This window comes from Halichoeres trimaculatus, unplaced genomic scaffold, assembly GCF_033239565.1.
Source record: "Halichoeres trimaculatus isolate MK-OKI-2021-1 unplaced genomic scaffold, fHalTri1.1 fHalTri1_scaffold_42, whole genome shotgun sequence".
Classification (NCBI taxonomy): domain Eukaryota; kingdom Metazoa; phylum Chordata; class Actinopteri; order Labriformes; family Labridae; genus Halichoeres; species Halichoeres trimaculatus.
Genome location: NW_027437220.1, coordinates 151,251 through 223,339, shown reverse-complemented (window position 1 = coordinate 223,339; position 72,089 = coordinate 151,251). Strand labels below are relative to the sequence as shown.

At 40.7% G+C, this 72,089-nt stretch overlaps 1 long non-coding RNA gene across 2 annotated transcripts; it reads right to left on the bottom strand.

The window, feature by feature from the left end:
• Window positions 1-19,106: 19,106 nt before the first annotated feature.
• Window positions 19,107-50,845, bottom strand: LOC141786552 (uncharacterized). 2 transcript variants are annotated; one of them, XR_012597838.1, is made up of 4 exons: window positions 50,337-50,845; window positions 29,791-29,896; window positions 22,958-23,174; window positions 19,107-22,443 (listed from the first exon to the last, which is right to left on the bottom strand). It is a non-coding gene; the product is annotated as an uncharacterized LOC141786552 (long non-coding RNA). The 2 variants fall into 2 exon arrangements; XR_012597839.1 differs by lacking the exon at window positions 50,337-50,845 and adding an exon at window positions 30,006-31,908.
• Between the last annotated feature and the right edge of the window lie 21,244 nt (window positions 50,846-72,089).

Here is a 72,089-nt window from a genome sequence, read left to right as displayed (position 1 = left end):
CAACACAATGGGCCAAGACCCTTTTAGCAGTCTAGCTCTGCTGGCCATTGAGAGAACACTGGTAAAATCCCTGGAAAAAACACCTGGTTGATACGACAGGGTCACAGATCATTTTCTTGAGAAGAATGGAGGGTAGAATTTACGTTTAAATATATAATCCAATTTATGATGAAGGCTGGAAAAAATGAGCTTCCCCTCCTTGACTTGACCAGCAATCAATTTTACTGTAAAATAACAGATTTTCAAAGTAAAAATTTTAGATCCTAAAATAAAGGAGTAATAGCTGTGATGTTTTGGTGGCTTTAAATTTTTATGTTAGCCATAAGTTCTGACAATTCTTGGTCTGGATGTTTTCACTACTACTCTGACTTCTCACAAACGAGAAACCAAGCGATTAATGTGGAATAACATTAATTTTTTTTGTTATCCATGAGTTCCCACAAATTTTGTTCCGTATGTTTTTGGTACCTGTCTGACTACTTACAAAAAAATTCAAGAAATTTTATTTTAGAAAGAAGAGATTTTCAAAGTTTAAAGTCTTACACTATAGAATTGAAGGAGTAATATCTCTGATGATTTGGTGGCTTTCTTTTTTTTTCTTTTTTTTTTTTTTCTTTTTCCCCCTTGTCCTGTTCATTGTCACAACAACAGAATTATGGTCTGGCTGCCGTATTGTGCAGAACACATTTGCTTTTTCCAAAAGGGAGCCGTTAGTGTATAAGGCTCCCTTTGAGTGTTAAAATTGTACTCTTTATTACTGTTTTTGGATATATATTTTATACATATATATACATACACACACATACGTATATATGCACACACACACACACACACACACACACACATATATATATATATATATATATATATATATATATATATATATATATATACACACATACGCATACATGTATCCATACAGTTTCCCTCCCGTATATTGCCAAGTTTGAAGATTACTGCTTAACCAGAACAAGGTGATATCAGGAAAGAAACAGTGATAAAGGGAAAGAGTGTAGAGAAGAGACTAGACAGAGGGGGAGAGAGAGACAACAAAACAACAGTAGAGAGCAACCACAACAACTGAACAAATGACTACAGACAGGAGAAATAAACAACCAGCTACTGAGCCTGAAAAGAGGCAGTATCCTGAGGTCTTTGACATCATAATCACAAGAAGCACCTGTGGAGAAATGAACTGGAGAAATCATGAGTAGCAGTGAGCACAACAACGACAATTGTAAAAAGGTACATATACGTATATAGAAATATACACAGAAGCATATACTCACCTACACATATAGGGGTACAGGTGGCAGTACAGAATATTGGGTTTGATTTAGGTCAGGTGATCATGCCAAGGTGTGATCATGCAGATGTGGCCCCGCTGTTCCCAGAGGCCAAACACGCACTGAGACAGCCCTCATATCCGGGCATCTAGCAGCCACAACAGAGCACAGGGCCCAGACAGACCACCACGGAGACAGCAGCACGCCAACCCAGGAGGAGGCAAGGAGGGGGCGTCCCCCGACACTGCGGAGGGAGGACCCCAGGGGGCCAGGGACTGAGGCCTACAGGCCCCGCTAGACGCAGGGCCCCCGATCGAGTGCAGGGGGTAGGACCCAGGGTCACCTGTGCCCAAGGGCCACTCACCCCCGAGGAGGGAGGGTTCGGCCAGGTACCCGGGAGGAGGGACCCAGCCCAGGCCACCACCCATCACGAGTCGGTGCCAGCCCCCAGCGCACCCGGCCAGACACCGGAGACCACAGAAGTCCTCTCCCCAAAAACCCAGTGTCCCCCTTACACAACCCCCTGTCCCAACCCACCCCTATCCCCCTCTCATCTGTACCCCAGCTCACCAGCCCTCCACTGGGACCCTGACACCCGCACATAAACATTCTGTCCATCCATACCCATACGTTGACACAACAGCACAACGACACCACAGCACCACAAAACGACCACACAACAACATCACAACACGGCAGCACCATATCACAACACACCTTTGGAGCCTCCAGCCACTCAGGTGGTGAAATACCCCTCCTTTTCCTCCTCACTCACCAAAAAAAAAAAAAAAAAATTAAAATTTTTTTTTAAAAAGGATTAAATAAATAAATAAATAAATGAATAAGTAAATATGTAAATATAAAGCCATGGGCATCCCCCGGGGCGCCGCAGGATCCCCGCTGTGCCACTTGCCCAGAACCCAAGGCAGCAGATCCCTTTTTTACCCCATGCCCCAGGGGGCACTGTAGAAACAGGGGTGTGAGAAGAGCTCCCTACCCCACCTCTGATTTGGTGGCTTTCAATTTTTTTGTTATCCATAGTTCTGACAATTCTTGGTCTGTACGTTTTCAGTACCACTCTGACTTCTCATAGACTCAATCAATTTTACTGAAGAAAGACAGAGATTTTTTAAAGTTTAAAGTCTTACATTTTAAAATGGAGTAATATCTCTGGTGTTTGGGTTGGCTTTTAATTTTTATTATTATTATTTTTTTCTTTTTTTTTGTTATCCATAAGTTCCTACAATTCTTGGTCTGTATGTTTTCAGAGCCACTCTGACTTCTCACCATAGAATGGAACTTATTGTCAATGTAACAAGTACAACGAAATTGAAGTCGCAGCAGCAATCAAGAAAACAAAAGTAAGAAAGTGCAAAAAGGTCCATAAGAAAAAAGATTATGATAGCTTGTCTATCATTCTCCAGTTCAGCCAGCCTCCACCTCCACACGGTCCGGACTGAGCTTCTTTCAGTCATGCTCCATCTCTGTCTTCTGTATCCTGTCTACTCAGGTGAAGCTCTTCCAACATGGCGTTGGTGTCTGATGTTAGCTTCGTTAGCCATGTCTGTGAATAGCATGATGCTACTCTGCCCTCTGGAATTCCCTCTATTGCTGGGTTAGCATGGATAGTTTGTCCATCTTATTGGAGATAGATCTTACATATCCAATAACGATGGATCCAACAGGTCTATGTCTCAAACAGGTCCATGTCGTCACTTCTTAGTTCACACCTGAGAACCATCACGTCGTCCTCACCTCCTACTCCTCACCTTGTAGGAAGACATCGGGCCTTACACCAGTTAGCGTTGACATGCTACAGGCTGCAAACAGCTGAGTTCACATGTAAACAATGCAGCCATGGTTACATGTAGGATCCCCAGACAAACACAGGAGCAAAAGTTGTAAAAATATCACTAAGCCACAAAAAGTTTGGTGTCCATGACCAACAAATGAGTCACACAAAGTAATGATCCACTCCAAATACAAAGATTACAAAATAAGAGACGAAAAAATTACTAGAAACGGACAGGAAAGAGAGTGCTTCTGCAAAGGCAGCCATAACCAACAGAGCGGCGCCTAGCAATAGGTTGTATTTTGTTATCTATATTTATCTTATTTGTGTTAACTGAAACATATTCCTACCTGTACAATAATATATTTCTTCATTGCTGCTCTGGGTGCTCCATAAAACCCTATTCAGTGTTACTACAAGCTTAATCTTTATGATTAGACTTTTAAGACTTTAGTCTGACATGTGAACTGCAGGTGTCTTGCCGCCCTGCTCTTGCACTCCATGAACACTGCTCAAACAGGGTGTATATCAGTGTATCATGGCTGACGACCTCAACACCTTCTACTGCAGATTCGAAAGGGACCACTTCACACCTGCCCCTCTCCTCTCTGCAGTCACTCTGCCCCCCCTGCCACCACCCACTGACACTGAGCCCCTCATCTCAACTCCATCTCACCCCCGGGGCTCCAGCACACCCACCCCCCAAACCCTCCAAGTGAGCGAGGAGGAAGTGACCCGGCTGCTGCAGGGACAAAAAAACAGGAAAGCTCCAGGCCCTGACGGGGTTTCCCACTCCTGTCTGCGAGCCTGTGCAGACCAGCTAGCTCCTGTCTTCACCCAGCTCTTCAACCGGTCCCTGGAGCTGGGGTGGTCCCCTCCTGCTTCAAGCGCTCCACCATCATCCCTGTCCCCAAGAAACCCTACATCTCAGGACTAAATGACTACAGGCCTGTCGTGCTGACATCTGTGGTCATGAAGACCTTTGAGCGGCTGGTGTTGGCCCACCTGAAGACCCTCACAAAGGACCTGCTGGACCCCCTGCAGTTTGCCTACGGGGCAAACAGATCAGTGGACGACGCTGTCAACTTGGGGCTGCATTACATCCTGCAGCACCTGGATCATCCTGGGACCTATGCCGTGTCCTTTTTGTGGACTTCAGCTCGGCCTTCAACACTGTGGTCCCCCCCTCCCTCTGCTCCAAACTGGCCCAGCTCACTGTGCCTCCTGCACTCTGTCAGTGGATCTACAGCTTTCTGACTGACAGAAGTCAGCAGGTGAGGCTGGGGCAGGCCATTTCGGACATTTGGACCACCAGCACAGGGACTCCCCAAGGATGTGTCCTGTCTCCACTACTCTTCTCCCTCTACACCAATGAGTGCACCTCCACAGACGCCTCTGTGAAGCTGCTGAAATTTGCAGACGACACCACCATCATCGGTCTCATCCAGGACGGTGATGAGACTGCTTACAGACAGCAAGTGGATCAGCTGGTGCTCTGGTGTAGTCAGAATAACCTGGAGCTGAACTCGCTCAAGGCGGTGGAGATGATAGTGGACTTTAGGAGACATCCCCCCGCCCGGTCCTCAACAGCCCGGTGTCCATTGTGGAGCACTTCACATTCCTGGGCACGATCATCACGCAGGATCTGAAGTGGGAGCAGAACATCAGCTCCATCCTCAAGAAGGCTCAGCAGCGGATGTACTTCCTGCGCCTCCTGAGGAGACATGGACTGCCCCCTGAGCTGCTGCTGCAGTTCTACACTGCAGTCATCGAGTCCGTTCTGTGCTCCTCCATCACTGTGTGGTTTGGAGCTGCCACCAGGCAGGACCGATTCAGACTGCAGCGCACTGTGAGGACTGCTGAGCGCATCATTGGTGTCCCCCTGCCCTCCATCCAGGACCTCTACTGCTCTAGGACTCAGAGGAGAGCAGGAAACATTGTGAGGGACTCCACTCACCCTGCTTACGGACTCTTTGAACTGCTCCGGCAAGCGCCTCAGAGCTCTGCGGACCAGGACAAGCCGGCACAGGAGTAGTTTCTATCCGTCTGCAGTCTCCATATTAAATAATAAAAGCTGTTACTAACACTGGCACCTTTTTAGAACAGTTTATAGCTGCACTACGGACCGCACAGTTGCACTTTTCCAACTTCAATTGTAAATATCCCAGTATTCTGTAAATATTTCTGATGCACATTTTATCCCAGCCCTTTTCTACACCCACATCTTTTTATTTATCTATTGTTTATTGTCATGTTTATGTGTCATGTTTGTGTGTACCTCTTGTGCTCGAGACAACAACTGCCGGAGTCAAATTCCTTGTATGTGTTGCATACTTGGCAATAAAAACAGATTCTGATTCTGATTCTGAATCAGTACAGCACGCACAGTGCAACCTTTTCTCAGAACAGTACTCAATTTGTTAATTGATCAAGGGCGCCATCTAGCGACCATATTTAACTCATACACTTATCTAACAGCAAACACAGGAAAAGATACAAATCAGTGTCATCTTATAATGCTTTTAATATTTTGTCATACACAAGTTCGTTTCGCTCCAAAAATTATTTTGGTTCAAACAAACAATGTGATTCAGGTTAATTTGAAAAATCTAAAATTTGTTTTAATGTCATCACTATTAGGAGGATCACTGTGCAGAAATTCAGATCACCTATCATTGTTCTCCTTCGCTTTTTCCTGCAGTAGCTGTCACACTCGACAACCAACACATGAAAAAAACAAAAGCAACTGTGTTTAAATTATAGGTCATTTCTGGGTGTTTCTGGCTCTGCAAAGCATGTTGGTACATTACCACGACTCTGCGATGCAGGTACAAGAGAACTGTGGAATCATTATGCGTCTATGAAATAATAACCTGTTCGGTGCTGTTTTGGCATCCAGCATATTATTGTTGTGCTTTCTACGATCATTGCACCTTTCTGCATTCTCTGTCCTCTTTAGCTTTTTCCTGCAAAAGCTGTGATATTTGACCCCCAAGACATGAGAAACTTTCAAAGTTAAGGGGAAGACAATCGCGAATGAGTGTACCTGCAGTTTAAAGTTTGATTTAAATTATATGTCATTAATAGGTTTTTCTGGCTAAGGCAAAGTGTTTTAGTGCTTAACCGGGATTCTATGATGCAGGTACACGAGAACTGTGCAAATCAATCGTGCTTTTGTGACACAATCACTGAAATGAATAATTCCGAATACACTTCGAGTGTCGTGAGCCTTTTCGGGTTTGTTTTTGAATGCAGCATGTTATTGTGTTTTTCGGGGTGTTTGTCGCTCTACAGAGCGTTTGGGGTCATTATAATGACTCTTTGATGCAGGTACAAGAACAACTGTGGAATCATTATGCTTTTGTGACACTAATACTGAAATTATAAAAACAGAGTACAAAAACATGTAATTCCGTGTCCTGAGCATTTTCTGTGCTGTTTTGGCATCCAGCATGTTATTGTAGTGCTTTCTACGATCATTGCACCTTTCTGCGTTCTCTTTCCGCTTAGGCTTTTTCCTGCAAATACTGTGATATTTGACCCCAGAAACGCGAGGAACTTTCCAATTCAAGGGAAGAAAAGTATGAATAAGAGTTTACAGTTTGATTTAAATAATAACATTTTTATGTTTTTCTCGATAAAGCAAAGCGCTTTTGGTGCTAAACCACGACTCTATGATACATGGGAACTGTAAAACAATTGTGCTTTTGTCACACACCTACTGAAATGATAAATCAGAGTACTTCTCCCGTTTCCTGAGCCTTTTTTGTACTGATTTGTCTTATTTAGCATGTTTTCTAGTCTTTTTGGTGTTTCTCTCCCCGCAAAGCGTTTTGGTTCATTACAGTGACTCTCTGATGCAGATTCAAGAAAGACCGAGGAATTATTATGCTTTTGTGGCACTAATCCTGAAATGAGCAAAACACAGTGCAAATACATGTAATTCGGTGTCCTGAGCCTTTTTCTTTGCTGTTTTGGCATCCAGCATGCGATTGAAGTGCTTTCTATGATCATTGCAAATTTCTGCATTCTCTGTGCTCTTACGCTTTTTCCTGCAAATACTGTGATATTTGACCCCCAAAACGCGAGAAACTTTCAAATTCAAGGGAAGACAAATGCGAATAAGAGTTAACAGTTTGATTAAAAATAATAGGTCATTTTCATGTTTTCCTCGCTGAAGCAAAGCGCTTTTGGTGCTAAACCACGACTCTATGCAGGTAGATGGGAACTGTAAAACAATTGTGCTTTTGTGACACTATGACTGAAATGATAAATCAGAGTACACTCCGTTTCCTGAGCCTTTTTTGTGCTGATTTGTCTTATTCAGCGTGTTTTCTAGTCTTTTTGGTGTTTCTCGCCCCGCAAAGCGTTTTGGTTCATTACAGCGACTCTCTGATGCAGATTCAAGAAAGACCGAGGAATTATCATGCTTTTGTGGCACTAATCCTGAAATGAGCAAAACACAGTGCAAATACATGTAATTCGGTGTCCTGAGCCTTTTTCTGTGCTGTTTTGGCATCCAGCATGCGATTGAAGTGCTTTCTATGATCATTGCAAATTTCTGCATTCTCTGTCCTCTTACGCTTTTTCCTGCAAATACTGTGATATTTGACCCCCAAAACGCGAGAAACTTTCAAATTCAAGGGAAGACAAATGCGAATAAGAGTTAACAGTTTGATTAAAATAATAGGTCATTTTCATGTTTTTCTCGATAAAGCAAAGCGCTTTTGGTGCTAAACCACGACTCTATGCAGGTAGATGGGAACTGTAAAACAATTGTGCTTTTGTGACACTTTGACAGAAATGATAAATCAGAGTACACTCCGTTTCCTGAGCCTTTTTTGTGCTGATTTGTCTTATTTAGCATGTTTTCTAGTCTTTTTGGTGTTTCTCTCCCCGCAAAGCGTTTTGGTTCATTACAGTGACTCTCTGATGCAGATTCAAGAAAGACCGAGGAATTATCATGCTTTTGTGGCACTAATCCTGAAATGAGCAAAACACAGTGCAAATACATGTAATTCGGTGTCCTGAGCCTTTTTCTTTGCTGTTTTGGCATCCAGCATGCGATTGAAGTGCTTTCTATGATCATTGCAAATTTCTGCATTCTCTGTCCTCTTACGCTTTTTCCTGCAAATACTGTGATATTTGACCCCCAAAACGCGAGAAACTTTCAAATTCAAGGGAAGACAAATGCGAATAAGAGTTAACAGTTTGATTAAAATAATAGGTCATTTTCATGTTTTTCTCGATAAAGCAAAGCGCTTTTGGTGCTAAACCACGACTCTATGCAGGTAGATGGGAACTGTAAAACAATTGTGCTTTTGTGACACTATGACAGAAATGATAAATCAGAGTACACTCCGTTTCCTGAGCCTTTTTTGTGCTGATTTGTCTTATTTAGCATGTTTTCTAGTCTTTTTGGTGTTTCTCTCCCCGCAAAGCGTTTTGGTTCATTACAGCGACTCTCTGATGCAGATTCAAGAAAGACCGAGGAATTATTATGCTTTTGTGGCACTAATCCTGAAATGAGCAAAACACAGTGCAAATACATGTAATTCGGTGTCCTGAGCCTTTTTCTTTGCTGTTTTGGCATCCAGCATGCGATTGAAGTGCTTTCTATGATCATTGCAAATTTCTGCATTCTCTGTCCTCTTACGCTTTTTCCTGCAAATACTGTGATATTTGACCCCCAAAACGCGAGAAACTTTCAAATTCAAGGGAAGACAAATGCGAATAAGAGTTAACAGTTTGATTAAAATAATAGGTCATTTTCATGTTTTTCTCGATAAAGCAAAGCGCTTTTGGTGCTAAACCACGACTCTATGCAGGTAGATGGGAACTGTAAAACAATTGTGCTTTTGTGACACTATGACAGAAATGATAAATCAGAGTACACTCCGTTTCCTGAGCCTTTTTTGTGCTGATTTGTCTTATTTAGCATGTTTTCTAGTCTTTTTGGTGTTTCTCTCCCCGCAAAGCGTTTTGGTTCATTACAGTGACTCTCTGATGCAGATTCAAGAAAGACCGAGGAATTATTATGCTTTTGTGGCACTAATCCTGAAATGAGCAAAACACAGTGCAAATACATGTAATTCGGTGTCCTGAGCCTTTTTCTTTGCTGTTTTGGCATCCAGCATGCGATTGAAGTGCTTTCTATGATCATTGCAAATTTCTGCATTCTCTGTCCTCTTACGCTTTTTCCTGCAAATACTGTGATATTTGACCCCCAAAACGCGAGAAACTTTCAAATTCAAGGGAAGACAAATGCGAATAAGAGTTAACAGTTTGATTAAAATAATAGGTCATTTTCATGTTTTCCTCGCTGAAGCAAAGCGCTTTTGGTGCTAAACCACGACTCTGTGCAGGTAGATACATGGGAACTGTAAAACAATTGTGCTTTTGTGACACTTTGACAGAAATGATAAATCAGAGTACACTCCGTTTCCTGAGCCTTTTTTGTGCTGATTTGTCTTATTTAGCATGTTTTCTAGTCTTTTTGGTGTTTCTCTCCCCGCAAAGCGTTTTGGTTCATTACAGTGACTCTCTGATGCAGATTCAAGAAAGACCGAGGAATTATTATGCTTTTGTGGCACTAATCCTGAAATGAGCAAAACACAGTGCAAATACATGTAATTCGGTGTCCTGAGCCTTTTTCTTTGCTGTTTTGGCATCCAGCATGCGATTGAAGTGCTTTCTATGATCATTGCAAATTTCTGCATTCTCTGTCCTCTTACGCTTTTTCCTGCAAATACTGTGATATTTGACCCCCAAAACGCGAGAAACTTTCAAATTCAAGGGAAGACAAATGCGAATAAGAGTTAACAGTTTGATTAAAATAATAGGTCATTTTCATGTTTTCCTCGCTGAAGCAAAGCGCTTTTGGTGCTAAACCACGACTCTGTGCAGGTAGATACATGGGAACTGTAAAACAATTGTGCTTTTGTGACACTATGACTGAAATGATAAATCAGAGTACACTCCGTTTCCTGAGCCTTTTTTGTGCTGATTTGTCTTATTCAGCGTGTTTTCTAGTCTTTTTGGTGTTTCTCGCCCCGCAAAGCGTTTTGGTTCATTACAGCGACTCTCTGATGCAGATTCAAGAAAGACCGAGGAATTATTATGCTTTTGTGGCACTAATCCTGAAATGAGCAAAACACAGTGCAAATACATGTAATTCGGTGTCCTGAGCCTTTTTCTTTGCTGTTTTGGCATCCAGCATGCGATTGAAGTGCTTTCTATGATCATTGCAAATTTCTGCATTCTCTGTCCTCTTACGCTTTTTCCTGCAAATACTGTGATATTTGACCCCCAAAACGCGAGAAACTTTCAAATTCAAGGGAAGACAAATGCGAATAAGAGTTAACAGTTTGATTAAAATAATAGGTCATTTTCATGTTTTTCTCGATAAAGCAAAGCGCTTTTGGTGCTAAACCACGACTCTATGCAGGTAGATGGGAACTGTAAAACAATTGTGCTTTTGTGACACTATGACAGAAATGATAAATCAGAGTACACTCCGTTTCCTGAGCCTTTTTTGTGCTGATTTGTCTTATTTAGCATGTTTTCTAGTCTTTTTGGTGTTTCTCTCCCCGCAAAGCGTTTTGGTTCATTACAGTGACTCTCTGATGCAGATTCAAGAAAGACCGAGGAATTATTATGCTTTTGTGGCACTAATCCTGAAATGAGCAAAACACAGTGCAAATACATGTAATTCGGTGTCCTGAGCCTTTTTCTTTGCTGTTTTGGCATCCAGCATGCGATTGAAGTGCTTTCTATGATCATTGCAAATTTCTGCATTCTCTGTCCTCTTACGCTTTTTCCTGCAAATACTGTGATATTTGACCCCCAAAACGCGAGAAACTTTCAAATTCAAGGGAAGACAAATGCGAATAAGAGTTAACAGTTTGATTAAAATAATAGGTCATTTTCATGTTTTCCTCGCTGAAGCAAAGCGCTTTTGGTGCTAAACCACGACTCTGTGCAGGTAGATACATGGGAACTGTAAAACAATTGTGCTTTTGTGACACTTTGACAGAAATGATAAATCAGAGTACACTCCGTTTCCTGAGCCTTTTTTGTGCTGATTTGTCTTATTTAGCATGTTTTCTAGTCTTTTTGGTGTTTCTCTCCCCGCAAAGCGTTTTGGTTCATTACAGTGACTCTCTGATGCAGATTCAAGAAAGACCGAGGAATTATTATGCTTTTGTGGCACTAATCCTGAAATGAGCAAAACACAGTGCAAATACATGTAATTCGGTGTCCTGAGCCTTTTTCTTTGCTGTTTTGGCATCCAGCATGCGATTGAAGTGCTTTCTATGATCATTGCAAATTTCTGCATTCTCTGTCCTCTTACGCTTTTTCCTGCAAATACTGTGATATTTGACCCCCAAAACGCGAGAAACTTTCAAATTCAAGGGAAGACAAATGCGAATAAGAGTTAACAGTTTGATTAAAATAATAGGTCATTTTCATGTTTTTCTCGATAAAGCAAAGCGCTTTTGGTGCTAAACCACGACTCTATGCAGGTAGATGGGAACTGTAAAACAATTGTGCTTTTGTGACACTATGACTGAAATGATAAATCAGAGTACACTCCGTTTCCTGAGCCTTTTTTGTGCTGATTTGTCTTATTCAGCGTGTTTTCTAGTCTTTTTGGTGTTTCTCGCCCCGCAAAGCGTTTTGGTTCATTACAGCGACTCTCTGATGCAGATTCAAGAAAGACCGAGGAATTATTATGCTTTTGTGGCACTAATCCTGAAATGAGCAAAACACAGTTCAAATACATGTAATTCGGTGTCCTGAGCCTTTTCTGTGCTGTTTTGGCATCCAGCATTGTATTGTTATGTTTTCTTTGTATATATTTATTCTTCATTCACTGTCCTCTTTTTTTTTTACTGCAAATGCTGTCATATTTGACCCCCAGAACGTGAGAAACTTTCAAAACAAAGTGAAAACAATGGCGAATAATTGTACTTTGGGCTTAAAGTATTATTTTGAATAATAAGTCATTCATAGGTTTTTCTTGCATAAACAAAGCGTTTTGGGGCTTAGCCAGGATTCTTTGATGCAGATGCATGAGAACTGTGCAAATGAATAGTTTTTCATTATGGAAAAATAACCAAAATGAGCAAATCAGAGTACAAATCCATGTTCTTCCGTGTCATGAGCCTTTTATGGCATCCAGCAGGGTATTGTAGTGCTTTCTATGATTCTTGCACCTTTATGCATTTTCTGTCCTCTTTAGCTTTCTTTTTCCTGCAAAAGCTGTGATATTTAACATCCAAAACGTGAGAATCTTTCAAATGCAAGGGAAAACAATCGCGAATAAGTGTTTTAAAGCTTAAAGTATGATTTTGAATAATATGTCATTAATAGGTTTTTCTCGCAAAGGCAAGGTGTTTTGGTGCTTAACCACGACTCTTATATGCAGGTGCATTAGAACTGTACAAATCAGTAGTCCATTTGTGACACAATCACGAAAATTACTTGTTCCGAGAATTTCTCCTATGTACTGACTCTTTTCGGTGTTGTTTTGTCATACAGCATGTTATTGCAAATGCCCTGCACATGCCCTGCAAAGCGTTTAGGGTCATTACACTGACTCTTTGTTGCAGGTACAAGGAAACTGTGGAATCATGATGCTTTTGAGACACTATTACTGAAATGAGCAATTCAGAGTACAAACACGTGTTATTCCGTGTCCTGAGCCTTATTTCGACATCCAGCACGTCATTGTTGTTCTTTCTGTGATCAATTGCACTACTGTGTTGTCTCTATCCTCTTCAGCTTTTTCCTGCAAAAGCGCTGGTATTTGACCACCAAACCTGAGAAACTTTCAGATTCAAGGGAAGATAATCCGCGAATGAGTGTACCTAGAGTTTAAAGTTTGATTTAAATAATATGTCATAAATAGGTTTTTCTCGCTAAAGCAAAGCGTTTTGGTGCTTAACCACGACTCTGTGATGCAGGTACATAGGAACTGTAACATAATAATGCTTTTGTGACACTATGACTGAAATGAGTAAACCAAAGTAGGTACTTTTTCCCGTGTCCTGAGCCTTTTCGGTGTTGTTTCGTCATACACCATGTTGTCATGGCTTTTTGGTGTTTCTCGCCCCGCAAAGCGTTTTGGTTCATTACAACGACTCTCTGATGCAGGTTCAAGAAAAACTGTGGAATCATTATACGTTTAAGACACTTTTACTGAAATGAGCAATTCAAAGTACCGATACATGTAATTCCGTGTCCTGAGCTTTTTCGATGTTGTTTGCCATGCAGCATGTTGTTGTGTCTTTTTGGTGTTTCTCGCCCGCAAAGCGTTTTGGTTCATTTCAGCGACTCTGCGATGCAGATTCAAGAAACTGTTGAATCATTATGCTTTGGTGACACTGTTTCTGAAATGAGCTGAAAATCCATGTAATTCGGTGTCATGAGCCTTTTATATGCTTTTATGGCATCCAGCATGATATTGTAGTGCTTTCTATGATCATTGCACCTTTCTGCATTCCCTGTCTTCTTTAGCTTTTTCCTGCAAAAGCTGTTCTATTTAACTCTCACAACGTGAGAAACTTTCAAATTCAAGGGAAAAAAATCGCGCATAAATGTTCTTCAAGCTTAAAGTATGATTTTGAATAACATGTCATTAAAAGGTTTTTCTCGCTAAGGCAAAGCGTTTTGGTGCTTAACCAGGATTCTATGATGCATGTGCATGAGAACTGTGCAAATCAATAATGCTTTTGAGACACACTCACCGAAATGAGAAAATCAGAGTTCACCTCCCGTGTCCCGAGCCTTTTCGGTGTTGTTTTGTCTTACGGTATGTTGTTGGGTTTTTTTGGTGTTTCTCGCTCTGCAAAGCGTTTTGGCTCATTACCACGACTCTGCGATGCAGGTCAAAGAGAACTGTGGAATCATTATGCTTTTGTGACACACTCACTGAAACGAGTAGTTCAGAGTACATTATCCGTGTCCTGAGCCTTTTCGCGATTGTTTTGTCATACAGCATGTTGTCCTGTCTTTTTGGCGTTTCTTGCTCCGCAACGCATGATTATGCTTTTATGACATAAGAACTGAAATGAGCAAATCAGAGTACAAATCCATGTAATTTCGTGTCATGAGCCTTTTATGTGCTTTTATGGCTAAAGTCAAGCGTTTTTGGTCCTTTACAACGACTCTATGATGCAGATTAATGGGAACTGTGACAAAATAAAGCTTTTGACACTACTACTGAAATGAGTAAACCAGAGTCCAGTGTCCTGAGCCTCTTTGTTGCTGTTTCGTCATACAGCATGGTGTTGTTGCGCTTTTGTCATTACACATCAATACCTCTGCTTTCTCTCTCCTTTTTAGCTTTTCATATTTGACATAGTTACGAGTTACATCAAAATGACTTCGGAAACAGCCCAACATGTTTTCATGAGAACTTAAAGCACGATTTAAAATATTTTTTCATTTTCCTTTATCGCTCTGCAAACCATTTTTCTTTCACTAAACAGGTCCATGGGTATTGCCGTCCTCACTACTTTGTCACTTAATCACTTCTGTGTGATCTGTGTTGTACAAAAATCCATCTTATTCACTGTTGTGCGTTTTCAGTGCTGTTTTGGCATCCGGCATAGTACTGTTGTGATTATTGTCATCATATCATATTTCTGCTATCTCTGCCCTCCGTAGACTTTTCCTGTGTTGCATTCATATCCAGGAGAAAACAATCGGAAAATGTGTGTTCAAGAGTGATTTTGAATGATGAACAAAAAGCTTTCAAAATCAAACATCAAACGCTTTGAGTTACTTACAAAAAGCTGACAGACGCAATAAAGATGTCTTCAGCATCTCAAATCATAAATTGAATCATGACATGGTCTTTTTTGCTCTGCAAAGCCTTATATGCATAAAACTGTGATGTGCTTTTTATTTGGATCAGTATTTAATTAACACATAATTGCTTTTAAGCTCATGTCACATAACTTTAGGTAATACTTTTTGAATGAGTTGTAACGACGTGCTATTTCACTCTGCAAAGGTAGAAACTCAGCTATGGCTTCTAAAAACATGAGCGGTTGTTGCTTTTTAGTGAAAAAATTACAATATTATCACTCAATATTTTTATGTGCTTCAGAATGCGTTATCAGCAAGTTTTACTGCCTTTATGGTACTTGGAACTAAAACGTGCAAAGCTGTACATTGTGACCACAAGATGGCAGCATGTGACTACAAGTGAAATCACCGCAAAACAATTTCATCTTCAGTATTCAGGCTGAACAATATTGAACTGGAAAGGTGCCTTGCAGAAAATGCGTTGAAAGGCTGACACCAAATACTGCAATGCAAAACTGTGAAATTAATTGCACAAAAGCAGTGCATGACAACTGAAAATGCAAAACATGTAAAATAAAAACTACATAAAGTTGTGGTACAAAGCAATGAATGACAAAATGTGAAATAATATTGCACAGAGCTGCGAAAACATTTGCCTGTGGAAAGACAGTGAAGATCATTGTCTTTACACCCCAGGAATAAACTACTTTCTGGGAAGTAGAACCAACCACTTCCACAGTAAGTGATACTTCATCATGTAAAGCCTAAATGAAAAACATACACACAGATGCATGCATGATGCACACACACACACACACACACACACACACACACACACACACACACACACACACACACACACACACACAAACGAAAGTTGAGTTTATGTGTATATTCACGTGTAGTCTATTATTGTCTCATTTTAGTCTGTTGGAGCTATTCAGTGACCTGATCCCCATCCATTCACAAGAGAGGGCCACAAGAAAAAGATCTAAACCACCAAGCTACAACCTCACAAGTGAGGAACACCTTAGCTACATTGCCACAAAAGATAAAACCAAACCAAAGCAATTAAAAAAATAAATAAAATACAAAAGGGTAAAAAGGTCAACAGGAAAACACAGCAAGACAACCAGCCATGTCACTTCTGTATGGCTCGCCATGGTACCTGGTGATCCAAAGGCAACAGAGGAATGGATCATCAAGTCTCTAACTGCTCGGTCAGGTGCCATGAGAGCTATGGCGAAAAGAACGGCATCTGTGGCGATGACGGCTTCACCTGTTAGGAATGTGTCTAAATTCGTATTTTAAGTAACAGTTTTTGCATAAATCCCATTTTAAGGCCTAGTAGGTTGCAGTTTTTATTGTTTTTATCAATGTGTTTTATGCCAAAGTTCACATTGCAATTTGCGATGAGCATATCAGTTGGTGTCTATTTATTCATTCATTTATTCATCATTTACTATGTAATTAATTGTCCTGATAATATGAAATAAATTATGTTGCCACATCGATAGTTGTTTAACAATAAAAATTAATGACTATCCCTTTGCAGCTGGACTGGCCCAACTTACCCGATAAGCGTCCCATTTTACCTGATCAGCTGACCCATTTTACCTGAACTCTGCTTGTGTAAAAAAGTTGGCACAGCTGACCAATCAAGACCTGTAGGGCCTAAAAAAAAATACTGCATAATTCCAACACAAAATGTAAAGAAAACAACCATTATTATTAGCCATAAAACCACATTTTAATAGAATGCATTGTTTTTTGTAAATGCCTGAAGCTATTTACCAAGAAGTGGCCCAATTTAGCTGATGTCACCCTACATTGTGACCACAAGATGGCAGCATGTGACTACAAGTGAAATCACTGCAAAAACATGTCTTCATCTTCAGTATTCAGGCTGAACAATATTGAATTAAAGATACACCACCCACCCACCAAACCCAGTTATGAAATTAATGGTACAGGCGTAATTTTAGTATGTTCTGTCTTGATGTGCGCGCTGCACAGGATCTCATGTGTTCACCTCTGCTTTATTGTTCCAACGGTGGCACAGCAGCAGCCTTTGGTTTTCTCTTCAAGCCTCTCAAACCTTTTCTGAAGATTTTCTGAGTTTCCTATCTCTCATTTACCTGCAGGAGGCCTTGTCTCCATTGTAACTCCACATCACTCATCCTTCCTTGCTGGACATGACTGACCCGTTTTCTTGAGCTCCATGTCATTTAAATCCTCTTCACCTTTGGCTGCTATAGAAATACAAAAGAAAAACAATTCCCACCCTGATCATTCATCAGTGTTTACAGATGCACGTTTTCTGTATATAAAGTCAGCGCAAGCAGAAGTGCCCCTGTCACTCTGTGGTTTACATTTGCTTTAAATTTCATCCTGATCAGTTTGCGGAGTCTGATATGATGATCAGTGCGGTGCTTACGCTGAGTTCACTCGTGCATATTACACTGCAGCTGATCGCTGTTCCTTCTCCCGCTCCCCCAGGAGTCACCTTTCTGCTCTCTTTGGGATGGAAGTTATAGTTTTGCTGTTTTCCTCTCATTCTTTAAAAATCAGCAGAGGAGTTTTCCTCCAGCTTTCAGAGATCAAACCTGAAAGCCTTCATGCCACTCTGTACCTCTGTGCAGGGGCGTGTCCAGACTTTCAGACTGGGGGGCGCAAACATATAAATTATTACCATTTGTCTTGACTCACTACTTTAACTATGAGTAACTATGGTTGTATAACTATTATAACCCAGTGTATGATTTTAGAATAAAATGTACTGTGCATCAGCCTGTCTAATAAATTAAAAAAGACTTTTTTTCAAGCCCAGATAAAAAGATAGAGCTGACTGTAAACTGTGCCATTAGATAAGGCTAAACTATGTTTGTGTTAAATTGATAATTAATCTATAAAGGTTTTAAGATGTAGTATGTTTTTATGTATTTAGCAGTCGGGGGTGGGCCGCGAAAATGTCTGAGACTTAAAAGTGGGCCCTGAGTTGGAAAAGGTTGGGAACCACTGAGTTAGAGCATCCTGTCTCTTATGAAACTCCTGAGCGCAGTGAGTGTGTGTTGAAATTTTCAGTTTGCAAACCAAAAGCAATTCAATGATACTTGTTCAGTAAACAGCAGTGACTGCATGCAGAGTATCTAATCCTAAAGAGTAAATTAATACAAGACCACATCTCTAACAAAGACATCAAAATTATGAGTGCTTTGCATTATGTTGAAGAGATATAGTGTACTTTATAGTGGACGTGAGAGATTAAGTGTTGGTGAACGATAACCATGTGTGAATGATACAGCATTCATTTACAGAAGTCAGTGCTTCAGAGTAAGGGGGCCCCCAAATGAAATTTGCCTAGGGCCTCATACTCACTTGGGCCCTGTTGTATTATTTGGTTGCAAAGGGAAACTGATATCATGGAACCAAAAATATGGCTCCAATATTGTGCAGATCTACTACTCATGCTTAGCTAAAGGGGTGATTCAGATAAATGTTAGGGAAGAAAAAAGCATTTCAAACAGGAATAAAGATATCGCCTCATCTTAGAAATAGAATGGACCTTCAGAAGTCTAAAAGAGTACCAAGTGTAACACAGATCAGTAGCTATATACACACTATGTAGTCTTGTGTGTATATACAGGAATTTTTTGGGAAAATTGTTTCAAAGTGTGCTTTTTAACAAGGATTGGAGAATGGACCCTTGTATGCCTTCTGTTGGGGTTAAAATCAAGAACACCTATAATGAAAAACTGTGGAATGTTGACCTATGCTGCAAGAAAGTTTGTAACTTAAATGGATTTCAGAAAAGACACCAACCCTCTCAAGAATGGCACAAAGTTACATTTGCACTGCTTCCCATAGATTATTTGACATATCGCACCAAAAAGGAAAATTGGAACATTTCATCATACATGGACTCCCTTTCTTGATTATGTGGGACCGAGAATGTGTATGGTATTCTGGCAGATGCATCCTAGACTGAAGGGGGTTCGCTAAAAGAGAAGGAGAGGTTCTGTTGTCTGTATCAGTTCATTCCCCATATTTATCTATGTTTATTGTGTGTAAGTTTTGTCATGTTCATCTGTGCTGTGCCTGTATACAAGTTTGGGGGATTGTGTTGATTGTGTGGGAGAGAATAGAACAGAAAATAATAGAATAGAACTTTATTGTCATTGTAACATGTACAACGAAATTGAAATCACGGCAGCAATCAAGAAAACAAAAGTAAGAAAGTGCAAAAAGGTCCATAATAGATGATGACAGCTTGTCCATCATTCTCCAGTTCAACCAGTTCAACCAGACTCCACCTCCACAGGGTCCAGGACTGAGCTTCTTCAGTCATGCTCCATCTCTGTCTCCTGTATCCTGTCTGCTCACAGCAGGTGAAGCTCTTCCAACATGGCGTTGGTGTCTGATGTTAGCTTCGTTAGCCATGTTTGTGAATAGCATGATGTGACTCTGCCCTCTGGTTTTCCCTCTATTGCTGGGTTAGCATAGCTAGCTCGTCCATCTTATTGGAGATAGATCCTACGTCCCCAATAACAATGGATGGAAAGACAGGTCCAAATCGTCACTTCTTAGCTCACACCTGAGGACCAGCATGTCGTCCTCACCTCCTTCTCCTCACCTTGTGGGAAGACATCAGGCCTTACACCAGTTAGCATTGACATGCTACAGACTGCTAACAGCTGAGTTCACATGTAAACAACGTGGCCATGGTTACATGTAGGATCTCCAGACAAACACAGGAGCAAAAATAGTAAAAATATCACTGAAGCCACAAAAAGTTTTGTGTCCATGACCAACAAATGAGCCAAACAAAGAAATGATCTACTCCAAATACAAAAATTACGAAAAAGAGACAAAACAAAAAAAGACAAAAAATGGACAAAAAAAGAGAGAGCTGCTGCAAAAGGCAGCCATAGCCAACAGGGCGGCGCCTAGCTCTGTGTTTCTGACTGTATGATGATCCATAATAGGAATACTTGAGTCCAGATCAATGTGAGAGGATGACAAATGCCCACATTAAAAGTTATGTGGGTGATTTAATCAGTTATTATGTGAGTAAAGCAGGGTCACATTATCTGATGGCTACGCTGTTGTCTCCTTACAGCATGTTCTTAAATAGTTGTTTTTTTAAATTATAGCCACAACACTCATTTTAAATTTTTACTCATTTATTGAACATGTTTAGAGGGATTACATTATATGACGATCGTGAAGATAAGTATAGATGAACTAAAACGTAAATTTAAAAGGATTTGTACATGTATCTCATGAGAGAGCAGGCACAGCGAACTACATATTTGAAACAGTTCATATAGACTTTTACATAAAATGTAGCTCTTAGCAAACGTAGATTATAGTATACATTTCCTTTAAAAGTCGCCTGATCTAATGTAGGGTTTTTAGTTCCTGGGTTATGTAGCTGTATATACGATGGTTTCTCCTTTATCAGTAGGAAGCCATCACAAGCGGTGCTTACTCGTGGGTAGCAGATAAAGCAACATCAATCGACTGCTTTGTATAAATTACACACAATTTCTTCAGATTTTGCAAACATTTACCCCAGATGTATCTTTGAGTACGCCATTTATGTAACTCAACTTCTCCTCCTCTTTTTTGGACAATGCACACATAGTCAATGCCCGCCATCGCCCCCTGCGGTCACATATTCCGATGGTCACAGGTTTCAGTGCAGCACCGTTCAGACATCTAGCTGCATGCAATTATTTATTTCGTCCACTAGATGTCACAGTTGTGCCGTGTAGCACCGCTAAAGGAACAGAGGTACAAGGGAAATTTTAGAAGACAATTCATGTGTTTTACTGTCTTCTTACACTGAATAAATACTGGAAGAATTGTGAATATGTCAGCTCTCCCTCCATGTGCCAATCATCGCACGTTTCACAGACCCTGAAAACATTTTATTGCTCCATTCATCCCTTGTGGCAAGTGTTTGCAAGTTTAAATGAAGGTAAACTACCGGGATAGATTACAGATTAACTGCAGTGCGCATGTTTCGTTTCGACATAAAGTTGTCCTCTTTTTGCTCCTTTTAAGTTCTAGAGTTAATTTGATGAAAGAAAAAGAAGCATGGAGCTATTTTTTTCTAGGAGGAACTAAAAACGGGAATTTCTTCAGTGGCTTCTAATCAAACTTTCTCAATTCACACAAAAATTGCCCCTAGATGTGGACTATTTCCAGTTTGTTGTCAACCAGGAGATGCAACTTTTTAGAACATTTTCCAGCCAGGTTGAGATGCCGGAGAACATCACCCATGCTTTTACTGAGCTGTTAGCGCTGCACAAAGTCTGATCAATGAGACCAAGGAGTTGAAAATGCTGACATAGCACGGTGCATGTTCACTTTCAGGGGGTGTGGCAGGGGCAGTTTCCCGTCAGGAAAGAGGGTGCACAATCAATGGTATTTATGCATTTATTTATAATTTTCAGCAAAAAAAATCATCTATGGTAAAAAAACAAAACAAATGCACTGTGAGAATTTGAAGTTAATTGTACTTGTACTAGAACTTGTACTAGAACGCCTGTGGCGAGACGCAAGGATGGCTGTAACAAATGTGCACTATGAGAGTCTTCACAGCCTTGAAGATGAAGGTCTTCTAGATCCCTCTGATAGCATCCACCTCTTCTTTGTCCAGCATGTTTTCCTTCCGCATCTGCAAAGGGACCTGGGCCCTGTTCTACGAAGCAAGTTTAGCCTAGCGAGATAGCCTTGGAGCTACCTCGCTGAAGAGACCACAATCAAAATCAGTCAGAGAATATTGTGGGCTTTTGTTATGTTGAGGTCCCTCAAAGAATCGACCTTCAGTTCCAGTCACCATTTCAACATAAAAACAAAACAAAACAAAACAAAACAAAGCATTTACTGTGGTGCTCAAACAAAATAATTTGCATGTTTTTATAATTCTTCTAATTTGTACCAGCAGTAAATAAGACTTTAGACAGGAAAAGACAGGAAGAGAAGAGAAACAAAGTTTGCAGCATAACACACTTCTCAAGAATAGAAATCCTTCAGTAAGTGCATATCTTTTTTAACAGATGAAAGTTTAACATAGGATGGCCTCTTTTTTATTTTCATTTTTTTACAAACTCTCATTCAGTAGCTTAAAGATCATAAAATTGAACCCCTTTAAGACACATGGTTCTTAGGAGAATCATGGACAGGGGTCAGGGACACAGTTTTGTTAGAAAAGCCAGAACAATATGACTAAATAATTAAATCAATATCTAAGTCTTGATCTAATTTTCTGCTTGCTCTGTAAGACTCTGTGTAAGACTGAAAAAGTGTTGCTGGTGATTTACCAGTGACAATTTTTTTTCGGACGCCACCTGTGTCCACCCCTGTGGACACAGGTGGGTGACTCCAAAGAAGGTGACTGCCAGTGTAGCAGTGGGGGAATTTTTCTGCTGGCGTTACCACTGCAGAAGGCCTCTCTCAAGGATGTTTGTTGAGATCTGGATATGGAACTGCTTTTCAACATCAACTCCTCGACACATGGTTTCCAAGATATCATCAACACTGTCAAACAGTAAGCATAATCAGTAGATGTAAACTACTTGTGTTGAAAACAAATGCACAAGGATAACTTCATGTATTTACACACTAGATTTACGTTTTGATGACTTCTCCATTTTCCTGGCTCAAGGCATTTGCCTTACCCGTCTCAAAATGGTCTATTCCTCTACAAAAGTACAATAAGAATCTTGGTTGAAAAGAATAGCAAAAACGGGTAATGTAAGTTGCATCTTCAAGTAAAATAATCCCATATAATACATGTAGTATCTTCAGATATTTATGAAGAGAAGCACGCATTTACTTATTATTCGACTTAGCTTTTAACTTGGGGGGGGGGGGGGGGGGGGGGGGGGGGGGGGGACTTACAACAGGTTTTCTATCACAGCAACTTGTTTTTTAATCTTCTTCACTCTTCAGTGCTGTGTTTTGTAGATTATCTACAACACTAAATCAGTAATCAACTAATTTGCATAACAAGTCACTTGTATGTTACGGTTGCATTTTCTTAATATATCACCTCTTCATGGCCCATATCCCTGGACATGTCGGCATGCCTTTTTCCAAGACCAGCCTGGGCAAGGTCAAACTCTTCAGAAAGAGGTTGGGGTTGTCTCCGGATTCAGGTTTAACAGTTATCCATAGATGGTATCCATAGCTAAAAGGCCTCCGAATTTTTAGATGCTGTGCCATAGGTTTTCAAACTCTGTATCTTTTGCTTTCCAGAACAAGATTTCCTGTGAAAAAAAATGGGAGAGATCTGATTTTGAAATATAAAGTCCGAATTTGAAATATAAAAATACTGTTACCATACTATACTAAAAATACAAAAAAGAATTAAAACATGACACACACACACACACACACACACACACACACACACACACACACACAGAGATAACCTGGGCCCATATTCACAAAGGTTCTCAGAGTCCTCTCAGAGAGCTCCTAACTAAAAATTCCTAGCAAGGAGTCTTAGCTTAAGAGTGATTCAGGAAGGTTGTAAGAGCAACTCTGAGCAAGGAGGAGACAGAAACTTTTATCTTAGGTTGTGTCCGAAATCATTCACTCATTCTCTACTCACTCCTCACTATATAGTGAATTAGATGTAGTGGACTACATCAGCTAAATTAAAACAACATTTCCAACACTACTCACTCACTCGCCAGCCGCTAACAGTGACGTAATTACACTCGCATCGCTCATGGACGGCTAGGGATTTACAGTAATTATTACTCTCAAACACTGCAAAACGTTTTTTATTTCAGTGATAACTAATGTTATACTTGGCGTATTTTCCGCAACAGCCAAATAGAATAACTTATTACACATTATTTATAAAATTCATAAACCATATATTTGCACAGCAACTTATGCTATATTTGAGAATTACAAAGTCCGGTGAATGCATCATCCGCAATGAAAAATTTAGCGGCTAACGTCTGTGTTGTTTGTTTCTCTACTCGAAGTTGTGAGACACGTTTGTCCCAAAGTTTAGCAGAGAGCTTAGAGTCATTCTCTGACAGTTTTTAAAGATTTTTCATGTTATCAGTAATCACTAATCATGTAATCAGCCATTCCTTCAGTTTGAACTCATGATGGTATATATTGCTATTATAGTGAGCATCTCTAATACACTACTTTACAAAATGCATTGTGGGATACATTGAGTGGACTATATATTGAATGACTGTGCTTACTCAGAATTCGGACAATAAACATCGAATTATACTATGTATACAAAGCTGCTTAATTGCAACAAACACTAGTCAGAAATTGTTAGAAAAGAATATGTATATATATAATATAATAGAAGCTTATTTACATTGTACAACTGAACTCAGAATCTCCTACTGGGAACTCGGGGTTGGTGTGGGTGCTCTAACTTACAAGTCGGAAATTCCGAGTTCGGGAGCTGTTCCTGTTGGCCGTTCCCACCGGGAACTCGCAAATTCTGACTTCCGAATACAAATGGAATGCAGCATAAAGTCGAAATGATGAGAATAAAATTGAAATTTCAAGATCAAAGTGGAAATGACTAGAATAAAGCTGAAAAACAAATTCAAGATCAAAGTCAAAATGACGGGAATAAAGTTGAAATGACAAGAATACAGTCAAAAAATAATTTGAGATCAAAGTCGAAAGGACGAGAAAAAAAGTCAAAATAACCTGCTCTGATGTTTACCGGCAGTACGCCGGTTACAGTCAGGTCCTCAACAGTCACAGACACAACTTACAGTAGTAACAGCTGCCATACAGGAGCCTAAATGACAATCTTCGGAATCTGTGTTTGTGTGACAGGGTTGGTCTTTTATATTTTTATTGCATGTGGCGTTATATGAAGTGTGTGGGTAGGTAATGACTTTTCTGACTGGCCCTGAAGTACCCCCCCCTAAAACCAGCTCATTGGAGACCGGCGGGCAGGACTTCAGGACAGACACCTAAAAAGAGCAGCAGATAGCAGAGAGGGACGACAGTAGGACCGCAAGCAAAGCACGAGAAGCAACCCTGAAAAGACCCGATTGCTCTAGGAAGAAGAAGCAGCAGCCAGTTGTGGGCCTTTACGGTTTCCTGTGAAGAGAAGGAGGCTGATGTTGGGGAGTCACCGTGGAGTTGCCAAGGGGACCGTTGCTGTGAGGCACTGGCATTAGCTTTGAGGAGAAGCAACGTTGGATGCACCCCTCTCTGAGTTAAGTACCCTCACAGGACCTTTTTATATTGAACCTTGGACACGGTTATAATTGGGTCAAGGAACTTTTTAAACACAAAACACCAGTTTCATTCTTTTCTCTTTGTGGGTTTTAAGTGTTTTAAGGGGTTTAAGATCCTTTAGGGAGCTATTCTTTTATGCTAGTTCTTTTTTAGGATTTTACTCAGACACTTCTTTCTAGACCTGCAACCTGTCACAGAGCCATAATGTGTGTGTGTGTGTTTTTGTCAAAGATTTTCGTTATATTTTCTGTTATGTGTACAGGAAAGAAAAAGACATTTCAGGTACACAAAGCAGAACAATTTCGGAACAAAAACATTATATTCAATCACACTTATTCACACTACAAGAACTAAGAGACAAGACAACACACTCAATCGACATGGGGTATCAACAAGTGGACAAGTGGTATCGCAGAAATGAAGGGGAAGGGAAAGACAAGAGAAAAAGAAAGAAAAAGAGGAAAGGAGAAACATGCATTTAAGTATGTAATAATATTCAAATAATGAAAATAAATAAATAAATAAATAAATAAGAAAATTAATAAATAAAGAAAGAAAGAAAATCAGCAAGTCAGTAGTTCATAGGTTTTCAGCCTCAATGACAGGGTATCTATATGAAGTAAAAAGGGTTGCCAGATTTCATGGGAGGTCTTAAGGGAACCTTTCAGGGAGAATCTGATTTTCTCAAGTCTCATGCAATGTAAAATTTCTTGAATACATCTGTTATGTGTAGGTGGGGATAAATGAGTCCATTTAAGAAGAATGAGCCTACTTGCTAGCAAGGTAGAAAAGTCAAAAATACAATATGAAAATTTTGACCAGCCAGAGGATGGAAACAGTCCAAAAAGAGCAATAAGAGGGTCGGCGTTCACAGTGCAGCCAAGGACTTTCCCTAATGTATCAAAAATGGTGCCCCAAAAATCAGTCAGTTTAGTGCATGACCAAAACATATGCATGTGCTCAGCTGGAGACAGTTTACACCTGTTACAGGAGTCGTCTCTATCTGGATAGATTTTGGCTAGTCTCACATTAGTGAAGTGTCTCCTGCGTAAAATCTTACATTGTAGAAGTTGTTGTCTGGCGCATATAGAAGAAGTATGAGCAAGGTTAAGTATGCGGTTCCTTTGTTTGTCGGAGATTGTGATTCTGGGGTCCTGGTCCCAAATAGCCCCGAGGGAGTGGAGGGAGGTGGGGTTTATTCTGAACATTGAGTTTTACAAGACTGAGGTCTGGGATTTATGGTTTACTTTGGTCAAAAGAAGGGAATCCATCAAGGTCTCTGGTCTCTTTACTTGACCAGGATTCAAAAGCTGAGTCGGAGCAGGATGGAAGAAATAAAAGGTTTTGATAAACTGGAGCAAGTTTCGATGAGTAATGTAGGCCAAATTGTTTCCTTAATTGACTCCAAATTTTCAAGGTCTCAGAAATAATGGCGTTCTGTGCTATTCGCTTGATTGGTGAAGGTAACTGTGAACAAATCACTGACCATAACGCAACGGGTGAGGAGGCTAGTTCCATGCAGGCCCATAGAGGGTGATTATTAGGAGCCATCTTAACATTCCAATAAAGGATTTGCTAATATTGCTAGCCCAGTAGTATCAGTAAAAATCAGGTGAGGCCAGACCCCAGAGAGATTTAGGAAGTTGGAGAGTTGATCTTTATTCTAGCTTATTTATTGCACCGTAAAAAAAGGAATTAATCAGCTGGCCAAGTGAAGAAAAAAAAGATTTGCAGATGAGCACTGGAACATGTTGAAAGATATAAAGAAAGCAGGGAAAAGTACCGTCATTATGATCAGGTTGATACGACCTGGTAAAGGTAAAGGGATAGTGGACCACCTGGTCAGATCTGATCTGCAGCGCTCAAGTAAAGGTTGAAAGTTTTTTGCAAAAATACTCAGAGAATGGTTTTGTTACAAGAACACCAAGATATTTTAATCCTTGGGTCGTTTTCCTAAAAGGAAAGAGAGCGAGAGGGAGGTTCTCTGCAGTGGAGTTAATTGGAAGGTACTCGCTTTTATGTAGGTTAATTTTTAGAGGTGTCCCAGTCCGATATTAATATCGGATATCGGTCCGATATCAGCAAAAAAAAACAAATATCGGTATCGTATCGGAATGCATCTAAAATCTCCGATATAAGCACTCTGATATAAGCAGTCCATTCCAGACTCCGCTCCTGCTGTTTTTATTTGATTTATTTAGGTTATTTTCTGGATTTTCTAATTTATTCTTTATTTTATTCAATTACTAGTATTTTTTATGTTTAATGTTAAAATTTCTGTTACCCGTTGGTTAATAATAGATGGGTCAGTTTTTCCTCATACCTACTGTTGCTGACTGCTGTTCTTTGTTTGAATAAAATCACTGAATCAAGTCTTTTCTAACATGACAGACATACTACAAAATAAGTAATAAAAGTATGCATGTTTAATGCTGACATTGTATCGGATTAATATCGGTATCGGCCAATACTCAATGCTGCAGTATCGGTATCGTATCGGAAGTGAAAATGTAATATCGGGACATCCCTATTAATTCTATAGTCAGATAATTTCATAAATTGTTCTAGAATATCCAAGATAACAGGAAGTGATGAAGTTGGATCGGTGATGTAAAGCAGAAGGTCATCTGCATAAAGAAATAAGCCAAATCGAGAAAATCCCTTCAAATTTATCTTCATAACGAAGCCATACAGCTAAGGGCTTGACGGCTAGAGCAAGCAGAGATGGGGAAAGCAGGCATCTCTGACGAGTGCCCCAGGATAAAGGAAATGAATTAGATTTTATACCGTTAATATTAATCTTAGCCACAGGGGGAAATGTAAAGAAGCTTAATCCATGATATGAAGTTGGAGTCAAAACTGAATTTACTTAGAATATGGAACAAGTAGCTCCACTCGACCCGATTAAAAGCCTTTTCGGCGTCTAGAGATAGGATGATTTCAGCCGGGATGGAGTCTGAAGAAGAGCAGATGATGTTGAATAACCTTCTAGTATTACTGAAAAAGATTGTCGACCAGAGATGAAACTGGTCTGGTGTGGGTTCGTTAGTGTAGGGGTGACCTTCAGGAGACGAGTGGCGAGCACTTTGGACAATTTTTAGAGTCAACATTTAAGAGGGAGATGGGCCTATAGCTGCTGCAGTGGAGAGGATTTTTATCTTTCTTAAGTAACAAGGTTATTGACACTTCTGAGAATGTAGAAGGAAGTTTCCCTCTTGCAAACGCATCATTAAATACCCTTGCTAGGATGGGAGCTAGTTTGCTAGAAAAGGTTTTGAAAAATTCTGTGGAGTATCCGTCCAGGGGATTTGGAGCTTTGTAAAGACCCGATAGCTTCTTGGACCTCAGCAAATGTTATGGAGGCTCCTAGATTACTAAACACATTGTTGTCTACTTGAGGGAATGTAAAGTAGTCTAGGGGGTTTGGCTCTGACCAGTTGTGGAAGGAGATTTCGGACGAGTAGAGTGTTAAATAACAATTAGAGAAAGTATTAAAAATTTCCCTAGGATCTGTTGTAACTAACCCAGCTGGGGATGCTATGTTAGGTATGAGTTTAGAGGCAGTTGCAGAGCGGGCTTGATATGCTAATAGTTTGCCAGGTTTATCAACTTGTTCAAAGAAGCGTTGCTTTGTTTGTAAAAGCTGAATTTCAACTTTGCTGGTTGATAGCAATTCATATTGAGACTGTAGCTGTAATCTCTTTTTGTATAATGCAGCTGAGGGATTGGAGGCGTATTAGGCATCTAAAATACGGATTTTATCGGATAGTTCTGTCAACTTAGAAAGCTATGATTTTTTAGAATGGGAAACAAATAAGATGATCTGCCCGCGTAAATATGTTTTAAAAGAATCCCACAGTATATCACTGCTGATATCAGGCATGTCAATTATTGTAATTGTTAAAGAAGAAATTGATTTCCTCAATGAGAAATTCTTTAAATTTAGCTTCAGAGAGCAACTGTGACTTAAATTTCCAGAATTTGTGAGCAGGTCTGCAGAGGGAGAAAGTAATGTCTACTGATGCAAGGGCATGAACAGAGATGACTATACTATGATATTCACAGGCAACAGTACTGTGCAACAGTTTATTATCCAGTAGGAAGAAATCTATTTGTGAGAAGCTATGGTGCACATGAGAAAAGAAGGAAAATTCTTTGTTGTAAGGAAACCTAGTTCTCCAAGGGTCAGACAATCCCAAATGGTCTGTATGAAATTTTAAGGTGGTTGCTGATTTTGTTTGAGCGATATGTTTAGCAGATGATCTATCAAGTGTGGTGTCCTATACCAGATTAAAATCGCCCCAAACAATGATAAGGTGGTCTTAAAGATTAAGTGAAGAAGAAAAAAAAAAAAAGATACAAATTTTTCATCATTCCAAGTGGGAGCATACACTGAAGCCAGGACTACAGGGGTGGTTTGTCAGAGACTATAACAACACGTCCGTTAGGATCAGATATAGTAACAGAGGTTTCGAAGGAGTTGTATAACAATTGCAAGCACCCCTTACCCTCTCAGTAAACCCAGAGTGGAATAAGTGACCCATCCAAGCCCTTTTTACACAAGATATTTCAGAATTGCGAAGGTGAGTTTCTTGTAAGAAGCACAGATCTCCCCTTCAGGTGTTGCACGTGTGATATTACCTTGTTGACTTTGACGACATCATTCATTCCTTTGACATTCCATGAGACGAAACGAAGATTTCTACCAGACATCAAGATGGATTATTCGCAGAACTGGCTGACTGAGCTGTGAAAAGAGCAGAGAGAGAAAATGAAACAGAGAAAGAGAGCAGAAAAAAGAAAAACAAGGAGGAGGGATAACAAGATACAAGGAGAGACAAAACACACACACATACTTGTCATCAGTGGCGAATCGTGGCCCCAGCCACTGGGCCTCCAGTAGGACCATGGGACCACACGTGGCAATAAACAATAAAACAAAGAAATAAAAACAATAGCCAGAATCATGTGACATGGAAGTTTAGTATATTGATAGTTTTGTGGGATTACAAATTTATCATGTGCCTGAACACTGCAACACTTAACACAACTTCAAACAATTAAAAAAATTAAGATATAAAATTGTACAAAAAACAAAAACAGGGTTTCAAGTAATCCAGCAACCACACAGTCTTCTCCATTACTTTCCGCCATTTCTATTCACGTTCTGCCAACTAGATCTTCTCTTTTCTCCTCACTCATTCACAGCTACAGTTAGGCGTTTATCCATCAAAGTGATACTCTGGGATGGAACAAGTTGGGTCCTATCACAAGGTTTAGGGCAGAAATTACCCCTACAGCAGTGTTTTTGTGCAGCAGAAGCCCAGAGCACTCACACCAAACACCTCCTCCCTGCTCGTGTGCCGGTTTCTAGTGATGCTACAAGATGTGCCGAGGCTTCGAAGCGCGCATCGAGGCTTGCTTCATTAGGAGGAGGAGCCAAAAATGATGACGTCCAAAGCCTCGTTGCCCGACTGTACCACGTGACTGCTTCGGAAAGTGGTTCAGAGCTTACCGAGAGGTTTGACAGCAGCATAAGCCCATCAGGCTCCATTCCAGGTGATATTTTTTACTACTTTCTCCTGTGTTTGTCTGGAGATCCTACATGTAACCATGGCTGCATTGTTTACATGCGAAATTAGCTGTTAGCAGCCTGTAGCATGTAAATGCTAACTGGTGTAAGGCTTGATGATTTCCCTCGAGCTGAGGAGGAGGTGAGGACGACGTGCTGGTTCTCGGATGTGAGCTGGGAGGTGACGACGTGGACCTGTCCTTCCATCCATCGTTGTTGGGAACGTGGGATCTAGCTCCGGGGGATGGACGAGCTAGCTATGCTAACCCAGCGGCATCGTGCTGTTCACAGACGTGGCTGACGGAGCTGACATCGGATGCCACATTGGAGGAGCTTCGCCTGCTGTGAGCAGACAGGATCCAGGAGACAGAGACTGAACAGACTGCTGGGGAGGCTCAGTCCTGGACCCTGTGGAGGTGGAGATTGGCTGGGCTGGAGAGTGGTGGACGGGCTGTCATCATCTAATTTCTTATGGACATTGTTGCACTTTCCATGCTCTTTCTTACTTTTGTTTTCTTAGATGCTGCGGTGACTCCTGAATTTCCCCTCGGGGATAAAGAAAGTATTTTCTATTCTATTCTATTCTATTCTATTCAAAATGTAGGCTTTTGATAGAGTTGATCAGTCACTTATAGTGTTGATACTAGAGTTGGGAAAGCAGTTTTAGTTTTCAAAATAAAAAAGAGTAAAATCTCCCCTGTACTGTATATTATATTATATTGCCCATATATAAGCATATTCAGTGCTCCCTAGTTCCACACTTTCACTGTGCTCTGCCTGTTTGAGCTCATGCAATTTTCCTAAAGCAACAGAAAAGCATTATTACACAACCTGCCATATCATTGATACTACCATTTATGGGGAATTTACACACAGAATATTAAAAAATGCTGTTTTATATGAACATGTGTTCATTTATGTAGAGAATTTATTTTGTTGAACATTTTTTTATTTTCATTTTTGTAATTAACAGTCGTTCCCAAGAGCAAAAATAGGCACAGAAGTTCAATCACACATTATGTGGTTAAGCTATAACTGCCTGTGATTGTGTGCCTGATCAGCAGGTGGTTTCGTGAGCACATGAAGCTTCGCGAGATGAACCCTTTCTCAAACCACTTGGGCTTAAGTGGTTCGATGCTTCATGAGGCTTCATCTCACCATCACCACCGGTTTCCTCTGCACTCAGACGGGGCCATCTTTTACTTGACCAAAAACACAAATAAACGGACTCCAACCGAAAAAATCTGATATCGGTCTGAATTCACGCTTTATTTAGAGAATTTTCAGCTCGTTACTTTCACATAAAAACACCATTAAATAAGGCTCTAGTTCTCATCGTGTCTCTTCGTCCTGGCAGACTACCTGCGTTTGTTTATATCTGGCACGCCGTGCGCGCGGACTGATAAACTAAGCGGCGAGAGCCTCGTAGCCAGCTGTGGCTCTGCAGCAGAGGTAGCGCCGTTTTACGACACGATGAGAACTAGAGCCTTATTTAGCGGTGTTTTTGTGTGAAAGTAACGCATTGAAAATTCTCTAAATAAAGCGTGAATGCAGACCGATATCAGATTTTTTTTGGTGGGAGCCTGTTTATTTGTGTTTTTGGTCAAGTAAAATATGGCCCCCTCTGAGTGCAGAGGAGCAGGGGGGGGGGGGGGGGGGGGGGGGGGTGTTTGGTAAGTATTCGCGAATGGACGGAAGATGACAGGAAATGATCCCACCCACACCTGAAATAAATATGATTGGCTAAGACAGCTGTCATTGTAAAATTGTGTCCACATTCCCTTGAGTTACACAGGCATTCGTTGCAGTTACTGAAGGCCCTGCCTGCCAGAATGTGTCGCTGATTTACCCAGATACCATCAAAAGGAAAATTGTGATTGGTCCATTTTTCATTTAGTTATATAAACCCATTGTTTGCCAGGACAAGTTTATAAAAATAATATAAAACTCATTACTATGATTTCATTGAGTAAAATAAATAAATAAAAAATAAATAAAGAAATAAAATAACTATTAAGGAATTCTTTTAATATTTTTATTAGGCCTCCACTGAATACCTTGAAAGGCCCAGAGGGTTCCCCTCTGCTTCTCATGCACTCAAAACAAAACAAAAGAATCCCTTGGGAAAACTAAACTTCTGTATCATACAAGATACAAGACTTTCTATTCCTACAACTCCATCTTACCCCTGCTCCCATTACAAAACAAGAAAACATACATGAAGAGAATTAACCCCTAAAACAAGGAATGGCAACTGCTCAACAGATTATGCAAAATAGAGCAGCACCTAAAGCACTAAAGTTTCCAGTATGTGAGTATTAAATGTTAAAATATTCAAAGCATATAACTGGTGGTGGTCGGATTCACATTGGGTCACTAAGTTATCTCATTTATCACTACTAATGCACAGCTGCATAATTCAGGTCATTGCTGCCTTTCATATGGTTGTGGGGGCTCTGCACACTGTCGTTGCTGACACAAAGGTCGTCGGACCTCCGCACACTGTCACTTCTGTCACCAATGGTCATCGGACCTCTGCTCACTGTCACTGCTGACAAAAGGTCGTGGAACCTCTGCTTACTGTCATTGCTGACAAAAGGTCGTGGAACCTCTGCTTACTGTCATTGCTGACAAAAGGTTGTCGGACCTCTGCACACTGTCATTGCTCAGTTCCAAGGATGTCGGACTTCTCACCTCTGTCATTGCTCACATCATGGGTTGAGTTGCAATCATCATATTTCCTTTCTATCTTCACTTACCCCAATTATTTGTGTTATTTAACATTATTTCTATGCCTTCTCTTTGCTTTTATCTAGAATCATCAGACTCCCCCTAAGGTACGTATTCTTACGGGTGATAATCATAATTCATGCCATTGTACCCCCTACATTGATTATTTTGCTCAACGCTTGATGGGTTCTAACCGCCAAACTTCATTTGCATGCATTTATTCATTAAATCTGTTCATAACTTTTTCTGTTGTATAAGTCTCTCTTAATTGAACTACTGTCATATCTGAGGTGTGGCATTTTCTTCAATGTTACTCAGTGAATGATTTGACCTCTGCAATATATCAAGCCACCTGAAAGATCAAAACTTTATTAGAACACAGCATTGTCTTTCACACATGGTATGAATCATAGCAAAAAACAGATCTTAAAGAGTTCAAAACAGTCTGCATGATAGGCCTGGGCGATATATCGATTATACTGATTAATTGCTGTGAATGCAGCAATGCATTCACAGTATATGTTCTTCTGTGACAAAAAAATTTATTCTTCTTCTTCATTCTTCCGCCCGCTTTTTTGGACCGCTAAAACTCCAGCAAACTTCAACCGATTTTCACCGTTCAAACTTCAAAACGTGTGTTTCAGTGGGGACAAGGGGGCTATGACTTTTCAGAAACTTTTCACGAATAATTTCCGAGATATTCGACAATTTACGAAATTTTGGTCACATAGAGATGAATGGGGAATTTTCAAAATTTTCTCCCTTCAGGACATTTTCTCAGCCTGCTTCAAACCCTCCTCATTCAGTCATACATTCAGCTACAAACTCCATTCAAACTTCAAAATATTCAGCTATCTTTTGGCTTCATTCAGTGGGTTTCAAATGTTTCCTAGCATTCATAGTTTCTTCACAATGACCCTTCAAAGGTCATGATGCATTTCAGCTCTTCGAGCCGTTTAACATTGGTGTGTATTGGACGGAATGTTTTGGCTCAGAGTGGGAGATTCAAACGACAGAGCACGGAGAGGGGGAAACAAGACCTGAGAAACTTCTGGGTCAACTGCTCTCTTGGCCACATTTTTTGAGCTATCAACACAAATAAGCCCTCAGCATGTAAGTAGTCTTGTCCTGCTTCTGACAAAGTGGTTTTTAAAGCAAAAGGATGGAGCACTTTTTCACAAAATGGCCAACTGTCATGAGAAGTTAAAAAAAATCCCCATATACCTCCATGTTAATTCCTGAGGGGTTTTCTCAGAGATCAGTAAATTTTCCCTCATCTATCTATCGCTCTCGTGGGTTCGTTTCTTGACCTTCATGCATGAAATTTAGACGGACAGCTTCCTCTGGGTCTCAGGATTCCTACGGTGTGTTCATTTTTATTCTAGCCCTCATGGTTTTGGCAAGGTGACAGGAGATTCGGACTCTTGCTTTGCCACAAAATCTTCATAAGATTACAGTAACAAGGGCAAAGTTGTGCACCTGCACCTGCTGCCCTTGACGAGCTGGTCACCGTGGAAACCTTTGATCTCATGCAGCTGTTTATAGTAACTCATCAAAACATCCAGGAACAAAGACAAGCATGTGTCTGGTAATTTATCAGTAATAACCAATGTAAAATCTGGCTTCAGATAAGCCTCAGCAGACAGGTTTACATGATTGAACACACACACACACACACACACACACACACACACACACACACACACACACTCACACACACAGGGCAGAAAGTATCACACTTTAACAGCATTTGACTTCCATTTCCCTGAGTCAGCTCCTTATTTTCCTAGATTTTTTTCTTTAAATTTAAATTCCTTCCTTTAATTTCTGAATTGATTCAGCCATTCAAACTTTTAAATCCAATTTTAGATTACACTGATTCATGCTTCATCATCATTCTTTTTGTCAGAATTGCAAGCACCTTTACAGCCTGATTTCAAAAAGGGGTGTTGGGAATCAACAGACTCCACCAGCTCTCTGATGGCAGTTGGTAAACAATAATCACCATGGCAACATCTGGCTTCAGATGGGCCTCAGCCTACAGGCTTACATGGTTAAAAAACTCACACACAGTACACACTGGATTACATTTTAACAGGGTTTAAGATAGCAGACTTACATTTACCCTCAGTCAGGTCATTATTTCCATCAATGTTCTTTAAAATTTAATTCATTCCTTTAATTTTTGAATAGACGCAACCATTTCAACTTTAAATTCCTTCATCCATTCAATTTATTGTCCATTTATTTCCTTTCATCCAAGAGTTCATGGCAGGTTAATTTAGCATTCTGCATTAGCATTTGAGCGCAAGCTTTTACAGGACTTCTTTAAACAATTTTCAGACATATCCTCAGTCATTTATGATCAGCATTCTGCATCAGCAGTTGAGCACAAGCTTTTCAAGACTTCATTCAACCATTTTAAGACACATCTTCAATCATTCATGTTCAGCGTTCTGCATTAGCATTTCAGTGCAAGCCTTGCCTGACTTTATTCAACCATTTTCAGACACATCTTCAGTCATTCATGTTCAGCTTCTGCTTTAGCATTTCAGCGCGAGTTATTTAAGACTTCATTCAGCCATTTTCAGACATATCTTCAGTCATCCATGTTCAGCATTCTGCATTAGCAGTTCAGCGCAAGCTGCTTCAGCATTCTGCATTCACAGCGCAATTTCTTCAGAAATTGCTTTTCTAGTTCGAACTTTTTCTTGTGGACGATTTAAAAAATTTGAATTTGAATTTTTCTCCCCCGCTATTGTGCACCTTTTATACTGCAGCAAGCGCTGACTCCACGTGTGTGCAGCATGCTTTAACAGTTCACTAACGAAACAACAGAAACCTAAGTGTCATAAAATGTTCTTAAATATCTTTGACACCCAGCACCTTGACAGACACGTGTTCCTTATGGTCTGTATCAACAGCCCTAAGAGGTTAATATAAACTAGACCTCTCGTCAGTAAACGTTCAAATCCCTTTCCTCCAATCCTCTGTTTTCTATCAGTCACCTTTCAGGAGTTTGATTAAGATCTTTAACTCAAACATTTCCAAAGCTGGGACCCTTTCATGTTCACCTGCAGATAATTAATAATGTGACTGAGGCGCGTCAAACCTGCTGCTCTTCAAAGTTAATACTCTGATCATTTTGAAAATTAGATAGTAAAGAAATATACATTAGTTTTTCTCAGAACATCCCCACTCTACTGAAGAAAATCCCCTCTTATGGTGACATGGACGGATCATGATTTGTGAAAGTAGACTGCGGGGAATAGCTGATATCGGAACGACAATGGGCGATCGAACTGAGCAGTGCTGCCTGGACAGACATGACTGAGAAGTTGTTTGGCTTTTACCTGGGGAAAGCTGAGTTCCGTCTTTCCCTGCAACTCCCTCTGTTCCACCAACTCAATCCTCCATTCAGCAGTAAGGCATGACATTTGTGAGCCCACACTTGAATAAATAGCATTTATTTTTACTTATTTGTCTGTATTAAAATACAGGATAAACAGGCTACAGCCTTAAAAAATAAAACTAGACAGAAACAAAGTGGGTTTTTTAAATCGTTTAAAAGCAGAATATAACAGAACAGTGCTGTAGTGCACTGAAACAGTACTGTACACGCTTTTCCTAGCAGGATTTTTAAATTCAAAATGTACAAAATAGTGCAGCTTTCAATGTGAATGTGCCTCCCTTATAACTACAAAGTGAAGTTTTTGAAACAGAAGAAGAGCTGAAACTTTAATTCCAAGAGTCAAATAGAGGTTACTTTTATTATTTTAAGTTTTTGACAAAATTAAAACAAAACTGGTTTTGAGTTGTCTCTGTCATTTGTACTTATCGTTTTCTTTAAAAGGAAAAAAAAAAACATCAAAAAATCGTAACTTGAAATTTTTCTGAAAAAATCAAAGATTTTATTTTAAGGCCATATCACCCAGCCCTACTGCATGAATTTCCACTGGATTTTTCCTGCGCGCTCTTAAGTGCTTGGCTGTGCGTCAGCGCGCACAACCTAAGCACCAATTTCAAGTTCAGTTTTGATTTTTAAAATTAAAGTCAAAAAGCTCACTCTTTCTTTGTTTTTTAAAATCCTTTATATCCTGAACAGAACATCTAACAATTTTCAGAACATACACGGATCCTGAAGACAGCCGTTTGTCCTGTATGGCAGCTGCCACTACTGTCAATTTTGCCTGTGGCTGTTGAGGAGCTGGGTGTACTCAGTGTACTACCGCTAAACATCAGGGCAGGTTGTTGAGACTTCTTCCCCTCATTTTGACTTAAGTCTCCCAATTTTGACTTTAAATTTGAAATTCCAATTTATTGTCATCATTTCGGCTTTAATCTCAAAATCGTTTTTCGACTTCATTCTTCTTCATTTCAACCTTTTCTTCAACTCTATTCTCGTCGTTTTGACTTTTATCTCAATTTTTTTTACTTTATCCTTGTCCTTTCTTCTTTAATCTGGACATTTTAACTTTATTCTCGTCATTACCTCTTCATCTCGAAATTGTTTTTCGACTTTATTCCAGTCATTTCAACTTTAATCTTGACATTTCAACTTGGTTTGCGTCATTTTGATTTCAATCTTTTCGACTTTATTCTCATCATTATGACTTTAACCTCGATTTGCGCAAAATTGTTTTCTCCGTCCAAAATGGCCCTAATCTGCTTCCCTAGAAACAGATCCAGCCACTGATGATTACTTTTTTTTTTCTTCAAAACATTGTCATACTCAAACATTTATATTTCCACAGGTATAATGCCGGTGTTGCTCATAAACGGGATAAGTTAACTGTACGGAGCCTAAAAAGGGGGACTCCAGTAGATTATAAACCCAACTATTGATAAAATATAACCATGGTGTTGTAGTGGGTGGCTATGAATGGTGTTAAGTGTAAACATCATGTCAGGCTTTCCAGAAATGTGTATTAGGTGTTTCATCTGTAAGTTTGAAATTATGCAAGTGTTCACAAGCTGGTCTACACAGAGATGGTCTTTGTGGTGAGGTTGTCCTCACAGCTTGAAGGGTGAATTTGTGCTGTAGCTGTATATTTGCATAGTCTTTCGATACCAGTAGTAACTTTGAGCCTAAATTGTTGCTTTCCTCTTTCCATAAGCTCCAAGACCCTGTGTTTCCCCTGCCCCTTTGACCCCCATCCAAACTGGACTACAAGTGAAATCATTTGTTGTGACCTTTTGTTTCTGTTTTTACAGGACCTCCAGAGCTGACTGAGCTGTGAGGGTAGCATCGCCTGGACCAGCATGGACCAGCTTGTGAACATTTGCGCCTTTTCTCACTAACTGATCAAACACCTAAAACACATTTCTTGGAAAGCCCAACATTATACTTACAATCTATATCATTTACAACACCAAGAACAACACTACACTACACTCGGCGCTGCCCAAGTAGCTGCCTGTTGAAGCAGCTCTCTCTTCTTTGTCCGTTTCTTGTAATTCTTTTCGTCTCTTTTTCGTCATCTTTGTATTTGAAGTGGATCATTACTTTGTATGGTTCATTGATGGTCATGGACACCAAACTTTTTGTGGCTTCAGCGATGTTTTTACTACTTTTCGCCTGTGTTCGTCTGGAGATCCTACATCTAACCATGGCTGCATTGTTTACATGTGAAATTAGCTGTTAGCAGCCTGTAGCATGTCAATGCTAACTGGAGTAGGGCTTGATGATTTCCCTCAAGGTGAGGAGGATGAGGTGAGGACGACGTGCTGGTTCTGGGGTGTGAGCCAGGAGGTGAAGACGTGGACCTGTCCTTCCATCCATCGTTGTTGGGAACTTGGGATCTTGGGATCTAACTCCGGTGGGATGGACGAGCTAGCCGTGCTAGCCCAGCAGCAGAGGGGCTGCTGGGGGGCAGTGTGGCATCATGCTGTTCACAGACGTGGCTGACTGAGCTGACATCGGACGCCGGTGACACATTGGAGGAGCTTCGCCTGCTGTGGGCAGACAGGATCCAGGAGACAGAGACTGAACAGACTGCTGGGGGGGCTCAGTCCTGGATCCTGTGGAGACTGGCTGGGCTGGAGAATGGTGGACGGGCTGTCGTCATCTATTTTCTTGTGGACCTTTTTGCACTTTCTATACACTTTCCTACTTTCGTTTTCTTGATTGCTGCTGTGACTCCTGAATTTCCCCTAGGGAATAAATAAAGTATTTTCTATTCTATTCTATTTTCTATTTATATATGAATATTAGGGCTGTCATTTTAACGCGTTAATTAGATTAATTAATTACACCGCAAAGTAACGCGTCATAAAAATTAACGCAGATTGATCTGGATCCCAAACCCGCGAGGGGTTCAAAGACGCACTTATTTTCAAATGTATTTTCAAAAGCAGGTTAAACTGAGAATACTTCACTTTTCTTTGATCCAAGACTTGAAAAAAGTGTTTTGTACATAGTTCCTTACAGTTTTTAGCCTTTAGCCCTGGTTCTCCTGACCTCATAGAAGTATAGAAGTTCATATTGCATCGAGTAAAAATGTGAACAGAAGCAAAAAATGTCCTAAAAATCAAATCAGCTTACCTCAGGTGCAGGACTGTGTAGATTTTGTAAAGATAGAACCATAACACTCAGGGTACCTAAAAATGTGTTTTATATATTCCCACCTTATTTTTAAATGTCTTTTAATGTAATTTTAATGTCCTGGAATTCAGATTCTTTATTTTGGGGCCTTAAGCAGATGTGAGATTAAAATGCGATTAATTAGATTATTTAATTACAAATCCTGTAATTAATTAGATTAATTTTTTTAATTGCCTGACAGCACTAATAAATATATAATTATGTTTATTTATTTGGGTCACTCACTCCCTTTCAGGCCATATTCTCCTTACTATTGTCAAACATCTTTCATGACCAACACCAGCATGATACCTGTGGAAATATAAGCGTTTGAATGTGACAATGTTCTGAAATTTAAATAAAAAAAATACACAAATACATAAATAAAAGATTTGTTTCCAGTGTGTTTATACAACAGATTTGTTTTGCATGAAGTAGATGACCAAACACCAATACTACTAACACCAAACACAAGTGTGAAAAACTGTAGAAGAGAACATAAGATCATGGTGAAATATATAAAACTTTTCACAAAGTGCACTTTGTTAAATTAACAGTAGCAGCATCAGGGGTGTGCTATATCATACCATTTACAACAATACTGGTATAATTTTTTTGACAATATAAATTTGTCATTTCACGGTATTTACAGTGCAGAGACACAATGACATATGACGCTTCCTGCTGTGTACGAAACAACAATGGCGAGAGCGAAAGTAGCACTACAGCATCATCGTCCTCACATAAGGATTTAGTGCCTAAAAGAGGAGCAGAGCAGCGCAGAGCAGCGCAGAGCAGCGCAGAGCAGCGCAGAGCAGCGCAGCGCAGCTCAGCGCAGAGCAGAGCAGAGCAGCGCAGAGCAGAGCAGCGCAGAGCAGCGCAGAGCAGCGCACAGCAGAGCAGCGCACAGCAGAGCAGCGCAGAGCAGCGCACAGCAGAGCAGCGCACAGCAGAGCAGCGCACAGCAGAGCAGCGCACAGCAGAGCAGCGCAGAGCAGCGCAGTGCCCATAGCAGCTGGATACCCGAGATTACAAGATCACAGGAAAACCACGTTTCAGCAGGAATCCCACCCATGACGACACACCTTCATGGTAATTAATTAGTATGTTAAGTAGGGATGTCCCGATATTACATTTTCATTTCCGATACGATACCAATATTTATCCGATATGATATCAGCATTAAACATGCCTACTTTGATTACTTATTTTGTAGTATGTCTGACATGTTAGAAAAGGCTTGATTAAGTGATATTATTCAAACAAAGAACAGTAGTCAGCAAAAGTAGGTATGAGGAAAAACTGACCCATTTATTATTAACCAACGGGAAACAGAAATTTTAACATTAAACATAAAAAATACTCGTAGTTGAATAAAATAAAGAATAAATTAGAAGACCCAGAAAATAACCTAAGTAAATCAAATAAAAACAGCAGGAGCGGAGTCTGGAATAGACTGCTTATATCGGAGTGCTGATATTGGACATTTTCGATGCATTTCGATACGATACCGATATTTGTTTTTTTTGCTAATATCGGACCGATATTAATATCGGACTGGGACACCTCTAATGTTAAGCTCATCTTGCCCTCTCCAAACTTAAGCGCCTTTAGTCCATGCCTCCTCCTTTGTGTTGGTGTCCTTATAGAAAGAATGTGTTGTTAGAATAATGAAGTTTTTCGCCTGCTAGATTAACTTTTCCTTTTTTTTATTTTTTCCTTCTCTTCCCCTTGTCTGCATTATCTTTTCTGCTGAGCACTGTGTCATATGACAGCGTTGAAAAGACCAATGCATTTTTTTTTCTAGCAGTCAGATTAACTGCTATAGTGACCATCACCAGCCCTCCCTGTAGGCTACTCCATCATTCTAAACTTTATTTAACCCCTGATGTGAGCTATAGGGGAGGGCCGTGCCACACCACAGTGTGAAAGAAGGGGAAATAATGACAGGCAGGACAAGACAAGACAAACAGAAGGAAGGACAAACGTCTACTACTGTTGATTTAAGATAGCAATTCAAGTGCTGGGCTAATGCAATACAGGAAGTAAAGGTTGTACGAAACCAGGGACACCAGAAATGGGGTCTTGAAAGCGTGGGGAGCTTGGGCCTACGTGGATAGGAGAAGAAGTGGCATGCATCACAGGATGTGAGAAGATGTGTAATAGTACCCGACTCAGCATGCTCTGACGGGATCTATCATAACTCTTAGTTAGTCTCGACAGAAGCTTGAGTATCTGCACGCATGTGAGGTGGTCACCGAATATCCAAGTAAGTAAAACACAGCCAGGGGTGCCCCCCGGGGGCCACCAGGGCATCCGGGCCCCCCCACACAGTCCCCAAACCGGGCCCAGGGACAACCCTAGGACTCAAGGGGGCACAGACCTGCCTCCCCGCCGATACCAAAGACAGCACCCAGGGCCCAGAGCAGCGGCCCCCCCTGCAGATCGCACCCGCCCTCCCCGACCACCCGTCCGCCCGGCCCTAAGCCACCCCCACCCCCAGCACCCAGCCACCCCCACGCCCCCCGCGGCAGGCCGGAGGCCCCAAGCCACACAAGAGCCAGCCCCCCCAGGACCAGCCCCCTCCCCAGAGGGGAGGCCACGAACCACAGCCAGGCCAGGTGGGGCAAGATGTTGGCATGTAGCGGTGGGATGGAGGTCCAGGCCCATCCCCCAGAAAATCTGAGGCCATGAGAGGCCTAGCAGACACAGTGAAGGGGACAGAGGGATGGGGCAGCCCAAAATATTTGAGAGAGATGTGATAATATCAACCCAAAATTGTTGGACAGGTGTGCAGTTCCAGGTGGCATGAAGGTAAGTGTCTGGAGTGTGTTGGGAGCAGTGGGTGCAAGTGTCAGATTGTGCTAAACCCATTTTAAACATCCTATGCCCTGTAAAGTGGACCCTGTGGATGATTTTGTACTGGATTAGTTGGATATTACTGTTGCTCTTATGGAGAAGGTGTTTTCACAGATTTGGTTCCAGAAGTCAGCATTGGGGGTGAGGGCCAGGTCTTGTTCCCACTTTATAAAGAATTACGATACTTGATCAAACTTACACGAGGCTAAAACCAGCGCTCGAAGCATAGCTTGTTTACATTCCCTGCAGCTGGAAGGAGGAGGGGGGACGGAGCGCACTAGCGCTGCGCGTAAGGACACATGAGTTAGTTAGGTCAAGATAAATGTTTATATTTCCGAAGACTTAATGCACTTAAAAAATATTTTATGTATGGCACTCTTAAACTGTGGTATTACTTTTTGATTTTAGTTCTTGTAGGCAGAGAAAATAGCCTTTGAATTTGGTACCGTCTGTCCCTGTTAGCGTCGATTTCCTCGTCACCATCGATTAAAGTTTGTGTCTTACTGAGGGAGAGGAGACAACTTTCTACTGTATCTAATGTCCTTAGTGGTCACATAGAGCTCATACAACCCCACTTCAAAAAAACTGAACTATCCCTTTAATGGGAAGAATACTTGATTTAGACCAGTTTATTAAATAATCTGATGGATGGGAGAATGATCGGATTGAATTAATAGTTTCTTTTAATGATTTAGATTTGGATTTCTGATGTAACAATATGTCATCTGCATATAAACTGATTTTGTGATGAGATGTTGGAGTCTCGATACCTATAATGTTACTATTCTGGCGAATGGCTGCTGCTAGGGGTTCAATAAAGATAGTAAATAATGGGGGGGAGAGTGGGCACCCTCTAGATTAACTTTCCTCTGGATCTGACCTACTTACTTTGCTTACATTTCAAGCTTGTGTAGTAGTAGTAAATGATTGGAGAAGTGGCATCCATACTGTGTGTGCAATAAAAATGCTGTTGTTCAGAAGCAGCAATCACTAATAATGAGTTGTTTGTTTTTTTCCCATAACGTCATGAATATCATTATCACAAATTTTTGGCTGGTCGGCTACTAGCTAGATACATTCAACAAAAAGAAACATTAAGTGCCATTCCAGCCATTCAGGGGGCTGATAGCAGACTTCTGTGTGATCCTAAAGAAATAAGTGGGACTTTTAGAGACTTCTATGTTAAACTATATACCGCCGAGCTAACAGTGAGTAAAATAGATATTATATCCTTTCTCTCAACTCTCAATCTTCCTCGATTATCAGAGGACCAACTTGAGCAACTGGATTCACCCATCACTATTGAAGAAATAATGAATGTCATCAAAAATCTACTTTCAAGTAAAGCTCCAGGCTTAGATGGCTTTACAGCAGAGTTTTATAAAGCATATTCTGCAGAGCTAGCACCTTTGCTTTTAGAAACTTATAATGAAGCATATGACAAGGGCAGACTTCCTCCCTCTTTGACAGAGGCTGCTATTACTCTTATTTTAAAAGCTGGTAAAGATCCCTTGGATTTCAAAAGCTATAGACCAATAAGTCTGACGTCCTACGATAAGTATATATTATCCAAAATCTTAGCCAACCGACTATGCAAAGTTATAACTTCCCTGATCCATCCTGACCAGGTTGGCTTTATACATCCTCCCTGTTCTGCAGACAACATCAGAAGGTTTATTGATATAATGTGGGTCTGTCAGGACTACACCTATGGAGATAATTTTGTTTCTTTATTATTCAATCAAAAAGAATAGATTTGAAACCAAAAAAGAGATTTGTAATCAAAAGACAATAAGTAGGAAATGAAAAAAAAAAGTTGAGATCAAAACAGAGCAGGTTGCAATTGAAAAAAAAAAGTTGAGATCAAAATATAACAGTTTGCATTTGAAAAAAAAAAAGTTGAGATCAAAATACAACAGGTTGCATTTGACGGACGTCATGCTCAGCAGACCGCTGCTTCACCGGCTGGCCGAGAGGTCTGCACAGAGCGGACCGCGGTGCCGTTAACGAGAACCGAGATGCGGCTCGGCAAGGCTCAGCTGGCCGCTGTAGCATGGCTGCTAGCTGTTAGCGCACAGTTTAAAGCTTCTGTGAGCTTAGATGCTTTCACCACATGTGAAAATGATCCATCGTTTGATTTTTCAGCTCGTAGGGCTCGCGTTTGTTTTCACTCAGGTCCAAACAATTGATCAGTGAGCGTCACGTTGTCATGGCAACTGACCGGAGGAAGGCGTATGTCACTGTGTGTCAGAGAGAGACAGAGAGAGACGAAATAATGCTACACCAGACAGTTGTCCTGAAGTTTTTAGTGCAAACAGTATTATAATTATTTATTTATGTGATTGGTTGAACAACATTCCAAGAGTGTCTTGAGCATTCTCACTCTGCTTTGACTGGTGTTAAAATGTTATACATAAATGTTATACGTCCGTGACATGTCCCGTTAGGCGCGACTCTGCTCAACGAAGTTGTAACGTTGTCAGGTGATGAAAAAGACACCTGATCATGTGTTAATGGAGTGCTAAAAGTGAATTAAAAAGCTTAGCCTGGCGTGGGGGGGCAGGTAAAGCCTGGCGGGCCCGCCAGGCTTACAATACACTGGGAGAAACCCTGTACTGTTGTGTAGGAACCATGCCCCCGCGTGTACCGTGGAACAGTGTTTTAATCACTAACTATCTTAGCTAATGTAACTATGCTCAGGCCGTGACTAGCAGAGACAACCATGCTAATTAGCGTGCTTGCAGCAGTAGGGCATTATAATTCATTATACTGTGTTGTTGTTTTTGTGAGTGTACAGCGGACTCTAGCCAGAGGCTATCAACTTACCTCCAGGCGTTGTGTAAGGAAGTGGTAGCTGGCGCTCGCACTCGGTAAAGCCAGGTCAAACCAACCAATAGAAACTATTCTGTCATCCACCAGCGTAGGCCCCGCCCAGTAAGTGCAGTAGAATTCGCAAGCAAAACTTTGGAGTTTGCACACAAAAAGGAATGATTTGCAAGAGAAGGTTTTCAACTTGAAAGCAAAGAGGGCTGATTTATAAGCAAAATGGAAAGAACTAGGTTCTCAGTTTAATTTTTCAACCGCAACCTGTTGTGTTTTGATCTCAACTTTTTTTTTTTCAAATGCAACCTGTTGTATTTTGATCTCAACTTTTTTTTTTTTTCAATTGAAACCTGCTTTGTTTTATTCTCAACTTTTTTTTTTCATTTCCTACTTATTGTCTTTTGATTACAAATCTCTTTTTTTGGTTTCAAATCTATTATTTTTGACTGAATAATACAGAAACAAAATTATCTACATATACACCTCCCCTCTGGCAGCCATCTCCTTGGACGCCGAGAAGGCTTTTGACAGGGTTGAGTGGCAGTTTCTGGGGTGCTTCTCAAAGCTCCAAAGTTCCATCCTCGCCTCCTCCACTTGCGTCTTAGTCCCGCCCACCAGAGATGCATGCCAGAGACGCGAGGAAACAAAGAGAGAAGAGAAGGAGGTTAATTTTATGAGCATTGAGATGTCCTCTCCTCCGGAGCGTCACATGAAGCGACGTATTTTAGTGATGACGGCGTCACAGCTGGATAAACCGGTCTGAGCGCACGAGACAAACTAAACTAAGGAAAATAATGTAAACAACAGGGCGCTCAACCGCAGAAAATTCATATTCACTTTCAGATCAGTTTAACATGAATATGTTCATGAATGAAAAAGAAAAATGTCACGTTTTCCTAGGCCCAGATTGATAGTTTTTAAGTCTTATATTGGGGCCACTTTGTGTTCATAAATAATGTGTTTATTCTGCTATAAGCACTGCTATAAGCACTGGTGGGACAGGAGGAGAGAGAAGTGGAGCTGTCTGCAGCGGTGCCTTTCATCCATTACGCGCACGCAGAGGGACAGAGGTGAAACTGTTGCTGTATCAGCCAATAATGGCATGATCTCACACCCATCACTGATAAAACAACAGTTTGCTACTGTATGAAAATGGCGTGGTTATGTGTTATTTTTAAAGGTATTATTGAACTGGCTCGAGTGGGCCAGTGGAGTGCGCAGTCAGCTGACCCGGAGCCTTTGAGTTTCACTTTCAGCCTGCATGTGTTGTCTGTTGTCCGGTCTCTGGGGCTCTTTCTAATTGTCTGTTGTCATCCTCAGTGAGAATGAATGTTGTAATCATCCAGATAAATATCAAACATGAAAATTCTCGGGGCGGCTCCGACGAGTCTGTGAGACGATGGTGGGGCTAAAGATTCATCTGTCAACCGCTCACACGAGAAGATAATCTTGCCTGAACGTCGGCCGATTTTAGTCCACGACCAGATTTCTTCCCCGATTGTCGGGAGGACCGAATCTGGGTTAAATCGGGGCAAGAATCCTGTAGTGTGAGCCAGACTTTATGCTTAGACAGCTTATCTTGCTCCATGGAGCTCACGTTTCACACATGTGGACAGCTGACGCTTTATAGCCGGCTCTGATACGTCACAAGGGGACGTGTCTGTCAGTGAAAAGACTTCCGCGAAGCCTGCTCTTGTGTTTCCTCGATTATGCCTCCTCCAGCTCAGTCTCCTCTCTCCTCTCTCCTCCGAGCACATTTGGCGCTTTGAAATGTCCTCCAGCATGGCTGATCACAACATACTTCCGGTGTCGCGGAGGAGAGAGGAGATAGGAGACTGCATTTTGGCACATTGGGAAGCACCCCTGCTCTCTGCCCTGGAGTCTTTTGGTTTTGGCCAGAGGTTCATAGATTGGGTCAGCCTTATTTACACTCATCCCACAGCTTCTGTTCTCACTAATGGTGTCATATCCTCTCCATTTGACCTAGGTAGAGGCACTAGACAGGGGGATCCTCTTTCTCCCCGGCTCTTTGCTGTTGCGCTGGAGCCATTAGCAGTGGCTATCCGCAGTGAGCCTACATTTCCAGGCATTTTAGTTGGAGAGCATCGCCATAAATTAATGCTATATACATTCTCTTATTTGTTTCAGATCCTCTCTCCTCTCCCTGTTTAAAATTAAAGATAGGTTTTCTTCCGTTTCAGGTTTTAAAGTGAATTGGTCAAAGTCTGAGGCTCTTCCTCTTACACCATACTGCCCTAAATCTCTCTTCCAATTTGGTAACTTTGCCTGGCCCAAGAAAGGCATTGAGTATCTAGGTATAACATTTCCACCTGTGCTAGCTGATTTGATTAAAAGAAATTTTGACCCTTTAACAGAGAGCTTGCGAGCTGATGTGACACAGTGGTCCCCACTTTATCTCTCCATGTGGGGTAAGGCAAATATAATTAAAATGATGCGCATCCTATATAGGCATATCTCCTTCCTTTAAAATTTAACAATGAACCAAAAATCAACTTAAAGTGCAACAGCAACATAAAAAGGCATATCTCCTTTTAATATTGGTTGAACGACCATTAATAAAATAGAACTCAAAGAAACATTAAAAGACATCTTCCTTGAAATAAGGAGAATGAAAGAACCTGAGCTTATAATTTCAGATTTTTTTTTCAAAAAGACACGCCAGATATAAACAAACAGATATAAACAATAATAATGGAATGCAAAGTGAACGGCAGGTCATCCTCGCTCTCATAATCACTCATCTTCACGTTGTTATTGCATGATTCGTCCTGGCAGACTACCTGCGTTTATTTATATCTGGCACACCGTGTGTGCGGACTGATACACTAAGTGGCGAGCGCCTCGTAGCTAGCTGTGGCTCTGCAGCGGAGGTAGCGCCGTTTTATGACACGATGAGAGCAAGAGACTTATTTAGCGGTGTTTTTGTGTGAAAGTAACGCGCTGAAAATTCTCTAAAAAAGGCGTGAATGCAGACAGATATCAGATTTTTTCGGTGGGAGTCTGTTTATTTATGTTTTGGGTCGAGTAAAATATGAGTGCATAGGAAACCGGCACATGAGCAGTGAGGGGGTGTTTGGTGCGTGTGCCCTGAGCTTCTGCTGCACAAAAAACACTGCTGTAGGGGGAATTTCTGCCCTAACCCTTGTGATAGAACCCAACTTCCATCCTGGAGAATCGCTTTGGGCACGGCACAGTGTGTATGGCCAGTGTGTCGCAGGGCGTTCAAGCTCCTCCTCTCCTCTGCTTGCCACGTCTGCACACGTCCCGTCTCCGCTCATCAAAAGATGTGTGCGGACGAGAACACAGCTTTTTTCAGAAATCAATCCATGGGTCACGTGTGTGCCGAACCGATTACGTCGATCTGGTCAATGATGATCCGCTGCACCACTAGTCACACCGGTGGACAAATGTCATGTTTAAAACAAAATATTTTCATATTTGAATTTTAAAGCTCATTAACTACAGATGTATTTATTCTGGAAGTTTATACTGTAAAGGAAAAAATAGGGGTTTTAATTAAATATTATAAATTATTATTTATATTTGTCACAAAGGACACAAAATGTAGCGTCACGTCAAGCACCCACATAAATGTGGAAATAGAATTAAATATTGATAAATAAGTAAATAAAAGCCCTCTACTCTCACGGTTAATTATCTTATGTCTTATCTTAAGTAGCAGACACTGCCAGCATGAAATACAGCAGAAAATAATATTCATATGAGAGGGTGGTTCTAAAGCCACATTTCCACCAAGCAGACCAGTTCGGTTCGTCTGGGTAAGGCATGGATTTTGTGGTGTTTCCACTGACTTATCCCGGGAAAGATCCCCAAATAACCGAGACGAGCCGTCCCACGTTTTAGGACCCTTTTCGTATGCAACTATTGCAGTTTTTCTCAGTTGCTTTGGTTCATTTCTCAGATCAGAATTGAAATTCTCAAAACTACTTGTTCAATCTTCACATCATTGTGTCACTTGTGCAGTAAATCAATTTCAATTGTTTGGACATGCATGCAAATGATTATGTAGAATTCTCTTTTGTTTGCTACATTATCAGGTGCTTTAGTCATATTTGTAGCCCACCTTTACCCACTATATTAGGAAAGGGCCTCTAGGTTCTTAAATATTATATTGAGAGCTAATGAAGAGATACTGCTTCATCTATGTTACTGTGTAAAAAATCCCAAGTGTGCCTTTAATATTCGATACCCACTCTTATTACGATCTTTCATACAGAGAAACCAAGATCAGATTAAATGATCAAACTTTTAAGTTAAATGCAAACTTCCAGTTTACTGAACATTTTTAAAATCAACATTATAACAAGTAAACCAACAATAAATCATAATTGCTCCTGAAATCTGTATTTTCTCAGTTTCTTGGCTTAAAATAATAAGTTTCTTAACTTGAAATAATATGTTTCTTAACTTAAAATAATAACCTATGTAAGGGGCCACACACACTCACACCTGCCTGGTTATTAAGTTTAGAAAAACCCTATAGTTGCAGGCCTGCGGTGAGGCCCAAAACTTAATTGCTGCTTCACTCTAGGAGCAAACCAAAATAAACCCTGAGCTTGTAGTTCAGTCAGTACTCACAGCCTCCAGTCCAAGTTCACGTGAAGAGAAATCCAAACAGTGTCCTACGATGACAGCTCCATCCTCCCACTTTGGCGAATGCAGGGTTAGCCTTTAGCAAGCGATGTCCAGGAAAGCAAAGATAAAATCCACACTTTGAACTTTTCCAGCAGTCTATTAGCACTTTGAGAACGACCAATCTTCATATCCAGTCCGGAATGATGAGAAAGAAGTCTCCATAGAAAGCTGACTGAGCAAAACTAGTCCGTTGGCGGCGCTACATCTGCTAGACTAGCGAATGCTACATGCTACGGTGCTAAACTGCTTCAAAAGTTCTGTAAACAACCTACTGCAGGGCAGACTTCGGGCAGAAATTATCCATAGTTGATCCACAAGCAATAGACGAGTGTTCATTGACGACCATTGAGCTAAAAGTCCAGAAAACTCTTCTAATTACTCAAAAATAGCAGCCACATGGCAGATTCAAATTGCGTCTCTCCAGGTCAAGCTAGCGTATCCCACTTCCGGTTTCTTAGTAAAGCGAATACGAAACTGATCGGCAAGGGTTGTGTACACAGCACTTCCTTTTAGCTCTTTCACAATAAAAACAAAATATAATACATGAAAACATTTTGTATTTCACTCGTTTTTAACTGATACTCATCACTCGTTTACTTTGAACAGATTTTAAACCTTTTTAACACATACATGAAATACAATTTTAACCATATTTATTTGTACTCTTAGATAATTATTTTATTTCTTTATTTTGTTTTTTTTTGTTTTTATTTATTTATTTTACTCAATGAAATCATAGCAATGAGTTTTATATTATTTTTATAAACTTGTCCTGGCAAACAATGGGGTTAATATAACGAAAGGGAAAATGGACCAATCACAATTTTCCCTTTGATGGTATCTTTGTAAATCAGCGACACATTCTGGCAGGTAGGGCAACGAATGCCTGTGTAACTCAAGCGAATGTGGACACAATTTGACAATGACAGTTGTCTTAGCCAATCATATTTTGATAAACTGTGGGCGGGCTCATACCTGTCATCTTCCGGGGAATCGCGAGTACTTACCAAACACCCCCTCCCTGCCCCTCTGCACTCTGACGGGGCAATATTTTACTTGACCAAAAACACAAATAAACAGACTCTCACCAAAAAAATCTGATATCTGTCTGCATTCACGCTTTATTTAGAGAATTTTCAGCGCGTTACTTTCACACAAAAACACAGCTAAATAAGGCTCTATAGTTCTCATGGTGTCGTAAAACGGCGCTACCTCTGCTGCAGAGCCACAGCTGGCTACGAGGCTCTCGCCACTTAGTGTATCAGTCTGTGGCGTTCCAGATATAAATAAACGCAGGTAGTCTGTCAGGACAAAGAGACACTGCGAGAACTAAAGCCTTATTTAGCGGTGTTTTTTGTGTGAAAGTAACGCGCTGAAAGTGCTCTACACAAAGCGTGAATGCAGACCGATATCAGATTTTTTCTGTGGGAGTCCGTTTATTTGTGTTTTTAATCAAGTAAAATATGGCTCCGTCTGAGTGCAGGGGAAACCAACAGAGGAGCAGTGAGGGGGTGTTTGGTGCGAGCGCTCTGGGCTTCTGCTGCACAAAAACACTGCTGTAGGGGTAATTTCTGCCCTAAACCTTGTGATAGGACCCAACTTGTTCCATCCTGGAGTATCACTTTCATGGATAAACACCAAACTGTAGCTGTGAGTGAGAGAGGAGAAAAGAGAAGATCTAGTTGGCAGAACGTGAAGAGAAATGGCAGAAAGTAATGGAGAAGACTGTGTGGTTGCTGGATTACTTGAAACTTGTTTTTTTTTGTTTTGTTTTTTTTTTCAATTTTATATCTTAATTTTTTTAATTGTTTGAATTTGTGTTAGGTGTTGCAGTGTTCAGGCACATGATAAATATTTAATCCCACAAAACTATCAATATACTAAACTTCCATGTCACATGATTCTGGCTATTGTTTTTATTTCTTTTTTTGATTGTTTATTGCCACATGTGGTCCCATGGTCCTACTGAAGGCCAAGTGGCTGGGGCCACGGTTCGCCTCTGACATTTTTATATATATATATATATATAATTATAAATTGTCTTACTTCCCATGACATGTAGTCATTAGTTCATCACATAAGAGTTTACATTCAAAAGTGTTGAACAACTTATCGTAATATGTCAAACATCTTTCCATTGGACTTTTTTTCTGAATCTGTTTTTTTCGAAGTCAGGATTGGTAAATTGCTCCCTGGTTAATCTTGACTTCCTTACAATGGCTAAGGTTGGTTAAGAGATGCAGCCAAAAGCTGGGAGAACAACTGTGTCCTCAATCATTCAGACTTTTTGTGGAAAGAGACGATCTTTGTTGTGATGTGGATGAGAATTTCTGGCCCAACATACAGAAACACAAGGAGGTGTAGGAAGACTGCACTGCTCTGTAATTCCCACAGCACTGCATGAACAGTGTTCCCTAAAGAGACTGTCCTTATATGTTCATCACAATGATGGGGAAGGTCAACAGAGTGCAGCACAAACAGTGAAAGTAAAAATATGAATATTTTCCAGTCTCTTGTCATCAATCTCCCACATACACTTAGATGTAACTTACAATTTCCATTAACTGTCATCAAAGCTTTAGGCATAGTTATACATCAGAACTTCCTTCCAGAATACTCTGTTATACTGACAACATGACTAAGCACTTTAACTTCTCTATCAATACACAGACACAAGGACTCATCATTCTGATGCACAGGCATGTTCATTGACACAGAAATTTACTTTTGAGGGATGAACTAAAGATTTTTCGAACAATAATGGCTTTTGCAGGTAATTGATGGTGTTTTGCTATTTGTACAAACTGTTCTGAAAAATGCTCTTATTGTTTTGCAATTGGCAATGATGATTCGAGAAATGTACCAAAGCAACTGAAAAAAAAAAAAAAAAATATATATATATATATATATATATATATATATATATATATATATATATATATATATATATATATATATATATACTATATAAGTGTTGTCAGGCGATTAAAAATATTAATCTGATTAATTACAGGATTTGTTATTAATTAATCTAATTAATCCCATTTTAATCTCATATCAGTTTAAGGTCCCAAAATAAAGACTTTGAATTCCAGGACATTAAAATTACATTAAAAGACATTTAAAAATAAGGTGGGAATATATACAACACATTTTTAGGTACCCTGAGGCATAAGGAACGTATTATGAAAAGTTGTATGGTTCTATCTTTACAAAATCTACACAGTCCTGCACCTAAGGTAAGCTGATTTGATTTTTAGGACGTTTTTTGCTTCTGTTCACATTTTTACTCGATGTGGACTCAATTTTCACTGCAATATGAACTTCTATACTTCTATGAGGTCAGGAGAACCAGGGCTAAAGGCTAAAAACTGTGAGGAACTATATACAAAACACTTTTTTCAAGTCTTGGATCAAAGAAAAGTGAAGTATTCTCAGTTTAACATGCTCTGAACACACAAACTGTTGCTCATTGGTGCAGAGCAGCCCCAAGCTAACACACGACACAAGGAAGATGGAAGGAAATTTTCAAAGAATTCTTTAGATTTAAACACATGACATTTATCGATCATTCAGGGCTTGTTTGGTGCAGTAAAAAGTGTAAAATGACCTGTTTTTTACAGAATTGAGCTAGACCAAACGGTTGATTTTCTGTAGATTTTCAAATAGGACGTATATAAACAAGATGTGGACGGCAGTCCCATTAACAGTGCTCTCTCTAACCCCCCGTGCAAAGCATGTTGCTGACGTCAGGTGTGATACATTCAGGGACCGTCCGAAATTTGAAAATCTGACGAGAACACCACTTCTTCCATGTAGGACAAACGGTTTGTAAATGCTAGGCATTTGAAAATAAGTGCGTCTTTGAAAGCCTCGCATGTTTGGGATCCAGATTAATCTGCGTTCATTTTTAGAACGCGTTAATTTGCGGTGTCATTAATTAATCTAATTAACTGGTTAAAATGACAGCCCTAATATGTGTGTATATATATATATATAAATATATATATATGTGTGTGTGTGTGTGTGTGTGTGTGTGTGTGTGTGTGTGTATATCAGTGGCGATTGCTCTAAGACTGCAAGGGAAGCTCAGCTTCCCCTACAAATGTCCCCCAAAAAGTGGTGCTATGTACTGCTGTGTGTACATTTCATTGACAAAATGAATTCCTTCATCTTTTGTTCAGAATCAGCTACCTATCACAGGTAACAGGCTTAACCTCCTCCTCGTTCATCCCCGCAGCATCTCAAGCGCTTAAACACAGTCAGACGCTGGGCGTCTTCTGACTTCACGGAGAAGCGGGTTGTTCCACTGTGGAAACTGGACGGTTATTGGATAAACGCTGGGCTTTGTCTCGTCCTCGGACACGAAGCGTCTCTGGGGGTCTATGAGACAGTGGGCTGGCCTGGACGCTGGGCTTCTGCATGGTGATTGGATGATCTGTCAGAGGCCGAATCCCTTTTTGATTGACAGTGAAATGAGCCAGTCAGCGATCTTGAAGTATAACCCTCCACGGGAGCATCTTCTCAGTTGTACATTCAGTTGTTCTGGACTGATTCGGTGGCTTTAGCGATCCCAAGCGAGTTTACCTTTCTTAAAAACGACGAGCGTTGTGTTTAAAGATTCTCTCTCTTTTCACCAATACAGCTACAGCTACAGCTATAGCTGCCGAGTTTCTCCCCCGTCACTCACACTTACAGCCTGCAGGTGTAGAGAGGAGCTTCTGTTTAAAGCGGCTCAAGTCTAACACCCACAACACAATGGGCCAAGACCCTTTTAGCAGTCTAGCTCTGCTGGCCATTGAGAGAACACTGGTAAAATCCCTGGAAAAAACACCTGGTTGATACGACAGGGTCACAGATCATTTTCTTGAGAAGAATGGAGGGTAGAATTTACGTTTAAATATATAATCCAATTTATGATGAAGGCTGGAAAAAATGAGCTTCCCCTCCTTGACTTGACCAGCAATCAATTTTACTGTAAAATAACAGATTTTCAAAGTAAAAATTTTAGATCCTAAAATAAAGGAGTAATAGCTGTGATGTTTTGGTGGCTTTAAATTTTTATGTTAGCCATAAGTTCTGACAATTCTTGGTCTGGATGTTTTCACTACTACTCTGACTTCTCACAAACGAGAAACCAAGCGATTAATGTGGAATAACATTAATTTTTTTTGTTATCCATGAGTTCCCACAAATTTTGTTCCGTATGTTTTTGGTACCTGTCTGACTACTTACAAAAAAATTCAAGAAATTTTATTTTAGAAAGAAGAGATTTTCAAAGTTTAAAGTCTTACACTATAGAATTGAAGGAGTAATATCTCTGATGATTTGGTGGCTTTCTTTTTTTTTCTTTTTTTTTTTTTTCTTTTTCCCCCTTGTCCTGTTCATTGTCACAACAACAGAATTATGGTCTGGCTACCGTATTGTGCAGAACACATTTGCTTTTTCCAAAAGGGAGCCGTTAGTGTATAAGGCTCCCTTTGAGTGTTAAAATTGTACTCTTTATTACTGTTTTTGGATATATATTTTATACATATATATACATACACACACATACGTATATATGCACACACACACACACACACACACACACACACACACATATATATATATATATATATATATATATATATATATATATACATATATATATACACACATACGCATACATGTATCCATACAGTTTCCCTCCCGTATATTGCCAAGTTTGAAGATTACTGCTTAACCAGAACAAGGTGATATCAGGAAAGAAACAGTGATAAAGGGAAAGAGTGTAGAGAAGAGACTAGACAGAGGGGGAGAGAGAGACAACAAAACAACAGTAGAGAGCAACCACAACAACTGAACAAATGACTACAGACAGGAGAAATAAACAACCAGCTACTGAGCCTGAAAAGAGGCAGTATCCTGAGGTCTTTGACATCATAATCACAAGAAGCACCTGTGGAGAAATGAACTGGAGAAATCATGAGTAGCAGTGAGCACAACAACGACAATTGTAAAAAGGTACATATACGTATATAGAAATATACACAGAAGCATATACTCACCTACACATATAGGGGTACAGGTGGCAGTACAGAATATTGGGTTTGATTTAGGTCAGGTGATCATGCCAAGGTGTGATCATGCAGATGTGGCCCCGCTGTTCCCAGAGGCCAAACACGCACTGAGACAGCCCTCATATCCGGGCATCTAGCAGCCACAACAGAGCACAGGGCCCAGACAGACCACCACGGAGACAGCAGCACGCCAACCCAGGAGGAGGCAAGGAGGGGGCGTCCCCCGACACTGCGGAGGGAGGACCCCAGGGGGCCAGGGACTGAGGCCTACAGGCCCCGCTAGACGCAGGGCCCCCGATCGAGTGCAGGGGGTAGGACCCAGGGTCACCTGTGCCCAAGGGCCACTCACCCCCGAGGAGGGAGGGTTCGGCCAGGTACCCGGGAGGAGGGACCCAGCCCAGGCCACCACCCATCACGAGTCGGTGCCAGCCCCCAGCGCACCCGGCCAGACACCGGAGACCACAGAAGTCCTCTCCCCAAAAACCCAGTGTCCCCCTTACACAACCCCCTGTCCCAACCCACCCCTATCCCCCTCTCATCTGTACCCCAGCTCACCAGCCCTCCACTGGGACCCTGACACCCGCACATAAACATTCTGTCCATCCATACCCATACGTTGACACAACAGCACAACGACACCACAGCACCACAAAACGACCACACAACAACATCACAACACGGCAGCACCATATCACAACACACCTTTGGAGCCTCCAGCCACTCAGGTGGTGAAATACCCCTCCTTTTCCTCCTCACTCACCAAAAAATAAAAAAAAAATTAAAATTTTTTTTTAAAAAGGATTAAATAAATAAATAAATAAATGAATAAGTAAATATGTAAATATAAAGCCATGGGCATCCCCCGGGGCGCCGCAGGATCCCCGCTGTGCCACTTGCCCAGAACCCAAGGCAGCAGATCCCTTTTTTACCCCATGCCCCAGGGGGCACTGTAGAAACAGGGGTGTGAGAAGAGCTCCCTACCCCACCTCTGATTTGGTGGCTTTCAATTTTTTTGTTATCCATAGTTCTGACAATTCTTGGTCTGTACGTTTTCAGTACCACTCTGACTTCTCATAGACTCAATCAATTTTACTGAAGAAAGACAGAGATTTTTTAAAGTTTAAAGTCTTACATTTTAAAATGGAGTAATATCTCTGGTGTTTGGGTTGGCTTTTAATTTTTATTATTATTATTTTTTTCTTTTTTTTTGTTATCCATAAGTTCCTACAATTCTTGGTCTGTATGTTTTCAGAGCCACTCTGACTTCTCACCATAGAATGGAACTTATTGTCAATGTAACAAGTACAACGAAATTGAAGTCGCAGCAGCAATCAAGAAAACAAAAGTAAGAAAGTGCAAAAAGGTCCATAAGAAAAAAGATTATGATAGCTTGTCTATCATTCTCCAGTTCAGCCAGCCTCCACCTCCACACGGTCCGGACTGAGCTTCTTTCAGTCATGCTCCATCTCTGTCTTCTGTATCCTGTCTACTCAGGTGAAGCTCTTCCAACATGGCGTTGGTGTCTGATGTTAGCTTCGTTAGCCATGTCTGTGAATAGCATGATGCTACTCTGCCCTCTGGAATTCCCTCTATTGCTGGGTTAGCATGGATAGTTTGTCCAGCTTATTGGAGATAGATCTTACATATCCAATAACGATGGATCCAACAGGTCTATGTCTCAAACAGGTCCATGTCGTCACTTCTTAGTTCACACCTGAGAACCATCACGTCGTCCTCACCTCCTACTCCTCACCTTGTAGGAAGACATCGGGCCTTACACCAGTTAGCGTTGACATGCTACAGGCTGCAAACAGCTGAGTTCACATGTAAACAATGCAGCCATGGTTACATGTAGGATCCCCAGACAAACACAGGAGCAAAAGTTGTAAAAATATCACTAAGCCACAAAAAGTTTGGTGTCCATGACCAACAAATGAGTCACACAAAGTAATGATCCACTCCAAATACAAAGATTACAAAATAAGAGACGAAAAAATTACTAGAAACGGACAGGAAAGAGAGAGCTTCTGCAAAGGCAGCCATAACCAACAGAGCGGCGCCTAGCAATAGGTTGTATTTTGTTATCTATATTTATCTTATTTGTGTTAACTGAAACATATTCCTACCTGTACAATAATATATTTCTTCATTGCTGCTCTGGGTGCTCCATAAAACCCTATTCAGTGTTACTACAAGCTTAATCTTTATGATTAGACTTTTAAGACTTTAGTCTGACATGTGAACTGCAGGTGTCTTGCCGCCCTGCTCTTGCACTCCATGAACACTGCTCAAACAGGGTGTATATCAGTGTATCATGGCTGACGACCTCAACACCTTCTACTGCAGATTCGAAAGGGACCACTTCACACCTGCCCCTCTCCTCTCTGCAGTCACTCTGCCCCCCCTGCCACCACCCACTGACACTGAGCCCCTCATCTCAACTCCATCTCACCCCCGGGGCTCCAGCACACCCACCCCCCAAACCCTCCAAGTGAGCGAGGAGGAAGTGACCCGGCTGCTGCAGGGACAAAAAAACAGGAAAGCTCCAGGCCCTGACGGGGTTTCCCACTCCTGTCTGCGAGCCTGTGCAGACCAGCTAGCTCCTGTCTTCACCCAGCTCTTCAACCGGTCCCTGGAGCTGGGGTGGTCCCCTCCTGCTTCAAGCGCTCCACCATCATCCCTGTCCCCAAGAAACCCTACATCTCAGGACTAAATGACTACAGGCCTGTCGTGCTGACATCTGTGGTCATGAAGACCTTTGAGCGGCTGGTGTTGGCCCACCTGAAGACCCTCACAAAGGACCTGCTGGACCCCCTGCAGTTTGCCTACGGGGCAAACAGATCAGTGGACGACGCTGTCAACTTGGGGCTGCATTACATCCTGCAGCACCTGGATCATCCTGGGACCTATGCCGTGTCCTTTTTGTGGACTTCAGCTCGGCCTTCAACACTGTGGTCCCCCCCTCCCTCTGCTCCAAACTGGCCCAGCTCACTGTGCCTCCTGCACTCTGTCAGTGGATCTACAGCTTTCTGACTGACAGAAGTCAGCAGGTGAGGCTGGGGCAGGCCATTTCGGACATTTGGACCACCAGCACAGGGACTCCCCAAGGATGTGTCCTGTCTCCACTACTCTTCTCCCTCTACACCAATGAGTGCACCTCCACAGACGCCTCTGTGAAGCTGCTGAAATTTGCAGACGACACCACCATCATCGGTCTCATCCAGGACGGTGATGAGACTGCTTACAGACAGCAAGTGGATCAGCTGGTGCTCTGGTGTAGTCAGAATAACCTGGAGCTGAACTCGCTCAAGGCGGTGGAGATGATAGTGGACTTTAGGAGACATCCCCCCGCCCGGTCCTCAACAGCCCGGTGTCCATTGTGGAGCACTTCACATTCCTGGGCACGATCATCACGCAGGATCTGAAGTGGGAGCAGAACATCAGCTCCATCCTCAAGAAGGCTCAGCAGCGGATGTACTTCCTGCGCCTCCTGAGGAGACATGGACTGCCCCCTGAGCTGCTGCTGCAGTTCTACACTGCAGTCATCGAGTCCGTTCTGTGCTCCTCCATCACTGTGTGGTTTGGAGCTGCCACCAGGCAGGACCGATTCAGACTGCAGCGCACTGTGAGGACTGCTGAGCGCATCATTGGTGTCCCCCTGCCCTCCATCCAGGACCTCTACTGCTCTAGGACTCAGAGGAGAGCAGGAAACATTGTGAGGGACTCCACTCACCCTGCTTACGGACTCTTTGAACTGCTCCGGCAAGCGCCTCAGAGCTCTGCGGACCAGGACAAGCCGGCACAGGAGTAGTTTCTATCCGTCTGCAGTCTCCATATTAAATAATAAAAGCTGTTACTAACACTGGCACCTTTTTAGAACAGTTTATAGCTGCACTACGGACCGCACAGTTGCACTTTTCCAACTTCAATTGTAAATATCCCAGTATTCTGTAAATATTTCTGATGCACATTTTATCCCAGCCCTTTTCTACACCCACATCTTTTTATTTATCTATTGTTTATTGTCATGTTTATGTGTCATGTTTGTGTGTACCTCTTGTGCTCGAGACAACAACTGCCGGAGTCAAATTCCTTGTATGTGTTGCATACTTGGCAATAAAAACAGATTCTGATTCTGATTCTGAATCAGTACAGCACGCACAGTGCAACCTTTTCTCAGAACAGTACTCAATTTGTTAATTGATCAAGGGCGCCATCTAGCGACCATATTTAACTCATACACTTATCTAACAGCAAACACAGGAAAAGATACAAATCAGTGTCATCTTATAATGCTTTTAATATTTTGTCATACACAAGTTCGTTTCGCTCCAAAAATTATTTTGGTTCAAACAAACAATGTGATTCAGGTTAATTTGAAAAATCTAAAATTTGTTTTAATGTCATCACTATTAGGAGGATCACTGTGCAGAAATTCAGATCACCTATCATTGTTCTCCTTCGCTTTTTCCTGCAGTAGCTGTCACACTCGACAACCAACACATGAAAAAAACAAAAGCAACTGTGTTTAAATTATAGGTCATTTCTGGGTGTTTCTGGCTCTGCAAAGCATGTTGGTACATTACCACGACTCTGCGATGCAGGTACAAGAGAACTGTGGAATCATTATGCGTCTATGAAATAATAACCTGTTCGGTGCTGTTTTGGCATCCAGCATATTATTGTTGTGCTTTCTACGATCATTGCACCTTTCTGCATTCTCTGTCCTCTTTAGCTTTTTCCTGCAAAAGCTGTGATATTTGACCCCCAAGACATGAGAAACTTTCAAAGTTAAGGGGAAGACAATCGCGAATGAGTGTACCTGCAGTTTAAAGTTTGATTTAAATTATATGTCATTAATAGGTTTTTCTGGCTAAGGCAAAGTGTTTTAGTGCTTAACCGGGATTCTATGATGCAGGTACACGAGAACTGTGCAAATCAATCGTGCTTTTGTGACACAATCACTGAAATGAATAATTCCGAATACACTTCGAGTGTCGTGAGCCTTTTCGGGTTTGTTTTTGAATGCAGCATGTTATTGTGTTTTTCGGGGTGTTTGTCGCTCTACAGAGCGTTTGGGGTCATTATAATGACTCTTTGATGCAGGTACAAGAACAACTGTGGAATCATTATGCTTTTGTGACACTAATACTGAAATTATAAAAACAGAGTACAAAAACATGTAATTCCGTGTCCTGAGCATTTTCTGTGCTGTTTTGGCATCCAGCATGTTATTGTAGTGCTTTCTACGATCATTGCACCTTTCTGCGTTCTCTTTCCGCTTAGGCTTTTTCCTGCAAATACTGTGATATTTGACCCCAGAAACGCGAGGAACTTTCCAATTCAAGGGAAGAAAAGTATGAATAAGAGTTTACAGTTTGATTTAAATAATAACATTTTTATGTTTTTCTCGATAAAGCAAAGCGCTTTTGGTGCTAAACCACGACTCTATGATACATGGGAACTGTAAAACAATTGTGCTTTTGTCACACACCTACTGAAATGATAAATCAGAGTACTTCTCCCGTTTCCTGAGCCTTTTTTGTACTGATTTGTCTTATTTAGCATGTTTTCTAGTCTTTTTGGTGTTTCTCTCCCCGCAAAGCGTTTTGGTTCATTACAGTGACTCTCTGATGCAGATTCAAGAAAGACCGAGGAATTATTATGCTTTTGTGACACTAATACTGAAATTATAAAAACAGAGTACAAAAACATGTAATTCCGTGTCCTGAGCATTTTCTGTGCTGTTTTGGCATCCAGCATGTTATTGTAGTGCTTTCTACGATCATTGCACCTTTCTGCGTTCTCTTTCCGCTTAGGCTTTTTCCTGCAAATACTGTGATATTTGACCCCAGAAACGCGAGGAACTTTCCAATTCAAGGGAAGAAAAGTATGAATAAGAGTTTACAGTTTGATTTAAATAATAACATTTTTATGTTTTTCTCGATAAAGCAAAGCGCTTTTGGTGCTAAACCACGACTCTATGATACATGGGAACTGTAAAACAATTGTGCTTTTGTCACACACCTACTGAAATGATAAATCAGAGTACTTCTCCCGTTTCCTGAGCCTTTTTTGTACTGATTTGTCTTATTTAGCATGTTTTCTAGTCTTTTTGGTGTTTCTCTCCCCGCAAAGCGTTTTGGTTCATTACAGTGACTCTCTGATGCAGATTCAAGAAAGACCGAGGAATTATTATGCTTTTGTGGCACTAATCCTGAAATGAGCAAAACACAGTGCAAATACATGTAATTCGGTGTCCTGAGCCTTTTTCTTTGCTGTTTTGGCATCCAGCATGCGATTGAAGTGCTTTCTATGATCATTGCAAATTTCTGCATTCTCTGTGCTCTTACGCTTTTTCCTGCAAATACTGTGATATTTGACCTCCAAAACGCGAGAAACTTTCAAATTCAAGGGAAGACAAATGCGAATAAGAGTTAACAGTTTGATTAAAAATAATAGGTCATTTTCATGTTTTCCTCGCTGAAGCAAAGCGCTTTTGGTGCTAAACCACGACTCTATGCAGGTAGATGGGAACTGTAAAACAATTGTGCTTTTGTGACACTATGACTGAAATGATAAATCAGAGTACACTCCGTTTCCTGAGCCTTTTTTGTGCTGATTTGTCTTATTCAGCGTGTTTTCTAGTCTTTTTGGTGTTTCTCGCCCCGCAAAGCGTTTTGGTTCATTACAGCGACTCTCTGATGCAGATTCAAGAAAGACCGAGGAATTATCATGCTTTTGTGGCACTAATCCTGAAATGAGCAAAACACAGTGCAAATACATGTAATTCGGTGTCCTGAGCCTTTTTCTGTGCTGTTTTGGCATCCAGCATGCGATTGAAGTGCTTTCTATGATCATTGCAAATTTCTGCATTCTCTGTCCTCTTACGCTTTTTCCTGCAAATACTGTGATATTTGACCCCCAAAACGCGAGAAACTTTCAAATTCAAGGGAAGACAAATGCGAATAAGAGTTAACAGTTTGATTAAAATAATAGGTCATTTTCATGTTTTTCTCGATAAAGCAAAGCGCTTTTGGTGCTAAACCACGACTCTATGCAGGTAGATGGGAACTGTAAAACAATTGTGCTTTTGTGACACTTTGACAGAAATGATAAATCAGAGTACACTCCGTTTCCTGAGCCTTTTTTGTGCTGATTTGTCTTATTTAGCATGTTTTCTAGTCTTTTTGGTGTTTCTCTCCCCGCAAAGCGTTTTGGTTCATTACAGTGACTCTCTGATGCAGATTCAAGAAAGACCGAGGAATTATTATGCTTTTGTGGCACTAATCCTGAAATGAGCAAAACACAGTGCAAATACATGTAATTCGGTGTCCTGAGCCTTTTTCTTTGCTGTTTTGGCATCCAGCATGCGATTGAAGTGCTTTCTATGATCATTGCAAATTTCTGCATTCTCTGTCCTCTTACGCTTTTTCCTGCAAATACTGTGATATTTGACCCCCAAAACGCGAGAAACTTTCAAATTCAAGGGAAGACAAATGCGAATAAGAGTTAACAGTTTGATTAAAATAATAGGTCATTTTCATGTTTTTCTCGATAAAGCAAAGCGCTTTTGGTGCTAAACCACGACTCTATGCAGGTAGATGGGAACTGTAAAACAATTGTGCTTTTGTGACACTATGACAGAAATGATAAATCAGAGTACACTCCGTTTCCTGAGCCTTTTTTGTGCTGATTTGTCTTATTTAGCATGTTTTCTAGTCTTTTTGGTGTTTCTCTCCCCGCAAAGCGTTTTGGTTCATTACAGTGACTCTCTGATGCAGATTCAAGAAAGACCGAGGAATTATTATGCTTTTGTGGCACTAATCCTGAAATGAGCAAAACACAGTGCAAATACATGTAATTCGGTGTCCTGAGCCTTTTTCTTTGCTGTTTTGGCATCCAGCATGCGATTGAAGTGCTTTCTATGATCATTGCAAATTTCTGCATTCTCTGTCCTCTTACGCTTTTTCCTGCAAATACTGTGATATTTGACCCCCAAAACGCGAGAAACTTTCAAATTCAAGGGAAGACAAATGCGAATAAGAGTTAACAGTTTGATTAAAATAATAGGTCATTTTCATGTTTTCCTCGCTGAAGCAAAGCGCTTTTGGTGCTAAACCACGACTCTGTGCAGGTAGATACATGGGAACTGTAAAACAATTGTGCTTTTGTGACACTATGACTGAAATGATAAATCAGAGTACACTCCGTTTCCTGAGCCTTTTTTGTGCTGATTTGTCTTATTCAGCGTGTTTTCTAGTCTTTTTGGTGTTTCTCGCCCCGCAAAGCGTTTTGGTTCATTACAGCGACTCTCTGATGCAGATTCAAGAAAGACCGAGGAATTATTATGCTTTTGTGGCACTAATCCTGAAATGAGCAAAACACAGTGCAAATACATGTAATTCGGTGTCCTGAGCCTTTTTCTTTGCTTGTTTTGGCATCCAGCATGCGATTGAAGTGCTTTCTATGATCATTGCAAATTTCTGCATTCTCTGTCCTCTTACGCTTTTTCCTGCAAATACTGTGATATTTGACCCCCAAAACGCGAGAAACTTTCAAATTCAAGGGAAGACAAATGCGAATAAGAGTTAACAGTTTGATTAAAATAATAGGTCATTTTCATGTTTTTCTCGATAAAGCAAAGCGCTTTTGGTGCTAAACCACGACTCTGTGCAGGTAGATACATGGGAACTGTAAAACAATTGTGCTTTTGTGACACTTTGACAGAAATGATAAATCAGAGTACACTCCGTTTCCTGAGCCTTTTTTGTGCTGATTTGTCTTATTTAGCATGTTTTCTAGTCTTTTTGGTGTTTCTCTCCCCGCAAAGCGTTTTGGTTCATTACAGTGACTCTCTGATGCAGATTCAAGAAAGACCGAGGAATTATTATGCTTTTGTGGCACTAATCCTGAAATGAGCAAAACACAGTGCAAATACATGTAATTCGGTGTCCTGAGCCTTTTTCTTTGCTGTTTTGGCATCCAGCATGCGATTGAAGTGCTTTCTATGATCATTGCAAATTTCTGCATTCTCTGTCCTCTTACGCTTTTTCCTGCAAATACTGTGATATTTGACCCCCAAAACGCGAGAAACTTTCAAATTCAAGGGAAGACAAATGCGAATAAGAGTTAACAGTTTGATTAAAATAATAGGTCATTTTCATGTTTTCCTCGCTGAAGCAAAGCGCTTTTGGTGCTAAACCACGACTCTGTGCAGGTAGATACATGGGAACTGTAAAACAATTGTGCTTTTGTGACACTATGACTGAAATGATAAATCAGAGTACACTCCGTTTCCTGAGCCTTTTTTGTGCTGATTTGTCTTATTCAGCGTGTTTTCTAGTCTTTTTGGTGTTTCTCGCCCCGCAAAGCGTTTTGGTTCATTACAGCGACTCTCTGATGCAGATTCAAGAAAGACCGAGGAATTATCATGCTTTTGTGGCAGTAATCCTGAAATGAGCAAAACACAGTGCAAATACATGTAATTCGGTGTCCTGAGCCTTTTTCTTTGCTGTTTTGGCATTCAGCATGCGATTGAAGTGCTTTCTATGATCATTGCAAATTTCTGCATTCTCTGTCCTCTTACGCTTTTTCCTGCAAATACTGTGATATTTGACCCCCAAAACGCGAGAAACTTTCAAATTCAAGGGAAGACAAATGCGAATAAGAGTTAACAGTTTGATTAAAATAATAGGTCATTTTCATGTTTTTCTCGATAAAGCAAAGCGCTTTTTGGTGCTAAACCACGACTCTATGCAGGTAGATGGGAACTGTAAAACAATTGTGCTTTTGTGACACTATGACTGAAATGATAAATCAGAGTACACTCCGTTTCCTGAGCCTTTTTTGTGCTGATTTGTCTTTTTTAGCATGTTTTCTAGTCTTTTTGGTGTTTCTCGCCCCGCAAAGCGTTTTGGTTCATTACAGCGACTCTCTGATGCAGATTCAAGAAAGACCGAGGAATTATTATGCTTTTGTGGCACTAATCCTGAAATGAGCAAAACACAGTTCAAATACATGTAATTCGGTGTCCTGAGCCTTTTCTGTGCTGTTTTGGCATCCAGCATTGTATTGTTATGTTTTCTTTGTATATATTTATTCTTCATTCACTGTCCTCTTTTTTTTTTACTGCAAATGCTGTCATATTTGACCCCCAGAACGTGAGAAACTTTCAAAACAAAGTGAAAACAATGGCGAATAATTGTACTTTGGGCTTAAAGTATTATTTTGAATAATAAGTCATTCATAGGTTTTTCTTGCATAAACAAAGCGTTTTGGGGCTTAGCCAGGATTCTTTGATGCAGATGCATGAGAACTGTGCAAATGAATAGTTTTTCATTATGGAAAAATAACCAAAATGAGCAAATCAGAGTACAAATCCATGTTCTTCCGTGTCATGAGCCTTTTATGGCATCCAGCAGGGTATTGTAGTGCTTTCTATGATTCTTGCACCTTTATGCATTTTCTGTCCTCTTTAGCTTTCTTTTTCCTGCAAAAGCTGTGATATTTAACATCCAAAACGTGAGAATCTTTCAAATGCAAGGGAAAACAATCGCGAATAAGTGTTTTAAAGCTTAAAGTATGATTTTGAATAATATGTCATTAATAGGTTTTTCTCGCAAAGGCAAGGTGTTTTGGTGCTTAACCACGACTCTTATATGCAGGTGCATTAGAACTGTACAAATCAGTAGTCCATTTGTGACACAATCACGAAAATTACTTGTTCCGAGAATTTCTCCTATGTACTGACTCTTTTCGGTGTTGTTTTGTCATACAGCATGTTATTGCAAATGCCCTGCACATGCCCTGCAAAGCGTTTAGGGTCATTACACTGACTCTTTGTTGCAGGTACAAGGAAACTGTGGAATCATGATGCTTTTGAGACACTATTACTGAAATGAGCAATTCAGAGTACAAACACGTGTTATTCCGTGTCCTGAGCCTTATTTCGACATCCAGCACGTCATTGTTGTTCTTTCTGTGATCAATTGCACTACTGTGTTGTCTCTATCCTCTTCAGCTTTTTCCTGCAAAAGCGCTGGTATTTGACCACCAAACCTGAGAAACTTTCAGATTCAAGGGAAGATAATCCGCGAATGAGTGTACCTAGAGTTTAAAGTTTGATTTAAATAATATGTCATAAATAGGTTTTTCTCGCTAAAGCAAAGCGTTTTGGTGCTTAACCACGACTCTGTGATGCAGGTACATAGGAACTGTAACATAATAATGCTTTTGTGACACTATGACTGAAATGAGTAAACCAAAGTAGGTACTTTTTCCCGTGTCCTGAGCCTTTTCGGTGTTGTTTCGTCATACACCATGTTGTCATGGCTTTTTGGTGTTTCTCGCCCCGCAAAGCGTTTTGGTTCATTACAACGACTCTCTGATGCAGGTTCAAGAAAAACTGTGGAATCATTATACGTTTAAGACACTTTTACTGAAATGAGCAATTCAAAGTACCGATACATGTAATTCCGTGTCCTGAGCTTTTTCGATGTTGTTTGCCATGCAGCATGTTGTTGTGTCTTTTTGGTGTTTCTCGCCCGCAAAGCGTTTTGGTTCATTTCAGCGACTCTGCGATGCAGATTCAAGAAACTGTTGAATCATTATGCTTTGGTGACACTGTTTCTGAAATGAGCTGAAAATCCATGTAATTCGGTGTCATGAGCCTTTTATATGCTTTTATGGCATCCAGCATGATATTGTAGTGCTTTCTATGATCATTGCACCTTTCTGCATTCCCTGTCTTCTTTAGCTTTTTCCTGCAAAAGCTGTTCTATTTAACTCTCACAACGTGAGAAACTTTCAAATTCAAGGGAAAAAAATCGCGCATAAATGTTCTTCAAGCTTAAAGTATGATTTTGAATAACATGTCATTAAAAGGTTTTTCTCGCTAAGGCAAAGCGTTTTGGTGCTTAACCAGGATTCTATGATGCATGTGCATGAGAACTGTGCAAATCAATAATGCTTTTGAGACACACTCACCGAAATGAGAAAATCAGAGTTCACCTCCCGTGTCCCGAGCCTTTTCGGTGTTGTTTTGTCTTACGGTATGTTGTTGGGTTTTTTTGGTGTTTCTCGCTCTGCAAAGCGTTTTGGCTCATTACCACGACTCTGCGATGCAGGTCAAAGAGAACTGTGGAATCATTATGCTTTTGTGACACACTCACTGAAACGAGTAGTTCAGAGTACATTATCCGTGTCCTGAGCCTTTTCGCGATTGTTTTGTCATACAGCATGTTGTCCTGTCTTTTTGGCGTTTCTTGCTCCGCAACGCATGATTATGCTTTTATGACATAAGAACTGAAATGAGCAAATCAGAGTACAAATCCATGTAATTTCGTGTCATGAGCCTTTTATGTGCTTTTATGGCTAAAGTCAAGCGTTTTTGGTCCTTTACAACGACTCTATGATGCAGATTAATGGGAACTGTGACAAAATAAAGCTTTTGACACTACTACTGAAATGAGTAAACCAGAGTCCAGTGTCCTGAGCCTCTTTGTTGCTGTTTCGTCATACAGCATGGTGTTGTTGCGCTTTTGTCATTACACATCAATACCTCTGCTTTCTCTCTCCTTTTTAGCTTTTCATATTTGACATAGTTACGAGTTACATCAAAATGACTTCGGAAACAGCCCAACATGTTTTCATGAGAACTTAAAGCACGATTTAAAATATTTTTTCATTTTCCTTTATCGCTCTGCAAACCATTTTTCTTTCACTAAACAGGTCCATGGGTATTGCCGTCCTCACTACTTTGTCACTTAATCACTTCTGTGTGATCTGTGTTGTACAAAAATCCATCTTATTCACTGTTGTGGGTTTTCAGTGCTGTTTTGGCATCCGGCATAGTACTGTTGTGATTATTGTCATCATATCATATTTCTGCTATCTCTGCCCTCCGTAGACTTTTCCTGTGTTGCATTCATATCCAGGAGAAAACAATCGGAAAATGTGTGTTCAAGAGTGATTTTGAATGATGAACAAAAAGCTTTCAAAATCAAACATCAAACGCTTTGAGTTACTTACAAAAAGCTGACAGACGCAATAAAGATGTCTTCAGCATCTCAAATCATAAATTGAATCATGACATGGTCTTTTTTGCTCTGCAAAGCCTTATATGCATAAAACTGTGATGTGCTTTTTATTTGGATCAGTATTTAATTAACACATAATTGCTTTTAAGCTCATGTCACATAACTTTAGGTAATACTTTTTGAATGAGTTGTAACGACGTGCTATTTCACTCTGCAAAGGTAGAAACTCAGCTATGGCTTCTAAAAACATGAGCGGTTGTTGCTTTTTAGTGAAAAAATTACAATATTATCACTCAATATTTTTATGTGCTTCAGAATGCGTTATCAGCAAGTTTTACTGCCTTTATGGTACTTGGAACTAAAACGTGCAAAGCTGTACATTGTGACCACAAGATGGCAGCATGTGACTACAAGTGAAATCACCGCAAAACAATTTCATCTTCAGTATTCAGGCTGAACAATATTGAACTGGAAAGGTGCCTTGCAGAAAATGCGTTGAAAGGCTGACACCAAATACTGCAATGCAAAACTGTGAAATTAATTGCACAAAAGCAGTGCATGACAACTGAAAATGCAAAACATGTAAAATAAAAACTACATAAAGTTGTGGTACAAAGCAATGAATGACAAAATGTGAAATAATATTGCACAGAGCTGCGAAAACATTTGCCTGTGGAAAGACAGTGAAGATCATTGTCTTTACACCCCAGGAATAAACTACTTTCTGGGAAGTAGAACCAACCACTTCCACAGTAAGTGATACTTCATCATGTAAAGCCTAAATGAAAAACATACACACAGATGCATGCATGATGCACACACACACACACACACACACACACACACACACACACACACACACACACACACACAAACGAAAGTTGAGTTTATGTGTATATTCACGTGTAGTCTATTATTGTCTCATTTTAGTCTGTTGGAGCTATTCAGTGACCTGATCCCCATCCATTCACAAGAGAGGGCCACAAGAAAAAGATCTAAACCACCAAGCTACAACCTCACAAGTGAGGAACACCTTAGCTACATTGCCACAAAAGATAAAACCAAACCAAAGCAATTAAAAAAATAAATAAAATACAAAAGGGTAAAAAGGTCAACAGGAAAACACAGCAAGACAACCAGCCATGTCACTTCTGTATGGCTCGCCATGGTACCTGGTGATCCAAAGGCAACAGAGGAATGGATCATCAAGTCTCTAACTGCTCGGTCAGGTGCCATGAGAGCTATGGCGAAAAGAACGGCATCTGTGGCGATGACGGCTTCACCTGTTAGGAATGTGTCTAAATTCGTATTTTAAGTAACAGTTTTTGCATAAATCCCATTTTAAGGCCTAGTAGGTTGCAGTTTTTATTGTTTTTATCAATGTGTTTTATGCCAAAGTTCACATTGCAATTTGCGATGAGCATATCAGTTGGTGTCTATTTATTCATTCATTTATTCATCATTTACTATGTAATTAATTGTCCTGATAATATGAAATAAATTATGTTGCCACATCGATAGTTGTTTAACAATAAAAATTAATGACTATCCCTTTGCAGCTGGACTGGCCCAACTTACCCGATAAGCGTCCCATTTTACCTGATCAGCTGACCCATTTTACCTGAACTCTGCTTGTGTAAAAAAGTTGGCACAGCTGACCAATCAAGACCTGTAGGGCCTAAAAAAAAATACTGCATAATTCCAACACAAAATGTAAAGAAAACAACCATTATTATTAGCCATAAAACCACATTTTAATAGAATGCATTGTTTTTTGTAAATGCCTGAAGCTATTTACCAAGAAGTGGCCCAATTTAGCTGATGTCACCCTACATTGTGACCACAAGATGGCAGCATGTGACTACAAGTGAAATCACTGCAAAAACATGTCTTCATCTTCAGTATTCAGGCTGAACAATATTGAATTAAAGATACACCACCCACCCACCAAACCCAGTTATGAAATTAATGGTACAGGCGTAATTTTAGTATGTTCTGTCTTGATGTGCGCGCTGCACAGGATCTCATGTGTTCACCTCTGCTTTATTGTTCCAACGGTGGCACAGCAGCAGCCTTTGGTTTTCTCTTCAAGCCTCTCAAACCTTTTCTGAAGATTTTCTGAGTTTCCTATCTCTCATTTACCTGCAGGAGGCCTTGTCTCCATTGTAACTCCACATCACTCATCCTTCCTTGCTGGACATGACTGACCCGTTTTCTTGAGCTCCATGTCATTTAAATCCTCTTCACCTTTGGCTGCTATAGAAATACAAAAGAAAAACAATTCCCACCCTGATCATTCATCAGTGTTTACAGATGCACGTTTTCTGTATATAAAGTCAGCGCAAGCAGAAGTGCCCCTGTCACTCTGTGGTTTACATTTGCTTTAAATTTCATCCTGATCAGTTTGCGGAGTCTGATATGATGATCAGTGCGGTGCTTACGCTGAGTTCACTCGTGCATATTACACTGCAGCTGATCGCTGTTCCTTCTCCCGCTCCCCCAGGAGTCACCTTTCTGCTCTCTTTGGGATGGAAGTTATAGTTTTGCTGTTTTCCTCTCATTCTTTAAAAATCAGCAGAGGAGTTTTCCTCCAG